Source organism: Thermobia domestica, chromosome 18, assembly GCF_964235325.1.
Source record: "Thermobia domestica chromosome 18, izTheDome1.hap1.1, whole genome shotgun sequence".
Lineage (NCBI taxonomy): Eukaryota > Metazoa > Arthropoda > Insecta > Zygentoma > Lepismatidae > Thermobia > Thermobia domestica.
The window spans coordinates 149944987-150017075 of record NC_137471.1 but is presented as its reverse complement, the minus strand read 5'-3'; the positions used below and the strand labels follow the sequence as shown (position 1 = coordinate 150017075).

At 36.8% G+C, this 72089-nt stretch overlaps 1 protein-coding gene and 1 long non-coding RNA gene across 2 annotated transcripts; both read left to right on the top strand.

Moving 5' to 3' along the window:
• The first annotated feature begins 38233 nt into the window (after positions 1 to 38233).
• On the top strand, positions 38234 to 55294 carry LOC145676084 (uncharacterized). Its single transcript, XM_081746959.1, has 2 exons — positions 38234 to 38864; positions 44450 to 55294. Exons 1-2 carry the CDS (start codon positions 38500 to 38502, stop codon positions 45810 to 45812), a joined length of 1728 nt encoding a protein of 575 aa, XP_081603085.1. The 5' UTR covers positions 38234 to 38499; the 3' UTR covers positions 45813 to 55294.
• A 1799-nt stretch (positions 55295 to 57093) lies between these two features.
• Positions 57094 to 64291, top strand: LOC145674854 (uncharacterized). The gene is made up of 2 exons (XR_014129046.1): positions 57094 to 57228; positions 63025 to 64291. It is a non-coding gene; the product is annotated as an uncharacterized LOC145674854 (long non-coding RNA).
• Positions 64292 to 72089: the final 7798 nt, after the last annotated feature.

Sequence of the window (72089 nt, the reverse complement as noted above, 5' to 3'; positions counted from 1 at the left end):
TTGTTTCGAGCAGTTCCATTCTTTAGGTGTTGTTAGAGACTGTTATTAAAATTACTTGTGTTGAGTATTGTTTCAGTTGGTCAATTAGTATTTGTGTGAGGGGTGGTCAAATTCTAGTCAGTAACGGGTATTGTAAGTATTGTGGAATTACTTTTGATTTGACCCGTTCCATTCTTTCGGTATTGTTAGAGATTGTTATCAATATTATTTGTACCGAGTTTCATTTGAGTTGGTGTATTTGTGTCTGTGTGAGGAGTGGTCAAATTTTGGTCAGTAACGGGTATTGTAGGTAATGTACCGTTACTTTTGTTTCTAGCAGTTCTATTCTGTAGGTGCTTGTAGAGACGGTTATCAAAATTACTTCTGTCGAGTTTGGTTTCAGTTGGTCAATTAGTCTTTGTGTGAGGGGTGGTCAAATTCTGGTCAGTAACGGGTATTGTAAGTATTGTGGAATTACTTTTGATTTAAACCGGTCCATTCTTTCGGTATTGTTAGAGATTGTAATCAATATTATTTGTACCGAGTTTCATTTGAGTTGGTGTATTTGTGTTTGTGTGAGGAGTGGTCAAATTTTGGTCAGTAACGGGTATTTTAGGTAATGTACCGTTACTTTTGCTTCTAGCAGTTCTATTCTTTAGGTGCTTGTAGAGACGGTTATCAAAATTACTTCTGTCGAGTTTGGTTTCAGTTGGTCAATTAGTATTTTTGTGAGGGGTGGTCAAATTCTGGTCAGTAACGGGTATTGTAAGTATTGTGGAATTGCTTTTGATTTGACCCGTTCCATTCTTTCGGTATTGTTAGAGATTGTTATCAATATTATTTGTACCGAGTTTCATTTGAGTTGGTGTATTTGTGTTTGTGTGAGGAGTGGTCAAAATCTGGTCAGTAATGGGTATTTTAGGTAATGTACCGTTACTTTTGCTTCGAGCAGTTCCATTCTTTAGGTGTTTGCAGAGACGGTTATCAAAATTACTTGTGTCGAGTTTGGTTTCAGTTGGTCAATTAGTCTTTGTGTGAGAGGTGGTGAAATTCTGGTCAGTAACGGATATTGTAAGTATTGTGGAATTACTTTTGATTTGACCCGTTCCATTCTTTCGCTATTGCTAGATATTGTTATCAATATTATTTGTACCGAGTTTCATTTGAGTTGGTGTATTTGTGTTTGTGAGAGGAGCGGTCAAAGTCTGGTCAATAGCGGGTATTGTAGGTAATGTAACGTTACTTTTGTTTCGAGCAGTTCCATTCTTTAGGTGTTGTTAGAGACTGTTATTAAAATTACTTGTGTTGAGTATTGATTCAGTTGGTCAATTAGTATTTGTGTGAGGGGTGGTCAAATTCTGGTCAGTAACGGGTATTGTAAGTATTGTGGAATTACTTTTGATTTGACCCGTTCCATTCTTTCGGTATTGTTAGAGATTGTTATCAATATTATTTGTACCGAGTTTCATTTGAGTTGGTGTATTTGTGTTTGTGTGAGGAGTGGTCAAATTTTGGTCAGTAACGGGTATTGTAGGTAATGTACCGTTACTTTTGCTTCGAGCAGTTCTATTCTTTAGGTGTTTGTAGAAACGGCTATCACAATTACTTGTGTCGAGTTTGGTTTCAGTTGGTCAATTAGTCTTTGTGTGAGGGGTGGTCAAATTCTGGTCAGTAACAGGAATTGTCAGTATTGTGGAATTACTTTTGATTTGACCCGTCCCATTCTTTCGGTATTGTTAGAGATTGTTATCAATATTATTTGTACCGAGTTTCATTTGAGTTGGTGTATTTGTGTTTGTGTGAGGAGTGGTCAAAATCTGGTCAGTAACGGGTATTGTAGGTAATGTACCGTTACTTTTGCTTCGAGCAGCTCCATTCTTTAGGTGTTTGTAGAGACGGTTATCAAAATTACTTGTGTCGAGTTTGGTTTCAGTTGGTCAATTAGTATTTGTGTGAGGGGTGGTCAAATTCTGTCAGTAACGGGTTTTGTAAGTATTGTGGAATTACTTTTGATTTGACCCGTTCTATTCTTTCGGTATTGCTAGAGATTGTTATCAGTATTATTTGTATCGAGTTTCATTTGAGTTGGTGTATTTGTGTTTGTTTGAGGAGTGGTCAAAGTCTGGTCAGTAGCGGGTATTGTAGGTAATGTAACGTTACTTTTGTTTCGAGCAGTTCCATTCTTTAGGTGTTGTTAGAGACTGTTATTAAAATTACTTGTGTTGAGTATTGTTTCAGTTGGTCAATTAGTATTTGTGTGAGGGGTGGTCAAATTCTGGTCAGTAACGGGTATTGTAAGTATTGTGGAATTACTTTTGATTTGACCCGTTCCATTCTTTCGGTATTGTTAGAGATTGTTATCAATATTATTTGTACCGAGTTTCATTTGAGTTGGTGTATTTGTGTCTGTGTGAGGAGTGGTCAAATTTTTGTCAGTAACGGGTATTGTAGGTAATGTACCGTTACTTTTGCTTCTAGCAGTTCTATTCTGTAGGTGCTTGTAGAGACGGTTATCAAAATTACTTCTGTCGAGTTTGGTTTCAGTTGGTCAATTAGTTTTTGTGTGAGGGGTGGTCAAATTCTGGTCAGTAACGGGTATTGTAAGTATTGTGGAATTACTTTTGATTTAAACCGGTCCATTCTTTCGGTATTGTTAGAGATTGTAATCAATATTATTTGTACCGTGTTTCATTTGAGTTGGTGTATTTGTGTTTGTGTGAGGAGTGGTCAAATTTTGGTCAGTAACGGGTATTTTAGGTAATGTACCGTTACTTTTGCTTCTAGCAGTTCTATTCTTTAGGTGCTTGTAGAGACGGTTATCAAAATTACTTCTGTCGAGTTTGGTTTCAGTTGGTCAATTAGTATTTGTGTGAGGGGTGGTCAAACTCTGGTCAGTAACGGTTATTGTAAGTATTGTGGAATTACTTTTGATTTGACCCGTTCCATTCTTTCGGTATTATTAGAGATTGTTATCAATATTATTTGTACCGAGTTTCATTTGAGTTGGTGTATTTGTGTTTGTGTGAGGAGTGGTCAAAGTCTGGTCAGTAGCGGGTATTGTAGGTAATGTAACGTTACTTTTGTTTCGTGCAGTTCCATTCTTTAGGTGTTGTTAGAGACTGTTATTAAAATTACTTGTGTTGAGTATTGTTTCAGTTGGTCAATTAGTCTTTGTGTGAGGGGTGGTCAAATTCTGGTCAGTAACGGGTATTGTAAGTATTGTGGAATTACTTTTGATTTGACCCGTTCCATTTTTTCGGTATTGTTAGAGATTGTTATCAATATTATTTGTACCGAGTTTCATTTGAGTTGGTGTATTTGTATCTGTGTGAGGAGTGGTCAAATTTTTGTCAGTAACGGGTATTGTAGGTAATGTACCGTTACGTTTGCTTCGAGCAGTTCCATTCTTTAGGTGTTTGTAGAGACGGTTATCAAAATTACTTGTATCGAGTTTGGTTTCAGTTGGTCAATTAGTATTTGTGTGAGGGGTGGTCAAATTCTGTCAGTAACGGGTATTGTAAGTATTGTGGAATTACTTTTGATTTGACCCGTTCTATTCTTTCGGTATTGCTAGAGATTGTTATCAGTATTATTTGTATCGAGTTTCATTTGAGTTGGTGTATTTGTGTTTGTGTGAGGAGTGGTCAAATTTTGGTCAGTAACGGGTATTGTAGGTAATGTAACGTTACTTTTGTTTCGAGCAGTTCCATTCTTTAGGTGTTGTTAGAGACTGTTATTAAAATTACTTGTGTTGAGTATTGTTTCAGTTGGTCAATTAGTATTTGTGTGAGGGGTTGTCAAATTCTGGTCAGTAACGGGTATTGTAAGTATTGTGGAATTACTTTTGATTTGACCCGTTCCATTCTTTCGGTATTGTTAGAGATTGTTATAAATATTATTTGTACCGAGTTTCATTTGAGTTGGTGTATTTGTGTCTGTGTGAGGAGTGGTCAAATTTTTGTCAGTAACGGGTATTGTAGGTAATGTACCGTTACTTTTGCTTCTAGCAGTTCTATTCTTTAGGTGCTTGTAGAGACGGTTATCAAAATTACTTCTGTCGAGTTTGGTTTCAGTTGGTCAATTAGTCTTTGTGTGAGGGGTGGTCAAATTCTGGTCAGTAACGGGTATTGTAAGTATTGTGGAATTACTTTTGATTTAAACCGGTCCATTCTTCGGTATTGTTAGAGATTGTTATCAATATTATTTGTACCGAGTTTCATTTGAGTTGGTGTATTTGTGTTTGTGTGAGGAGTGGTCAAATTTTGGTCAGTAACGGGTATTGTAGGTAATGTACCGTTACTTTTGCTTCGAGCAGTTCCATTCTTTAGGTGTTTGTAGAGACGGTTATCAAAATTACTTGTGTCGAGTTTGGTTTCAGTTGGTCAATTAGTATTTGTGTGAGGGGTGGTCAAATTCTGATCAGTAACGGGTATTGTAAGTATTGTGGAATTACTTTTGATTTGACCCGTTCTATTCTTTCGGTATTGCTAGAGATTGTTATCAGTATTATTTGTATCGAGTTTCATTTGAATTGGTGTATTTGTGTTTGTGTGAGGAGTGGTCAAATTTTGGTCAGTAACGTGTATTGTAGGTAATGTAACGTTACTTTTGTTTCGAGAAGTTCCATTCTTTAGGTGTTGTTAGAGACTGTTATTAAAATTACTTGTGTTGAGTATTGTTTCAGTTGGTCAATTAGTATTTGTGTGAGGGGTGGTCAAATTCTGGTCAGTAACGGGTATTGTAAGTATTGTGGAATTACTTTTGATTTGACCCGTTCCATTCTTTCGGTATTGTTAGAGATTGTTATCAATATTATTTGTACCGAGTTTCATTTGAGTTGGTGTATTTGTGTTTGTGTGAGGAGTGGTCAAATTTTGGTCAGTAACGGGTATTGTAGGTAATGTACCGTTACTTTTGCTTCGAGCAGTTCTATTCTTTAGGTGTTTGTAGAAACGGTTATCACAATTACTTGTGTCGAGTTTGGTTTCAGTTGGTCAATTAGTCTTTGTGTGAGGGGTGGTCAAATTCTGGTCAGTAACAGGTATTGTCAGTATTGTGGAATTACTTTTGATTTGACCCGTTCCATTCTTTCGGTATTGTTAGAGATTGTTATCAATATTATTTGTACCGAGTTTCATTTGAGTTGGTGTATTTGTGTTTGTGTGATGAGTGGTCAAAATCTGGTCAGTAACGGGTATTGTAGGTAATGTACCGTTACTTTTGCTTCGAGCAGCTCCATTCTTTAGGTGTTTGTAGAGACGGTTATCAAAATTACTTGTGTCGAGTTTGGTTTCAGTTGGTCAATTAGTATTTGTGTGAGGGGTGGTCAAATTCTGTCAGTAACGGGTATTGTAAGTATTGTGGAATTACTTTTGATTTGACCCGTTCTATTCTTTCGGTATTGCTAGAGATTGTTATCAGTATTATTTGTATCGAGTTTCATTTGAGTTGGTGTATTTGTGTTTGTTTGAGGAGTGGTCAAAGTCTGGTCAGTAGCGGGTATTGTAGGTAATGTAACGTTACTTTTGTTTCGAGCAGTTCCATTCTTTAGGTGTTGTTAGAGACTGTTATTAAAATTACTTGTGTTGAGTATTGTTTCAGTTGGTCAATTAGTATTTGTGTGAGGGGTGGTCAAATTCTGGTCAGTAACGGGTATTGTAAGTATTGTGGAATTACTTTTGATTTGACCCGTTCCATTCTTTCGGTATTGTTAGAGATTGTTATCAATATTATTTGTACCGAGTTTCATTTGAGTTGGTGTATTTGTGTCTGTGTGAGGAGTGGTCAAATTTTTGTCAGTAACGGGTATTGTAGGTAATGTACCGTTACTTTTGCTTCTAGCAGTTCTATTCTGTAGGTGCTTGTAGAGACGGTTATCAAAATTACTTCTGTCGAGTTTGGTTTCAGTTGGTCAATTAGTCTTTGTGTGAGGGGTGGCCAAATTCTGGTCAGTAACGGGTATTGTAAGTATTGTGGAATTACTTTTGATTTGACCCGTTCCATTCTTTCGGTATTGTTATAGATTGTTATCAATATTATTTGTACCGAGTTTCATTTGAGTTGGTGTATTTGTGTTTGTGTGAGGAGTGGTCAAATTTTGGTCAGTAACGGGTATTGTAGGTAATGTACCGTTACTTTTGCTTCGAGCAGTTCTATTCTTTAGGTGCTTGTAGAGACGGTTATCAAAATTACTTCTGTCGAGTTTGGTTTCAGTTGGTCAATTAGTATTTGTGTGAGGGGTGGTCAAACTCTGGTCAGTAACGGTTATTGTAAGTATTGTGGAATTACTTTTGATTTGACCCGTTCCATTCTTTCGGTATTATTAGAGATTGTTATCAATATTATTTGTACCGAGTTTCATTTGAGTTGGTGTATTTGTGTTTGTGTGAGGAGTGGTCAAAGTCTGGTCAGTAGCGGGTATTGTAGGTAATGTAACGTTACTTTTGTTTCGTGCAGTTCCATTGTTTAGGTGTTGTTAGAGACTGATATTAAAATTACTTGTGTTGAGTATTGTTTCAGTTGGTCAATTAGTCTTTGTGTGAGGGGTGGTCAAATTCTGGTCAGTAACGGGTATTGTAAGTATTGTGGAATTACTTTTGATTTGACCCGTTCCATTTTTTCGGTATTGTTAGAGATTGTTATCAATATTATTTGTACCGAGTTTCATTTGAGTTGGTGTATTTGTATCTGTGTGAGGAGTGGTCAAATTTTTGTCAGTAACGGGTATTGTAGGTAATGTACCGTTACGTTTGCTTCGAGCAGTTCCATTCTTTAGGTGTTGTTAGAGACGGTTATCAAAATTACTTGTGTCGAGTTTGGTTTCAGTTGGTCAATTAGTATTTGTGTGAGGGGTGGCCAAATTCTGTCAGTAACGGGTATTGTAAGTATTGTGGAATTACTTTTGATTTGACCCGTTCTATTCTTTCGGTATTGCTAGAGATTGTTATCAGTATTATTTGTATCGAGTTTCATTTGAGTTGGTGTATTTGTGTTTGTGTGAGGAGTGGTCAAATTTTGGTCAGTAACGGGTATTGTAGGTAATGTAACGTTACTTTTGTTTCGAGCAGTTCCATTCTTTAGGTGTTGTTAGAGACTGTTATTAAAATTACTTGTGTTGAGTATTGTTTCAGTTGGTCAATTAGTATTTGTGTGAGGGGTGGTCAAATTCTGGTCAGTAACGGGTATTGTAAGTATTGTGGAATTACTTTTGATTTGACCCGTTCCATTCTTTCGGTATTGTTAGAGATTGTTATCAATATTATTTGTACCGAGTTTGATTTGAGTTGGTGTATTTGTGTCTGTGTGAGAAGTGGTCAAATTTTTGGCAGTACCGAGTATTGTAGGTAATGTACCGTTACTTTTGCTTCTAGCAGTTCTATTCTTTAGGTGCTTGTAGAGACGGTTATCAAAATAACTTCTGTCGAGTTTGGTTTCAGTTGGTCAATTAGTCTTTGTGTGAGGGGTGGTCAAATTCTGGTCAGTAACGGGTATTGTAAGTATTGTGGAATTACTTTTAATTTGACCCGTTCCATTCTTTCGGTATTGTTAGAGATTGTTATCAATATTATTTGTACCGAGTTTCTTTTGAGTTGGTCTATTTGTGTTTGTGTGAGGAGTGGTCAAAGTCTGGTCAGTAACGGGTATTGTAGGTAATGTACCGTTACTTTTGCTTCGAGCAGTTCCATTCTTTAGGTGTTTGTAGAGACGGTTATCAAAATTACTTGTGTCGAGTTTGGTTTCAGTTGGTCAATTAGTATTTGTGTGAGGGGTGGTCAAATTCTGTCAGTAACGGGTATTGTAAGTATTGTGGAATTACTTTTGATTTGATCCGTTCTATTCTTTCGGTATTGCTAGAGATTGTTATCAGTATTATTTGTATCGAGTTTCATTTGAGTTGGTGTATTTGTGTTTGTGTGAGGAGTGGTCAAATTTTGGTCAGTAACGGGTATTGTAGGTAATGTAACGTTACTTTTGTTTCGAGAAGTTCCATTCTTTAGGTGTTGTTAGAGACTGTTATTAAAATTACTTGTGTTGAGTATTGTTTCAGTTGGTCAATTAGTATTTGTGTGAGGGGTGGTCAAATTCTGGTCAGTAACGGGTATTGTAAGTATTGTGGAATTACTTTTGATTTGACCCGTTCCATTCTTTCGGTATTGTTAGAGATTGTTAACAATATTATTTGTACCGAGTTTCATTTGAGTTGGTGTATTTGTGTTTGTGTGAGGAGTGGTCAAAGTCTGGTCAGTAACGGGTGTTGTAGGTAATGTACCGTTTCTTTTGCTTCGAGCAGGTCCATTCTTTAGGTGTTTGTAGAAACGGTTATCAAAATTACTTGTGTCGAGTTTGGTTTCAGTTGGTCAATTAGTATTTGTGTGAGGGGTGGTCAAATTCTCGTCAGTAACGGGTATTGTAAGTATTGTGGAATTACTTTTGATTTGACGCATTCCATTCTTTCGGTATTGTTAGAGATTGTTATCAATATTATTTGTACCGAGTTTCATTTGAGTTGGTGTATTTGTGTTTGTGTGAGGGGTGGTCAAATTCTGGTCAGTAACGGGTATTGTAAGTATTGTGGAATTACTTTTGATTTGACCCGTTCCATTCTTTCGGTATTGTTAGAGATTGTTATCAATATTATTTGTACCGAGTTTCATTTGAGTTGGTGTATTTGTGTTTGTGTGAGGAGTGGTCAAATTTTGGTCAGTAACGGGTATTGTAGGTAATGTACCGTTACTTTTGCTTCTAGCAGTTCTATTCTTTAGGTGCTTGTAGAGACGGTTATCAAAATTACTTCTGTCGAGTTTGGTTTCAGTTGGTCAATTAGTATTTTTGTGAGGGGTGGTCAAATTCTGGTCAGTAACGGGTATTGTAAGTATTTTGATATTACTTTTGATTTGACCCGTTCCATTCTTTCGGTATTGTTAGAGATTGTTATCAATATTATTTGTACCGAGTTTCATTTGAGTTGGTGTATTTGTGTTTGTGTGAGGAGTGGTCAAAGTCTGGTCAGTAATGGGTATTTTAGGTAATGTACCGTTACTTTTGCTTCGAGCAGTTCCATTCTTTAGGTGTTTGCAGAGACGGTTATCAAAATTACTTGTGTCGAGTTTGGTTTCAGTTGGTCAATTAGTCTTTGTGTGAGGGGTGGTGAAATTCTAGTCAGTAACGGATATTGTAAGTATTGTGGAGTTACTTTTGATTTGACCCGTTCCATTCTTTCGCTATTGCTAGATATTGTTATCAATATTATTTGTACTGAGTTTCATTTGAGTTGATGTATTTGTGTTTGTGTGAGGAGTGGTCAAATTTTGGTCAGTAACGGGTATTGTAGGTAATGTACCGTTACTTTTGCTTCGAGCAGTTCTATTCTTTAGGTGCTTGTAGAGACGGTTATCAAAATTACTTCTGTCGAGTTTGGTTTCAGTTGGTCAATTAGTATTTGTGTGAGGGGTGGTCAAATTCTGGTCAGTAACGGTTATTGTAAGTATTGTGGAATTCCTTTTGATTTGACCCGTTCCATTCTTTCGGTATTGTTAGATATTGTTATCAATATTATTTGTACCGAGTTTCATTTGAGTTGGTCTATTTGTGTTTGTGTGAGGAGTGGTCAAAATCTGGTCAGTAACGGGTATTGTAGGTAATGTACCGTTACTTTTGCTTCGAGCAGCTCCGTTCTTTAGGTGTTTGTGGAAACGGTTATCACAATTACTTGTGTCGAGTTTGGTTTCAGTTGGTCAATTAGTCTTTGTGTGAGGGGTGGTCAAATTCTGGTCAGTAACAGGTATTGTAAGTATTGTGGAATTACTTTTGATTTGACCCGTCCCATTCTTTCGGTATTGTTAGAGATTGTTATCAATATTATTTGTACCGAGTTTCATTTGAGTTGGTGTATTTGTTTTTGTGTGAGGAGTGGTCAAAAACTGGTCAGTAACGGGTATTGTAGGTAATGTACCGTTACTTTTGCTTCGAGCAGTGTGTGTAGAGACTGTGTTTGTGGTGTTTGTAGAGACGGTTATCAAAATTACTTGTTTCGAGTTTGGTTTCAGTTGGTCAATTAGTATTTGTGTGAGGGGTGGTGAAATTCTGTCAGTAACGGGTATTGTAAGTATTGTGGAATTACTTTTGATTTGACCCGTTCTATTCTTTCGGTATTGCTAGAGATTGTTATCAGTATTATTTGTATCGAGTTTCATTTGAGTTGGTGTATTTGTGTTTGTGTGAGGAGTGGTCAAAGTCTGGTCAGTAGCGGGTATTGTAGGTAATGTAACGTTACTTTTGTTTCGAGCAGTTCCATTCTTTAGGTGTTGTTAGAGACTGTTATTAAAATTACTTGTGTTGAGTATTGTTTCAGTTGGTCAATTAGTATTTGTGTGAGGGGTGGTCAAATTCTGGTCAGTAAAGGGTATTGTAAGTATTGTGGAATTACTTTTGATTTGACCCGTTCCATTCTTTCGGTATTGTTAGAGATTGTTATCAATATTATTTGTACCGAGTTTCATTTGAGTTGGTGTATTTGTGTCTGTGTGAGGAGTGGTCAAATTTTGGTCAGTAACGGGTATTGTAGGTAATGTACCGTTACTTTTGCATCTAGCAGTTCTATTCTTTAGGTGCTTGTAGAGACGGTTATCAAAATTACTTCTGTCGAGTTTGGTTTCAGTTGGTCAATTAGTCTTTGTGTGAGGGGTGGTCAAATTCTGGTCAGTAACGGGTATTGTAAGTATTGTGGAATTACTTTTGATTTAAACCGGTCCATTCTTTCGGTATTGTTAGAGATTGTTATCAATATTCTTTGTACCGAGTTTCATTTGAGTTGGTGTATTTGTGTTTGTGTGAGGAGTGGTCAAATTTTGGTCAGTAACGGGTATTGTAGGTAATGTACCGTTACTTTTGCTTCTAGCAGTTCTATTCTTTAGGTGCTTGTAGAGACGGTTATCAAAATTACTTCTGTCGAGTTTGGTTTCAGTTGGTCAATTAGTATTTTTTTGAGGGGTGGTCAAATTCTGGTCAGTAACGGGTATTGTAAGTATTGTGGAATTCGTTTTGATTTGACCCGTTCCATTCTTTCGGTATTGTTAGAGATTGTTATCAATATTATTTGTACCGAGTTTCATTTGAGTTGGTGTATTTGTGTTTGTGTGAGGAGTGGTCAAAGTCTGGTCAGTAATGGGTATTTTAGGTAATGTACCGTTACTTTTGCTTCGAGCAGTTCCATTCTTTAGGTGTTTGCAGAGACGGTTATCAAAATTACTTGTGTCGAGTTTGGTTTCAGTTGGTCAATTAGTCTTTGTGTGAGAGGTGGTGAAATTCTGGTCAGTAACGGATATTGTAAGTATTGTGGAATTACTTTTGATTTGACCCGTTCCATTCTTTCGCTATTGCTAGATATTGTTATCAATATTATTTGTACCGAGTTTCATTTGAGTTGGTGTATTTGTGTTTGTGAGAGGAGTGGTCAAAATCTGGTCAGTAACGGGTATTGTAGGTAATGTACCGTTACTTTTGCTTCGAGCAGCTCCATTCTTTAGGTGTTTGTAGAGACTGTTATTAAAATTACTTGTGTCGAGTTTGGTTTCAGTTGGTCAATTAGTATTTGTGTGAGGGGTGGTCAAATTCTGTCAGTAACGGGTATTGTAAGTATTGTGGAATTACTTTTGATTTGACCCGTTCCATTCTTTCGGTATTGTTAGAGATTGTTATCAATATTATTTGTACCGAGTTTCATTTGAGTTGGTGTATTTGTGTCTGTGTGAGGAGTGGTCAAATTTTTGTCAGTAACGGGTATTGTAGGTAATGTACCGTTACTTTTGCTTCTAGCAGTTCTATTCTTTAGGTGCTTGTAGAGACGGTTATCAAAATTACTTCTGTCGAGTTTGGTTTCAGTTGGTCAATTAGTATTTGTGTGAGGGGTGGTCAAACTCTGGTCAGTAACGGTTATTGTAAGTATTGTGGAATTACTTTTGATTTGACCCGTTCCATTCTTTCGGTATTATTAGAGATTGTTATCAATATTATTTGTACCGAGTTTCATTTGAGTTGGTGTATTTGTGTTTGTGTGAGGAGTGGTCAAAGTCTGGTCAGTAGCGGGTATTGTAGGTAATGTAACGTTACTTTTGTTTCGTGCAGTTCCATTCTTTAGGTGTTGTTAGAGACTGTTATTAAAATTACTTGTGTTGAGTATTGTTTCAGTTGGTCAATTAGTCTTTGTGTGAGGGGTGGTCAAATTCTGGTCAGTAACGGGTATTGTAAGTATTGTGGAATTACTTTTGATTTGACCCGTTCCATTCTTTCGGTATTGTTAGAGATTGTTATCAATATTATTTGTACCGAGTTTCATTTGAGTTGGTGTATTTGTGTCTGTGTGAGGAGTGGTCAAATTTTTGTCAGTAACGGGTATTGTAGGTAATGTACCGTTACTTTTGCTTCGAGCAGTTCCATTCTTTAGGTGTTTGTAGAGACGGTTATCAAAATTACTTGTGTCGAGTTTGGTTTCAGTTGGTCAATTAGTATTTGTGTGAGGGGTGGTCAAATTCTGTCAGTAACGGGTATTGTAAGTATTGTGGAATTACTTTTGATTTGACCCGTTCCATTCTTTCGGTATTGTTAGAGATTGTTATCAATATTATTTGTACCGAGTTTCATTTGAGTTAGTGTATTTGTGTTTGTGTGAGGAGTGGTCAAATTTTGGTCAGTAACGGGTATTGTAGGTAATGTACCGTTACTTTTGCTTCTAGCAGTTCTATTCTTTATTTGCTTGTAGAAACGGTTATCACAATTACTTGTGTCGAGTTTGGTTTTAGTTGGTCAATTAGTATTTTTGTGATGGGTGGCCAAATTCTGGTCAGTAACGGGTATTGTAAGTATTGTGGAATTCCTTTTGATTTGACCCGTTCCATTCTTTCGGTATTGTTAGAGATTGTTATCAATATTATTTGTACCGAGTTTCATTTGAGTTGGTGTATTTGTGTTTGTGTGAGGAGTGGTCAAATTTTGGTCAGTAACGGGTATTGTAGGTAATGTACCGTTACTTTTGCTTCGAGCAGTTCTATTCTTTAGGTGCTTGTAGAGACGGTTATCAAAATTACTTCTGTCGAGTTTGGTTTCAGTTGGTCAATTAGTATTTGTGTGAGGGGTGGTCAAACTCTGGTCAGTAACGGTTATTGTAAGTATTGTGGAATTACTTTTGATTTGACCCGTTCCATTCTTTCGGTATTGTTAGAGATTGTTTTCAATATTATTTGTACCGAGTTTCATTTGAGTTGGTGTATTTGTGTTTGTGTGAGGAGTGGTCAAAGTCTGGTCAGTAGCGGGTATTGTAGGTAATGTAACGTTACCTTTGTTTCGTGCAGTTCCATTCTTTAGGTGTTGTTAGAGACTGTTAATAAAATTACTTGTGTTGAGTATTGTTTCAGTTGGTCAATTAGTCTTTGTGTGAGGGGTGGTCAAATTCTGGTCAGTAACGGGTATTGTAAGTATTGTGGAATTACTTTTGATTTGACCCGTTCCATTCTTTCGGTATTGTTAGAGATTGTTATCAATATTATTTGTACCGAGTTTCATTTGAGTTGGTGTATTTGTGTCTGTGTGAGGAGTGGTCAAATTTTTGTCAGTAACGGGTATTGTAGGTAATGTACCGTTACTTTTGCTTCGAGCAGTTCCATTCTTTAGGTGTTTATAGAGACGGTTATCAAAATTACTTGTGTCGAGTTTGGTTTCACTTGGTCAATTAGTATTTGTGTGAGGGGTGGTCAAATTCTGTCAGTAACGGGTATTGTAAGTATTGTGGAATTACTTTTGATTTGACCCGTTCCATTCTTTCGGTATTGTTAGAGATTGTTATCAATATTATTTGTACCGAGTTTCATTTGAGTTGGTGTATTTGTGTTTGTGTGAGGAGTGGTCAAATTTTGGTCAGTAACGGGTATTGTAGGTAATGTACCGTTACTTTTGCTTCGAGCAGTTCTATTCTTTAGGTGTTTGTAGAAACGGTTATCACAATTACTTGTGTCGAGTTTGGTTTTAGTTGGTCAATTAGTATTTTTGTGAGGGGTGGCCAAATTCTGGTCAGTAACGGGTATTGTAAGTATTGTGGAATTCCTTTTGATTTGACCCGTTCCATTCTTTCGGTATTGTTAGAGATTGTTATCAATATTATTTGTACCGAGTTTCATTTGAGTTGGTGTATTTGTGTTTGTGTGAGGAGTGGTCAAATTTTGGTCAGTAACGGGTATTGTAGGTAATGTACCGTTACTTTTGCTTCGAGCAGTTCTATTCTTTAGGTGCTTGTAGAGACGGTTATCAAAATTACTTCTGTCGAGTTTGGTTTCAGTTGGTCAATTAGTATTTGTGTGAGGGGTGGTCAAACTCTGGTCAGTAACGGTTATTGTAAGTATTGTGGAATTACTTTTGATTTGACCCGTTCCATTCTTTCGGTATTGTTAGAGATTGTTATCAATATTATTTGTACCGAGTTTCATTTGAGTTGGTGTATTTGTGTTTGTGTGAGGAGTGGTCAAAGTCTGGTCAGTAGCGGGTATTGTAGGTAATGTAACGTTACTTTTGCTTCTAGCAGTTCTATTCTTTAGGTGCTTGTAGAGACGGTTATCAAAATAACTTCTGTCGAGTTTGGTTTTAGTTGGTCAATTAGTCTTTGTGTGAGGGGTGGCCAAATTCTGGTCAGTAACGGGTATTGTAAGTATTGTGGAATTCCTTTTGATTTGACCCGTTCCATTCTTTCGGTATTGTTAGAGATTGTTATCAATATTATTTGTACCGAGTTTCATTTGAGTTGGTGTATTTGTGTTTGTGTGAGGAGTGGTCAAAGTCTGGTCAGTAACGGGTGTTGTAGGTAATGTACCGTTTCTTTTGCTTCGAGCAGGTCCATTCTTTAGGTGTTTGTAGAAACGGTTATCAAAATTACTTGTGTCGAGTTTGGTTTCAGTTGGTCAATTAGTATTTGTGTGAGGGGTGGTCAAATTCTCGTCAGTAACGGGTATTGTAAGTATTGTGGAATTACTTTTGATTTGACGCATTCCATTCTTTCGGTATTGTTAGAGATTGTTATCAATATTATTTGTACCGAGTTTCATTTGAGTTGGTGTATTTGTGTTTGTGTGAGGGGTGGTCAAATTCTGGTCAGTAACGGGTATTGTAAGTATTGTGGAATTACTTTTGATTTGACCCGTTCCATTCTTTCGGTATTGTTAGAGATTGTTATCAATATTATTTGTACCGAGTTTCATTTGAGTTGGTGTATTTGTGTTTGTGTGAGGAGTGGTCAAATTTTGGTCAGTAACGGGTATTGTAGGTAATGTACCGTTACTTTTGCTTCTAGCAGTTCTATTCTTTAGGTGCTTGTAGAGACGGTTATCAAAATTACTTCTGTCGAGTTTGGTTTCAGTTGGTCAATTAGTATTTTTGTGAGGGGTGGTCAAATTCTGGTCAGTAACGGGTATTGTAAGTATTTTGATATTACTTTTGATTTGACCCGTTCCATTCTTTCGGTATTGTTAGAGATTGTTATCAATATTATTTGTACCGAGTTTCATTTGAGTTGGTGTATTTGTGTTTGTGTGAGGAGTGGTCAAAGTCTGGTCAGTAATGGGTATTTTAGGTAATGTACCGTTACTTTTGCTTCGAGCAGTTCCATTCTTTAGGTGTTTGCAGAGACGGTTATCAAAATTACTTGTGTCGAGTTTGGTTTCAGTTGGTCAATTAGTCTTTGTGTGAGGGGTGGTCAAATTCTGGTCAGTAACAGGTATTGTAAGTATTGTGGAATTACTTTTGATTTGACCCGTCCCATTCTTTCGGTATTGTTAGAGATTGTTATCAATATTATTTGTACCGAGTTTCATTTGAGTTGGTGTATTTGTGTTTGTGTGAGGAGTGGTCAAAAACTGGTCAGTAACGGGTATTGTAGGTAATGTACCGTTACTTTTGCTTCGAGCAGTGTGTGTAGAGACTGTGTTTGTGGTGTTTGTAGAGACGGTTATCAAAATTACTTGTTTCGAGTTTGGTTTCAGTTGGTCAATTAGTATTTCTGTGAGGGGTGGTGAAATTCTGTCAGTAACGGGTATTGTAAGTATTGTGGAATTACTTTTGATTTGACCCGTTCTATTCTTTCGGTATTGCTAGAGATTGTTATCAGTATTATTTGTATCGAGTTTCATTTGAGTTGGTGTATTTGTGTTTGTGTGAGGAGTGGTAAAGGTCTGGTCAGTAGCGGGTATTGTAGGTAATGTAACGTTACTTTTGTTTCGAGCAGTTCCATTCTTTAGGTGTTGTTAGAGACTGTTATTAAAATTACTTGTGTTGAGTATTGTTTCAGTTGGTCAATTAGTATTTGTGTGAGGGGTGGTCAAATTCTGGTCAGTAAAGGGTATTGTAAGTATTGTGGAATTACTTTTGATTTGACCCGTTCCATTCTTTCGGTATTGTTAGAGATTGTTATCAATATTATTTGTACCGAGTTTCATTTGAGTTGGTGTATTTGTGTCTGTGTGAGGAGTGGTCAAATTTTGGTCAGTAACGGGTATTGTAGGTAATGTACCGTTACTTTTGCATCTAGCAGTTCTATTCTTTAGGTGCTTGTAGAGACGGTTATCAAAATTACTTCTGTCGAGTTTGGTTTCAGTTGGTCAATTAGTCTTTGTGTGAGGGGTGGTCAAATTCTGGTCAGTAACGGGTATTGTAAGTATTGTGGAATTACTTTTGATTTAAACCGGTCCATTCTTTCGGTATTGTTAGAGATTGTTATCAATATTCTTTGTACCGAGTTTCATTTGAGTTGGTGTATTTGTGTTTGTGTGAGGAGTGGTCAAATTTTGGTCAGTAACGGGTATTGTAGGTAATGTACCGTTACTTTTGCTTCTAGCAGTTCTATTCTTTAGGTGCTTGTAGAGACGGTTATCAAAATTACTTCTGTCGAGTTTGGTTTCAGTTGGTCAATTAGTATTTTTTTGAGGGGTGGTCAAATTCTGGTCAGTAACGGGTATTGTAAGTATTGTGGAATTCGTTTTGATTTGACCCGTTCCATTCTTTCGGTATTGTTAGAGATTGTTATCAATATTATTTGTACCGAGTTTCATTTGAGTTGGTGTATTTGTGTTTGTGTGAGGAGTGGTCAAAGTCTGGTCAGTAATGGGTATTTTAGGTAATGTACCGTTACTTTTGCTTCGAGCAGTTCCATTCTTTAGGTGTTTGCAGAGACGGTTATCAAAATTACTTGTGTCGAGTTTGGTTTCAGTTGGTCAATTAGTCTTTGTGTGAGAGGTGGTGAAATTCTGGTCAGTAACGGATATTGTAAGTATTGTGGAATTACTTTTGATTTGACCCGTTCCATTCTTTCGCTATTGCTAGATATTGTTATCAATATTATTTGTACCGAGTTTCATTTGAGTTGGTGTATTTGTGTTTGTGAGAGGAGTGGTCAAAATCTGGTCAGTAACGGGTATTGTAGGTAATGTACCGTTACTTTTGCTTCGAGCAGCTCCATTCTTTAGGTGTTTGTAGAGACTGTTATTAAAATTACTTGTGTCGAGTTTGGTTTCAGTTGGTCAATTAGTATTTGTGTGAGGGGTGGTCAAATTCTGTCAGTAACGGGTATTGTAAGTATTGTGGAATTACTTTTGATTTGACCCGTTCCATTCTTTCGGTATTGTTAGAGATTGTTATCAATATTATTTGTACCGAGTTTCATTTGAGTTGGTGTATTTGTGTCTGTGTGAGGAGTGGTCAAATTTTTGTCAGTAACGGGTATTGTAGGTAATGTACCGTTACTTTTGCTTCTAGCAGTTCTATTCTTTAGGTGCTTGTAGAGACGGTTATCAAAATTACTTCTGTCGAGTTTGGTTTCAGTTGGTCAATTAGTATTTGTGTGAGGGGTGGTCAAACTCTGGTCAGTAACGGTTATTGTAAGTATTGTGGAATTACTTTTGATTTGACCCGTTCCATTCTTTCGGTATTGTTAGAGATTGTTATCAATATTATTTGTACCGAGTTTCATTTGAGTTGGTGTATTTGTGTTTGTGTGAGGAGTGGTCAAAGTCTGGTCAGTAGCGGGTATTGTAGGTAATGTAACGTTACTTTTGTTTCGTGCAGTTCCATTCTTTAGGTGTTGTTAGAGACTGTTATTAAAATTACTTGTGTTGAGTATTGTTTCAGTTGGTCAATTAGTCTTTGTGTGAGGGGTGGTCAAATTCTGGTCAGTAACGGGTATTGTAAGTATTGTGGAATTACTTTTGATTTGACCCGTTCCATTCTTTCGGTATTGTTAGAGATTGTTATCAATATTATTTGTACCGAGTTTCATTTGAGTTGGTGTATTTGTGTCTGTGTGAGGAGTGGTCAAATTTTTGTCAGTAACGGGTATTGTAGGTAATGTACCGTTACTTTTGCTTCGAGCAGTTCCATTCTTTAGGTGTTTGTAGAGACAGTTATCAAAATTACTTGTGTCGAGTTTGGTTTCAGTTGGTCAATTAGTATTTGTGTGAGGTGTGGTCAAATTCTGTCAGTAACGGGTATTTTAAGTATTGTGGAATTACTTTTGATTTGACCCGTTCCATTCTTTCGGTATTGTTAGAGATTGTTATCAATATTATTTGTACCGAGTTTCATTTGAGTTAGTGTATTTGTGTTTGTGTGAGGAGTGGTCAAATTTTGGTCAGTAACGGGTATTGTAGGTAATGTACCGTTACTTTTGCTTCTAGCAGTTCTATTCTTTATTTGCTTGTAGAAACGGTTATCACAATTACTTGTGTCGAGTTTGGTTTTAGTTGGTCAATTAGTATTTTTGTGATGGGTGGCCAAATTCTGGTCAGTAACGGGTATTGTAAGTATTGTGGAATTCCTTTTGATTTGACCCGTTCCATTCTTTCGGTATTGTTAGAGATTGTTATCAATATTATTTGTACCGAGTTTCATTTGAGTTGGTGTATTTGTGTTTGTGTGAGGAGTGGTCAAATTTTGGTCAGTAACGGGTATTGTAGGTAATGTACCGTTACTTTTGCTTCGAGCAGTTCTATTCTTTAGGTGCTTGTAGAGACGGTTATCAAAATTACTTCTGTCGAGTTTGGTTTCAGTTGGTCAATTAGTATTTGTGTGAGGGGTGGTCAAACTCTGGTCAGTAACGGTTATTGTAAGTATTGTGGAATTACTTTTGATTTGACCCGTTCCATTCTTTCGGTATTGTTAGAGATTGTTATCAATATTATTTGTACCGAGTTTCATTTGAGTTGGTGTATTTGTGTTTGTGTGAGGAGTGGTCAAAGTTTGGTCAGTAACGGGTATTGTAGGTAATGTACCGTTACTTTTGCTTCGAGCAGCTCCATTCTTTAGGTGTTTGTAGAGACTGTTATTAAAATTACTTGTGTTGAGTATTGTTTCAGTTGGTCAATTAGTCTTTGTGTGAGGGGTGGTCAAATTCTGGTCAGTAACGGGTATTGTAAGTATTGTGGAATTACTTTTGATTTGACCCGTTCCATTCTTTCGGTATTGTTAGAGATTGTTATCAATATTATTTGTACCGAGTTTCATTTGAGTTGGTGTATTTGTGTTTGTGTGAAGAGTGGTCAAATTTTGGTCAGTAACGGGTATTGTAGGTAATGTACCGTTATTTTGCTTCTAGCAGTTCTATTCTTTAGGTGCTTGTAGAGACGGTTATCAAAATTACTTCTGTCGAGTTTGGTTTCAGTTGGTCAATTAGTATTTGTGTGAGGGGTGGTCAAACTCTGGTCAGTAACGGTTATTGTAAGTATTGTGGAATTACTTTTGATTTGACCCGTTCCATTCTTTCGGTATTGTTAGAGATTGTTTTCAATATTATTTGTACCGAGTTTCATTTGAGTTGGTGTATTTGTGTTTGTGTGAGGAGTGGTCAAATTTTGGTCAGTAACGGGTATTGTAGGTAATGTACCGTTACTTTTGCTTCGAGCAGTTCTATTCTTTAGGTGCTTGTAGAGACGGTTATCAAAATTACTTCTGTCGAGTTTGGTTTCAGTTGGTCAATTAGTATTTGTGTGAGGGGTGGTCAAACTCTGGTCAGTAACGGTTATTGTAAGTATTGTGGAATTACTTTTGATTTGACCCGTTCCATTCTTTCGGTATTGTTAGAGATTGTTATCAATATTATTTGTACCGAGTTTCATTTGAGTTGGTGTATTTGTGTTTGTGTGAGGAGTGGTCAAAGTCTGGTCAGTAGCGGGTATTGTAGGTAATGTAACGTTACTTTTGCTTCTAGCAGTTCTATTCTTTAGGTGCTTGTAGAGACGGTTATCAAAATAACTTCTGTCGAGTTTGGTTTTAGTTGGTCAATTAGTCTTTGTGTGAGGGGTGGCCAAATTCTGGTCAGTAACGGGTATTGTAAGTATTGTGGAATTCCTTTTGATTTGACCCGTTCCATTCTTTCGGTATTGTTAGAGATTGTTATCAATATTATTTGTACTGAGTTTCATTTGAGTTGGTGTATTTGTGTTTGTGTGAGGAGTGGTCAAATTTTGGTCAGTAACGGGTATTGTAGGTAATGTACCGTTACTTTTGCTTCTAGCAGTTCTATTCTTTATTTGCTTGTAGAAACGGTTATCACAATTACTTGTGTCGAGTTTGGTTTTAGTTGGTCAATTAGTATTTTTGTGATGGGTGGCCAAATTCTGGTCAGTAACGGGTATTTTAAGTATTGTGGAATTCCTTTTGATTTGACCCGTTCCATTCTTTCGGTATTGTTAGAGATTGTTATCAATATTATTTGTACCGAGTTTCATTTGAGTTGGTGTATTTGTGTTTGTGTGAGGAGTGGTCAAATTTTGGTCAGTAACGGGTATTGTAGGTAATGTACCGTTACTTTTGCTTCGAGCAGTTCTATTCTTTAGGTGCTTGTAGAGACGGTTATCAAAATTACTTCTGTCGAGTTTGGTTTCAGTTGGTCAATTAGTATTTGTGTGAGGGGTGGTCAAACTCTGGTCAGTAACGGTTATTGTAAGTATTGTGGAATTACTTTTGATTTGACCCGTTCCATTCTTTCGGTATTGTTAGAGATTGTTATCAATATTATTTGTACCGAGTTTCATTTGAGTTGGTGTATTTGTGTTTGTGTGAGGAGTGGTCAAAGTTTGGTCAGTAACGGGTATTGTAGGTAATGTACCGTTACTTTTGCTTCGAGCAGCTCCATTCTTTAGGTGTTTGTAGAGACTGTTATTAAAATTACTTGTGTTGAGTATTGTTTCAGTTGGTCAATTAGTCTTTGTGTGAGGGGTGGTCAAATTCTGGTCAGTAACGGGTATTGTAAGTATTGTGGAATTACTTTTGATTTGACCCGTTCCATTCTTTCGGTATTGTTAGAGATTGTTATCAATATTATTTGTACCGAGTTTCATTTGAGTTGGTGTATTTGTGTTTGTGTGAAGAGTGGTCAAATTTTGGTCAGTAACGGGTATTGTAGGTAATGTACCGTTATTTTGCATCTAGCAGTTCTATTCTTTAGGTGCTTGTAGAGACGGTTATCAAAATTACTTCTGTCGAGTTTGGTTTCAGTTGGTCAATTAGTATTTGTGTGAGGGGTGGTCAAACTCTGGTCAGTAACGGTTATTGTAAGTATTGTGGAATTACTTTTGATTTGACCCGTTCCATTCTTTCGGTATTGTTAGAGATTGTTTTCAATATTATTTGTACCGAGTTTCATTTGAGTTGGTGTATTTGTGTTTGTGTGAGGAGTGGTCAAAGTCTGGTCAGTAGCGGGTATTGTAGGTAATGTAACGTTACCTTTGTTTCGTGCAGTTCCATTCTTTAGGTGTTGTTAGAGACTGTTAATAAAATTACTTGTGTTGAGTATTGTTTCAGTTGGTCAATTAGTCTTTGTGTGAGGGGTGGTCAAATTCTGGTCAGTAACGGGTATTGTAAGTATTGTGGAATTACTTTTGATTTGACCCGTTCCATTCTTTCGGTATTGTTAGAGATTGTTATCAATATTATTTGTACCGAGTTTCATTTGAGTTGGTGTATTTGTGTCTGTGTGAGGAGTGGTCAAATTTTTGTCAGTAACGGGTATTGTAGGTAATGTACCGTTACTTTTGCTTCGAGCAGTTCCATTCTTTAGGTGTTTGTAGAGACGGTTATCAAAATTACTTGTGTCGAGTTTGGTTTCACTTGGTCAATTAGTATTTGTGTGAGGGGTGGTCAAATTCTGTCAGTAACGGGTATTGTAAGTATTGTGGAATTACTTTTGATTTGACCCGTTCCATTCTTTCGGTATTGTTAGAGATTGTTATCAATATTATTTGTACCGAGTTTCATTTGAGTTGGTGTATTTGTGTTTGTGTGAGGAGTGGTCAAATTTTGGTCAGTAACGGGTATTGTAGGTAATGTACCGTTACTTTTGCTTCGAGCAGTTCTATTCTTTAGGTGTTTGTAGAAACGGTTATCACAATTACTTGTGTCGAGTTTGGTTTTAGTTGGTCAATTAGTATTTTTGTGAGGGGTGGCCAAATTCTGGTCAGTAACGGGTATTGTAAGTATTGTGGAATTCCTTTTGATTTGACCCGTTCCATTCTTTCGGTATTGTTAGAGATTGTTATCAATATTATTTGTACCGAGTTTCATTTGAGTTGGTGTATTTGTGTTTGTGTGAGGAGTGGTCAAATTTTGGTCAGTAACGGGTATTGTAGGTAATGTACCGTTACTTTTGCTTCGAGCAGTTCTATTCTTTAGGTGCTTGTAGAGACGGTTATCAAAATTACTTCTGTCGAGTTTGGTTTCAGTTGGTCAATTAGTATTTGTGTGAGGGGTGGTCAAACTCTGGTCAGTAACGGTTATTGTAAGTATTGTGGAATTACTTTTGATTTGACCCGTTCCATTCTTTCGGTATTGTTAGAGATTGTTATCAATATTATTTGTACCGAGTTTCATTTGAGTTGGTGTATTTGTGTTTGTGTAAGGAGTGGTCAAAGTCTGGTCAGTAGCGGGTATTGTAGGTAATGTAACGTTACTTTTGCTTCTAGCAGTTCTATTCTTTAGGTGCTTGTAGAGACGGTTATCAAAATAACTTCTGTCGAGTTTGGTTTTAGTTGGTCAATTAGTCTTTGTGTGAGGGGTGGCCAAATTCTGGTCAGTAACGGGTATTGTAAGTATTGTGGAATTCCTTTTGATTTGACCCGTTCCATTCTTTCGGTATTGTTAGAGATTGTTATCAATATTATTTGTACTGAGTTTCATTTGAGTTGGTGTATTTGTGTTTGTGTGAGGAGTGGTCAAATTTTGGTCAGTAACGGGTATTGTAGGTAATGTACCGTTACTTTTGCTTCGAGCAGTTCTATTCTTTAGGTGCTTGTAGAGACGGTTATCAAAATTACTTCTGTCGAGTTTGGTTTCAGTTGGTCAATTAGTATTTGTGTGAGGGGTGGTCAAACTCTGGTCAGTAACGGTTATTGTAAGTATTGTGGAATTACTTTTGATTTGACCCGTTCCATTCTTTCGGTATTGTTAGAGATTGTTATCAATATTATTTGTACCGAGTTTCATTTGAGTTGGTGTATTTGTGTTTGTGTGAGGAGTGGTCAAAGTCTGGTCAGTAGCGGGTATTGTAGGTAATGTAACGTTACTTTTGTTTCGTGCAGTTCCATTCTTTAGGTGTTGTTAGAGACTGTTATTAAAATTACTTGTGTTGAGTATTGTTTCAGTTGGTCAATTAGTATTTGTGTGAGGGGTGGTCAAATTCTGGTCAGTAACGGGTATTGTAAGTATTGTGGAATTACTTTTGATTTGACCCGTTCCATTCTTTCGGTATTGTTAGAGATTGTTATCAATATTATTTGTACCGAGTTTCATTTGAGTTGGTGTATTTGTGTTTGTGTGAGGAGTGGTCAAAGTCTGGTCAGTAGCGGGTATTGTAGGTAATGTAACGTTACTTTTGTTTCGTGCAGTTCCATTCTTTAGGTGTTGTTAGAGACTGTTATTAAAATTACTTGTGTTGAGTATTGTTTCAGTTGGTCAATTAGTCTTTGTGTGAGGGGTGGTCAAATTCTGGTCAGTAACGGGTATTGTAAGTATTGTGGAATTACTTTTGATTTGACCCGTTCCATTCTTTCGGTATTGTTAGAGATTGTTATCAATATTATTTGTACCGAGTTTCATTTGAGTTGGTGTATTTGTGTCTGTGTGAGGAGTGGTCAAATTTTTGTCAGTAACGGGTATTGTAGGTAATGTACCGTTACTTTTGCTTCGAGCAGTTCCATTCTTTAGGTGTTTGTAGAGACGGTTATCAAAATTACTTGTGTCGAGTTTGGTTTCAGTTGGTCAATTAGTATTTGTGTGAGGGGTGGTGAAATTCTGTCAGTAACGGGTATTGTAAGTATTGTGGAATTACTTTTGATTTGACCCGTTCTATTCTTTCGGTATTGCTAGAGATTGTTAGCAGTATTATTTGTATCGAGTTTCATTTGAGTTGGTGTATTTGTGTTTGTGTGAGGAGTGGTCAAATTTTGGTCAGTAACGGGTATTGTAGGTAATGTAACGTTACTTTTCTTTCGAGCAGTTCCATTCTTTAGGTGTTGTTAGAGACTGTTAATAAAATTACTTGTGTTGAGTATTGTTTCAGTTGGTCAATTAGTATTTGTGTGAGGGGTGGTCAAATTCTGTCAGTAACGGGTATTGTAAGTATTGTGGAATTACTTTTGATTTGACCCGTTCCATTCTTTCGGTATTGTTAGAGATTGTTATCAATATTATTTGTACCGAGTTTCATTTGAGTTGGTGTATTTGTGTCTGTGTGAGGAGTGGTCAAATTTTTGTCAGTAACGGGTATTGTAGGTAATGTACCGTTACTTTTGCTTCTAGCAGTTCTATTCTTTAGGTGCTTGTAGAGACGGTTATCAAAATAACTTCTGTCGAGTTTGGTTTCAGTTGGTCAATTAGTATTTGTGTGAGGGGTGGTCAAACTCTGGTCAGTAACGGTTATTGTAAGTATTGTGGAATTACTTTTGATTTGACCCGTTCCATTCTTTCGGTATTGTTAGAGATTGTTATCAATATTATTTGTACTGAGTTTCATTTGAGTTGGTGTATTTGTGTTTGTGTGAGGAGTGGTCAAATTTTGGTCAGTAACGGGTATTGTAGGTAATGTACCGTTACTTTTGCTTCTAGCAGTTCTATTCTTTATTTGCTTGTAGAAACGGTTATCACAATTACTTGTGTCGAGTTTGGTTTTAGTTGGTCAATTAGTATTTTTGTGATGGGTGGCCAAATTCTGGTCAGTAACGGGTATTGTAAGTATTGTGGAATTCCTTTTGATTTGACCCGTTCCATTCTTTCGGTATTGTTAGAGATTGTTATCAATATTATTTGTACCGAGTTTCATTTGAGTTGGTGTATTTGTGTTTGTGTGAGGAGTGGTCAAATTTTGGTCAGTAACGGGTATTGTAGGTAATGTACCGTTACTTTTGCTTCGAGCAGTTCTATTCTTTAGGTGCTTGTAGAGACGGTTATCAAAATTACTTCTGTCGAGTTTGGTTTCAGTTGGTCAATTAGTATTTGTGTGAGGGGTGGTCAAACTCTGGTCAGTAACGGTTATTGTAAGTATTGTGGAATTACTTTTGATTTGACCCGTTCCATTCTTTCGGTATTGTTAGAGATTGTTATCAATATTATTTGTACCGAGTTTCATTTGAGTTGGTGTATTTGTGTTTGTGTGAGGAGTGGTCAAAGTTTGGTCAGTAACGGGTATTGTAGGTAATGTACCGTTACTTTTGCTTCGAGCAGCTCCATTCTTTAGGTGTTTGTAGAGACTGTTATTAAAATTACTTGTGTTGAGTATTGTTTCAGTTGGTCAATTAGTCTTTGTGTGAGGGGTGGTCAAATTCTGGTCAGTAACGGGTATTGTAAGTATTGTGGAATTACTTTTGATTTGACCCGTTCCATTCTTTCGGTATTGTTAGAGATTGTTATCAATATTATTTGTACCGAGTTTCATTTGAGTTGGTGTATTTGTGTTTGTGTGAAGAGTGGTCAAATTTTGGTCAGTAACGGGTATTGTAGGTAATGTACCGTTATTTTGCATCTAGCAGTTCTATTCTTTAGGTGCTTGTAGAGACGGTTATCAAAATTACTTCTGTCGAGTTTGGTTTCAGTTGGTCAATTAGTATTTGTGTGAGGGGTGGTCAAACTCTGGTCAGTAACGGTTATTGTAAGTATTGTGGAATTACTTTTGATTTGACCCGTTCCATTCTTTCGGTATTGTTAGAGATTGTTTTCAATATTATTTGTACCGAGTTTCATTTGAGTTGGTGTATTTGTGTTTGTGTGAGGAGTGGTCAAAGTCTGGTCAGTAGCGGGTATTGTAGGTAATGTAACATTACCTTTGTTTCGTGCAGTTCCATTCTTTAGGTGTTGTTAGAGACTGTTAATAAAATTACTTGTGTTGAGTATTGTTTCAGTTGGTCAATTAGTCTTTGTGTGAGGGGTGGTCAAATTCTGGTCAGTAACGGGTATTGTAAGTATTGTGGAATTACTTTTGATTTGACCCGTTCCATTCTTTCGGTATTGTTAGAGATTGTTATCAATATTATTTGTACCGAGTTTCATTTGAGTTGGTGTATTTGTGTCTGTGTGAGGAGTGGTCAAATTTTTGTCAGTAACGGGTATTGTAGGTAATGTACCGTTACTTTTGCTTCGAGCAGTTCCATTCTTTAGGTGTTTGTAGAGACGGTTATCAAAATTACTTGTGTCGAGTTTGGTTTCACTTGGTCAATTAGTATTTGTGTGAGGGGTGATCAAATTCTGTCAGTAACGGGTATTGTAAGTATTGTGGAATTACTTTTGATTTGACCCGTTCCATTCTTTCGGTATTGTTAGAGATTGTTATCAATATTATTTGTACCGAGTTTCATTTGAGTTGGTGTATTTTTTGTTTGTGTGAGGAGTGGTCAAATTTTGGTCAGTAACGGGTATTGTAGGTAATGTACCGTTACTTTTGCTTCGAGCAGTTCTATTCTTTAGGTGTTTGTAGAAACGGTTATCACAATTACTTGTGTCGAGTTTGGTTTTAGTTGGTCAATTAGTATTTTTGTGAGGGGTGGCCAAATTCTGGTCAGTAACGGGTATTGTAAGTATTGTGGAATTCCTTTTGATTTGACCCGTTCCATTCTTTCGGTATTGTTAGAGATTGTTATCAATATTATTTGTACCGAGTTTCATTTGAGTTGGTGTATTTGTGTTTGTGTGAGGAGTGGTCAAATTTTGGTCAGTAACGGGTATTGTAGGTAATGTACCGTTACTTTTGCTTCGAGCAGTTCTATTCTTTAGGTGCTTGTAGAGACGGTTATCAAAATTACTTCTGTCGAGTTTGGTTTCAGTTGGTCAATTAGTATTTGTGTGAGGGGTGGTCAAACTCTGGTCAGTAACGGTTATTGTAAGTATTGTGGAATTACTTTTGATTTGACCCGTTCCATTCTTTCGGTATTGTTAGAGATTGTTATCAATATTATTTGTACCGAGTTTCATTTGAGTTGGTGTATTTGTGTTTGTGTGAGGAGTGGTCAAAGTCTGGTCAGTAGCGGGTATTGTAGGTAATGTAACGTTACTTTTGCTTCTAGCAGTTCTATTCTTTAGGTGCTTGTAGAGACGGTTATCAAAATAACTTCTGTCGAGTTTGGTTTTAGTTGGTCAATTAGTCTTTGTGTGAGGGGTGGCCAAATTCTGGTCAGTAACGGGTATTGTAAGTATTGTGGAATTCCTTTTGATTTGACCCGTTCCATTCTTTCGGTATTGTTAGAGATTGTTATCAATATTATTTGTACTGAGTTTCATTTGAGTTGGTGTATTTGTGTTTGTGTGAGGAGTGGTCAAATTTTGGTCAGTAACGGGTATTGTAGGTAATGTACCGTTACTTTTGCTTCGAGCAGTTCTATTCTTTAGGTGCTTGTAGAGACGGTTATCAAAATTACTTCTGTCGAGTTTGGTTTCAGTTGGTCAATTAGTATTTGTGTGAGGGGTGGTCAAACTCTGGTCAGTAACGGTTATTGTAAGTATTGTGGAATTACTTTTGATTTGACCCGTTCCATTCTTTCGGTATTGTTAGAGATTGTTATCAATATTATTTGTACCGAGTTTCATTTGAGTTGGTGTATTTGTGTTTGTGTGAGGAGTGGTCAAAGTCTGGTCAGTAGCGGGTATTGTAGGTAATGTAACGTTACTTTTGTTTCGTGCAGTTCCATTCTTTAGGTGTTGTTAGAGACTGTTATTAAAATTACTTGTGTTGAGTATTGTTTCAGTTGGTCAATTAGTCTTTGTGTGAGGGGTGGTCTAATTCTGGTCAGTAACGGGTATTGTAAGTATTGTGGAATTACTTTTGATTTGACCCGTTCCATTCTTTCGGTATTGTTAGAGATTGTTATCAATATTATTTGTACCGAGTTTCATTTGAGTTGGTGTATTTGTGTTTGTGTGAGGAGTGGTCAAAGTCTGGTCAGTAGCGGGTATTGTAGGTAATGTAACGTTACTTTTGTTTCGTGCAGTTCCATTCTTTAGGTGTTGTTAGAGACTGTTATTAAAATTACTTGTGTTGAGTATTGTTTCAGTTGGTCAATTAGTCTTTGTGTGAGGGGTGGTCAAATTCTGGTCAGTAACGGGTATTGTAAGTATTGTGGAATTCCTTTTGATTTGACCCGTTCCATTCTTTCGGTATTGTTAGAGATTGTTATCAATATTATTTGTACCGAGTTTCATTTGAGTTGGTGTATTTGTGTCTGTGTGAGGAGTGGTCAAATTTTTGTCAGTAACGGGTATTGTAGGTAATGTACCGTTACTTTTGCTTCGAGCAGTTCCATTCTTTAGGTGTTTGTAGAGACGGTTATCAAAATTACTTGTGTCGAGTTTGGTTTCAGTTGGTCAATTAGTATTTGTGTGAGGGGTGGTGAAATTCTGTCAGTAACGGGTATTGTAAGTATTGTGGAATTACTTTTGATTTGACCCGTTCTATTCTTTCGGTATTGCTAGAGATTGTTAGCAGTATTATTTGTATCGAGTTTCATTTGAGTTGGTGTATTTGTGTTTGTGTGAGGAGTGGTCAAATTTTGGTCAGTAACGGGTATTGTAGGTAATGTAACGTTACTTTTCTTTCGAGCAGTTCCATTCTTTAGGTGTTGTTAGAGACTGTTAATAAAATTACTTGTGTTGAGTATTGTTTCAGTTGGTCAATTAGTATTTGTGTGAGGGGTGGTCAAATTCTGTCAGTAACGGGTATTGTAAGTATTGTGGAATTACTTTTGATTTGACCCGTTCCATTCTTTCGGTATTGTTAGAGATTGTTATCAATATTATTTGTACCGAGTTTCATTTGAGTTGGTGTATTTGTGTCTGTGTGAGGAGTGGTCAAATTTTTGTCAGTAACGGGTATTGTAGGTAATGTACCGTTACTTTTGCTTCTAGCAGTTCTATTCTTTAGGTGCTTGTAGAGACGGTTATCAAAATAACTTCTGTCGAGTTTGGTTTCAGTTGGTCAATTAGTATTTGTGTGAGGGGTGGTCAAACTCTGGTCAGTAACGGTTATTGTAAGTATTGTGGAATTACTTTTGATTTGACCCGTTCCATTCTTTCGGTATTGTTAGAGATTGTTATCAATATTATTTGTACTGAGTTTCATTTGAGTTGGTGTATTTGTGTTTGTGTGAGGAGTGGTCAAATTTTGGTCAGTAACGGGTATTGTAGGTAATGTACCGTTACTTTTGCTTCTAGCAGTTCTATTCTTTATTTGCTTGTAGAAACGGTTATCACAATTACTTGTGTCGAGTTTGGTTTTAGTTGGTCAATTAGTATTTTTGTGATGGGTGGCCAAATTCTGGTCAGTAACGGGTATTGTAAGTATTGTGGAATTCCTTTTGATTTGACCCGTTCCATTCTTTCGGTATTGTTAGAGATTGTTATCAATATTATTTGTACCGAGTTTCATTTGAGTTGGTGTATTTGTGTTTGTGTGAGGAGTGGTCAAATTTTGGTCAGTAACGGGTATTGTAGGTAATGTACCGTTACTTTTGCTTCGAGCAGTTCTATTCTTTAGGTGCTTGTAGAGACGGTTATCAAAATTACTTCTGTCGAGTTTGGTTTCAGTTGGTCAATTAGTATTTGTGTGAGGGGTGGTCAAACTCTGGTCAGTAACGGTTATTGTAAGTATTGTGGAATTACTTTTGATTTGACCCGTTCCATTCTTTCGGTATTGTTAGAGATTGTTATCAATATTATTTGTACCGAGTTTCATTTGAGTTGGTGTATTTGTGTTTGTGTGAGGAGTGGTCAAAGTTTGGTCAGTAACGGGTATTGTAGGTAATGTACCGTTACTTTTGCTTCGAGCAGCTCCATTCTTTAGGTGTTTGTAGAGACTGTTATTAAAATTACTTGTGTTGAGTATTGTTTCAGTTGGTCAATTAGTCTTTGTGTGAGGGGTGGTCAAATTCTGGTCAGTAACGGGTATTGTAAGTATTGTGGAATTACTTTTGATTTGACCCGTTCCATTCTTTCGGTATTGTTAGAGATTGTTATCAATATTATTTGTACCGAGTTTCATTTGAGTTGGTGTATTTGTGTTTGTGTGAAGAGTGGTCAAATTTTGGTCAGTAACGGGTATTGTAGGTAATGTACCGTTATTTTGCATCTAGCAGTTCTATTCTTTAGGTGCTTGTAGAGACGGTTATCAAAATTACTTCTGTCGAGTTTGGTTTCAGTTGGTCAATTAGTATTTGTGTGAGGGGTGGTCAAACTCTGGTCAGTAACGGTTATTGTAAGTATTGTGGAATTACTTTTGATTTGACCCGTTCCATTCTTTCGGTATTGTTAGAGATTGTTTTCAATATTATTTGTACCGAGTTTCATTTGAGTTGGTGTATTTGTGTTTGTGTGAGGAGTGGTCAAAGTCTGGTCAGTAGCGGGTATTGTAGGTAATGTAACGTTACCTTTGTTTCGTGCAGTTCCATTCTTTAGGTGTTGTTAGAGACTGTTAATAAAATTACTTGTGTTGAGTATTGTTTCAGTTGGTCAATTAGTCTTTGTGTGAGGGGTGGTCAAATTCTGGTCAGTAACGGGTATTGTAAGTATTGTGGAATTACTTTTGATTTGACCCGTTCCATTCTTTCGGTATTGTTAGAGATTGTTATCAATATTATTTGTACCGAGTTTCATTTGAGTTGGTGTATTTGTGTCTGTGTGAGGAGTGGTCAAATTTTTGTCAGTAACGGGTATTGTAGGTAATGTACCGTTACTTTTGCTTCGAGCAGTTCCATTCTTTAGGTGTTTGTAGAGACGGTTATCAAAATTACTTGTGTCGAGTTTGGTTTCACTTGGTCAATTAGTATTTGTGTGAGGGGTGATCAAATTCTGTCAGTAACGGGTATTGTAAGTATTGTGGAATTACTTTTGATTTGACCCGTTCCATTCTTTCGGTATTGTTAGAGATTGTTATCAATATTATTTGTACCGAGTTTCATTTGAGTTGGTGTATTTGTGTTTGTGTGAGGAGTGGTCAAATTTTGGTCAGTAACGGGTATTGTAGGTAATGTACCGTTACTTTTGCTTCGAGCAGTTCTATTCTTTAGGTGTTTGTAGAAACGGTTATCACAATTACTTGTGTCGAGTTTGGTTTTAGTTGGTCAATTAGTATTTTTGTGAGGGGTGGCCAAATTCTGGTCAGTAACGGGTATTGTAAGTATTGTGGAATTCCTTTTGATTTGACCCGTTCCATTCTTTCGGTATTGTTAGAGATTGTTATCAATATTATTTGTACCGAGTTTCATTTGAGTTGGTGTATTTGTGTTTGTGTGAGGAGTGGTCAAATTTTGGTCAGTAACGGGTATTGTAGGTAATGTACCGTTACTTTTGCTTCGAGCAGTTCTATTCTTTAGGTGCTTGTAGAGACGGTTATCAAAATTACTTCTGTCGAGTTTGGTTTCAGTTGGTCAATTAGTATTTGTGTGAGGGGTGGTCAAACTCTGGTCAGTAACGGTTATTGTAAGTATTGTGGAATTACTTTTGATTTGACCCGTTCCATTCTTTCGGTATTGTTAGAGATTGTTATCAATATTATTTGTACCGAGTTTCATTTGAGTTGGTGTATTTGTGTTTGTGTGAGGAGTGGTCAAAGTCTGGTCAGTAGCGGGTATTGTAGGTAATGTAACGTTACTTTTGCTTCTAGCAGTTCTATTCTTTAGGTGCTTGTAGAGACGGTTATCAAAATAACTTCTGTCGAGTTTGGTTTTAGTTGGTCAATTAGTCTTTGTGTGAGGGGTGGCCAAATTCTGGTCAGTAACGGGTATTGTAAGTATTGTGGAATTCCTTTTGATTTGACCCGTTCCATTCTTTCGGTATTGTTAGAGATTGTTATCAATATTATTTGTACTGAGTTTCATTTGAGTTGGTGTATTTGTGTTTGTGTGAGGAGTGGTCAAATTTTGGTCAGTAACGGGTATTGTAGGTAATGTACCGTTACTTTTGCTTCGAGCAGTTCTATTCTTTAGGTGCTTGTAGAGACGGTTATCAAAATTACTTCTGTCGAGTTTGGTTTCAGTTGGTCAATTAGTATTTGTGTGAGGGGTGGTCAAACTCTGGTCAGTAACGGTTATTGTAAGTATTGTGGAATTACTTTTGATTTGACCCGTTCCATTCTTTCGGTATTGTTAGAGATTGTTATCAATATTATTTGTACCGAGTTTCATTTGAGTTGGTGTATTTGTGTTTGTGTGAGGAGTGGTCAAAGTCTGGTCAGTAGCGGGTATTGTAGGTAATGTAACGTTACTTTTGTTTCGTGCAGTTCCATTCTTTAGGTGTTGTTAGAGACTGTTATTAAAATTACTTGTGTTGAGTATTGTTTCAGTTGGTCAATTAGTCTTTGTGTGAGGGGTGGTCTAATTCTGGTCAGTAACGGGTATTGTAAGTATTGTGGAATTACTTTTGATTTGACCCGTTCCATTCTTTCGGTATTGTTAGAGATTGTTATCAATATTATTTGTACCGAGTTTCATTTGAGTTGGTGTATTTGTGTTTGTGTGAGGAGTGGTCAAAGTCTGGTCAGTAGCGGGTATTGTAGGTAATGTAACGTTACTTTTGTTTCGTGCAGTTCCATTCTTTAGGTGTTGTTAGAGACTGTTATTAAAATTACTTGTGTTGAGTATTGTTTCAGTTGGTCAATTAGTCTTTGTGTGAGGGGTGGTCAAATTCTGGTCAGTAACGGGTATTGTAAGTATTGTGGAATTCCTTTTGATTTGACCCGTTCCATTCTTTCGGTATTGTTAGAGATTGTTATCAATATTATTTGTACCGAGTTTCATTTGAGTTGGTGTATTTGTGTCTGTGTGAGGAGTGGTCAAATTTTTGTCAGTAACGGGTATTGTAGGTAATGTACCGTTACTTTTGCTTCGAGCAGTTCCATTCTTTAGGTGTTTGTAGAGACGGTTATCAAAATTACTTGTGTCGAGTTTGGTTTCAGTTGGTCAATTAGTATTTGTGTGAGGGGTGGTGAAATTCTGTCAGTAACGGGTATTGTAAGTATTGTGGAATTACTTTTGATTTGACCCGTTCTATTCTTTCGGTATTGCTAGAGATTGTTAGCAGTATTATTTGTATCGAGTTTCATTTGAGTTGGTGTATTTGTGTTTGTGTGAGGAGTGGTCAAATTTTGGTCAGTAACGGGTATTGTAGGTAATGTAACGTTACTTTTCTTTCGAGCAGTTCCATTCTTTAGGTGTTGTTAGAGACTGTTATTAAAATTACTTGTGTTGAGTATTGTTTCAGTTGGTCAATTAGTATTTGTGTGAGGGGTGGTCAAATTCTGTCAGTAACGGGTATTGTAAGTATTGTGGAATTACTTTTGATTTGACCCGTTCCATTCTTTCGGTATTGTTAGAGATTGTTATCAGTATTATTTGTACCGAGTTTCATTTGAGTTGGTGTATTTGTGTCTGTGTGAGGAGTGGTCAAATTTTTGTCAGTAACGGGTATTGTAGGTAACGTACCGTTACTTTTGCTTCTAGCAGTTCTATTCTTTAGGTGCTTGTAGAGACGGTTATCAAAATAACTTCTGTCGAGTTTGGTTTTAGTTGGTCAATTAGTCTTTGTGTGAGGGGTGGCCAAATTCTGGTCAGTAACGGGTATTGTAAGTATTGTGGAATTCCTTTTGATTTGACCCGTTCCATTCTTTCGGTATTGTTAGAGATTGTTATCAATATTATTTGTACTGAGTTTCATTTGAGTTGGTGTATTTGTGTTTGTGTGAGGAGTGGTCAAATTTTGGTCAGTAACGGGTATTGTAGGTAATGTACCGTTACTTTTGCTTCGAGCAGTTCTATTCTTTAGGTGCTTGTAGAGACGGTTATCAAAATTACTTCTGTCGAGTTTGGTTTCAGTTGGTCAATTAGTATTTGTGTGAGGGGTGGTCAAACTCTGGTCAGTAACGGTTATTGTAAGTATTGTGGAATTACTTTTGATTTGACCCGTTCCATTCTTTCGGTATTGTTAGAGATTGTTATCAATATTATTTGTACCGAGTTTCATTTGAGTTGGTGTATTTGTGTTTGTGTGAGGAGTGGTCAAAGTCTGGTCAGTAGCGGGTATTGTAGGTAATGTAACGTTACTTTTGTTTCGTGCAGTTCCATTCTTTAGGTGTTGTTAGAGACTGTTATTAAAATTACTTGTGTTGAGTATTGTTTCAGTTGGTCAATTAGTCTTTGTGTGAGGGGTGGTCAAATTCTGGTCAGTAACGGGTATTGTAAGTATTGTGGAATTACTTTTGATTTGACCCGTTCCATTCTTTCGGTATTGTTAGAGATTGTTATCAATATTATTTGTACCGAGTTTCATTTGAGTTGGTGTATTTGTGTTTGTGTGAGGAGTGGTCAAAGTCTGGTCAGTAGCGGGTATTGTAGGTAATGTAACGTTACTTTTGTTTCGTGCAGTTCCATTCTTTAGGTGTTGTTAGAGACTGTTATTAAAATTACTTGTGTTGAGTATTGTTTCAGTTGGTCAATTAGTCTTTGTGTGAGGGGTGGTCAAATTCTGGTCAGTAACGGGTATTGTAAGTATTGTGGAATTCCTTTTGATTTGACCCGTTCCATTCTTTCGGTATTGTTAGAGATTGTTATCAATATTATTTGTACCGAGTTTCATTTGAGTTGGTGTATTTGTGTCTGTGTGAGGAGTGGTCAAATTTTTGTCAGTAACGGGTATTGTAGGTAATGTACCGTTACTTTTGCTTCGAGCAGTTCCATTCTTTAGGTGTTTGTAGAGACGGTTATCAAAATTACTTGTGTCGAGTTTGGTTTCAGTTGGTCAATTAGTATTTGTGTGAGGGGTGGTGAAATTCTGTCAGTAACGGGTATTGTAAGTATTGTGGAATTACTTTTGATTTGACCCGTTCTATTCTTTCGGTATTGCTAGAGATTGTTAGCAGTATTATTTGTATCGAGTTTCATTTGAGTTGGTGTATTTGTGTTTGTGTGAGGAGTGGTCAAATTTTGGTCAGTAACGGGTATTGTAGGTAATGTAACGTTACTTTTCTTTCGAGCAGTTCCATTCTTTAGGTGTTGTTAGAGACTGTTATTAAAATTACTTGTGTTGAGTATTGTTTCAGTTGGTCAATTAGTATTTGTGTGAGGGGTGGTCAAATTCTGTCAGTAACGGGTATTGTAAGTATTGTGGAATTACTTTTGATTTGACCCGTTCCATTCTTTCGGTATTGTTAGAGATTGTTATCAATATTATTTGTACCGAGTTTCATTTGAGTTGGTGTATTTGTGTCTGTGTGAGGAGTGGTCAAATTTTTGTCAGTAACGGGTATTGTAGGTAACGTACCGTTACTTTTGCTTCTAGCAGTTCTATTCTTTAGGTGCTTGTAGAGACGGTTATCAAAATAACTTCTGTCGAGTTTGGTTTCAGTTGGTCAATTAGTTTTTGTGTGAGGGGTGGTCAAATTCTGGTCAGTAACGGGTATTGTAAGTATTGTGGAATTACTTTTGATTTGACCCGTTCCATTTTTTCGGTATTGTTAGAGATTGTTATCAATATTATTTGTACCGAGTTTCATTTGAGTTGGTCTATTTGTGTTTGTGTGAGGAGTGGTCAAAGTCTGGTCAGTAACGGGTATTGTAGGTAATGTACCGTTACTTTTGCTTCGAGCAGTTCCATTCTTTAGGTGTTTGTAGAGACGGTTATCAAAATTACTTGTGTCGAGTTTGGTTTCAGTTGGTCAATTAGTATTCGTGTGAGGGTTGGTCAAATTCTGGTCAGTGTTTTAGACAATACCCTCTCGGACATTTCTATAGTAGCGCGTGATGAGTTCGTACATATACTTCGGATACTTCACTTCGTATCCTGTGCTTACTAGCTACCTTATGGGTGAATCCGTGCTTAAGATCGACTTTAATATTTTCTACGTAAACATGTGTCTCATAGGTAAGAACTCAACCATTTAGATTTACACACTAGTCTATTAAAATATTATTACGAATTTGTTTTGTAAAGTGTACAAACATGTACAGCAAATCTGCACCATTATTGCGCTGAAAATTGCACTACGATACTTAGAGTTAAATTTTTCTATTGCAATATTTATACACTGTACAGTATTTGCAATGTGACGCCTGTTGAACTTGGAAACTACTCCTGTTTTAAATGTGTTCTTTTATAAGATATTGTCTGAAATGTATATAGCATTAGCTTATATACGCAACTAAATTATGGAATAGATTTACAAGGATTATAATTAATCAAATCATGGAGTTCACTTACCTTATATATTGTTTGTGTTCCATCATTGTTAATTCCTCGTTCAACTCGATAAGTAAGTCGATTTAATGTTTCAAATTCCTTAAACCAAGATATCCATTCATTCCTTTTTCTTATACAAAGTCTAATTACATTATTTTCTAATTTCACGTAATTAATATTTGTAAGTAGAATATACATTATTCTTCCTGCTTTATGCCCTGTACAGCTCCACTAGTTACTTCCAATCCGAGTGAACGATTCGATTTGTGTCACTACTCCGTTTCTGTCACAGAATGGAATTATAACGTATGAACAATTCAACCAATCAGAACTGCGAAATTTCTCCGGTTGTGGATTCCCGGGCGTGAAAAAAAATTTATGAGATTGGGCTTTATATTTGTGAAGAAGAAGAAGAAGAACTAAAATTTTCAATAAGCAACTATTCTATATCATATTAAAACCTGATCGTATATTTGATTGCAAGTACCGTCTATAATTGCCGGGAGAGTATCCTTGAAATATCGAGTAGAGTGGATGTTATGGCGAGTGCATTGTGCTTTGTGTGTCCTGTGTTGACGATAGTTGTGTGGGGTTTTCTATACATATTTACTACACTTACACACTTTTTCCCCCTTACACTTTCACACATTCTTTTCTTTTTTCTACACTTTTTCCCAGTCATTTTACACTCCTCACTTTTCTCTACCTCTTGTTCTGTTGAACTTGGCCTTCACCCCCGTTTATCTGTTCGAAATTCTATCCTTATTCTGACCTATTCCTATTGTACCACACTTCTCTCCAAAAAAGTCACAGAAGAAACAATTAGGCCTAAAGAGAAAGCGCAAGAAAAGTGGTATGAAGAAGTTGTCAAAAAGAGCAGTTTGAAAGGAATATAAACGTATAAAATGCGTTATGGGAAAATAAATTATATGAACAATGATTACAAAGCATTTTACTTTTCAAAGCCAGGTCAGGGATCCTTGACACAGGGGTAAGATTGAAAAAATTTAAAGAAATGAACGAAAAATGTTAATTATGTTTTAAAGAAGATGAAACATTGGAACACTTATTGTTAAAATGTGAAGAAACCCTAAAAATCGGGGGAAAATGGAAATGGATCGATGAAATGAAAGAAGAAGGAAATTTGGTTAAATTAGCTTGGAGGCTAGACTTTAATGTAAATGGAAGGGAACTAAGTGAGAAAGAAATAGAAAAAAAAAAACAAAGAACTTCTTGAATTTTGGTGGAAAAAGAATGGAAAATTTTAATTGAAAAAAGAGCAGTACTTTCTTTCTCTTTTTTTCAGGAACCAAACTTAGGCCTACAAAGAGAAGGAAGGAAAATACCTTGAACTGAACCTGAACCTGAAATTTGACTTTTTACCGTTTGTGACACTTCTTTTTTCACGTATTTTCGCTTTATCATACTTACTACTTTCTATCTGTTTTATGACTTTGTACACATCTTGTTACTTTTTATAATTTTTCAACTATTCTAATCTTTACATTTTACATCTTTACATCTTTACTTTTTACCTTTCTAAATTGCCGATATTCTAGTTCGATAGAGTGATAATGATACTATGCAAAATTTTTGTGACGCTTACTACAAACAAACAATCAATTGTCGAGAGAACATTTGTGGCAGATGAAGAACAATAAGAGGAAGAAGAAGAAGATTGGAAATATAAAGTTGCTTTTGTGAACGTACTTGTAAATCAATTCATTAACACTGGCTACGTAAAATATAAGGGGAGTATAAGAACAGTGTTAAGTTCTTATTATATTTCAATTCACAATGGCTGGTAAGGCGTCTGTTAAGTTGGAATTGATGTGCAAAGAAGAAATTGCTTATGACCTACCTCATGGTGATCCGCTCGAAGGGAAAGGGTGGACATACGAACTAATGAATGACAACAAAGAGTTAATATTATCTACAACGGAAGGAGAGGTATCAGTGGACAAGGATACAGCTATGTGCTCTTTGGATGTGAAACTAAACGTTGATAGGGTGAAACCAGAATTAGCACTAGAAGAAGATCCTGCATTTGGAAGTAATATAGTCACGCTAAGGAAAATAGTGGTTCAGGAGGCTTGCGCGTCGTTTTCCAATGACTCCCAACAATTAACAACAAAAAGTTTAAATTCAGTTCGGCCAGAAAGGTAATGTTCAATATATCAATAACTAATTGGCTCAGATTGATAATACGGTTACATGGTTTCGGAAATTTTGTTGGTTAAAAGCAATTATTCACGAGAAATATTTAGGTATGGGAGATATCATAAACGTAAGTGACATGGCACACATAGAGTAGCTGTATACGAAATGAAAATAATAACAAGATTGATACCATCCATTCAAATCTTATGTAGTTCATATCTTGATAAAATAATTATTTCTTTATTATTGGTTACACATTTCTCATTAACTGTTGCACATATTTAAGATATGGGTGCTCGACGATATTGTTTTATTTATATAGAGACTTATATAAAATAACAAATAATGAGAATGGTAATTATTCTAAAATTTTACAAATGTAAACCTGTAATGTATTATATTCGAACATAAACTAGGACGTTTGTGATTTTATTTAGGATATAGCTCAAATGGGTCTAGCCTGATTTTTCCGGCGGGCTTCGAAAGACATAAGTAAAATACAAGGTAAAGAATATTTTACCAACAATGGATGTTCATTATTTGTAGAGGTCCATACATCAGTCCATTTCATAGCTGTACTCATTTTTTCAAGGAAGTCGACTTTTTGCATTCCAAGGAATCTTTTTTAGGGTATGGACCGTCATTTCTAAATATGGAATCACTATAGGGGCTTTGTAAACGTACATGATATATGAATTATTGTAAACACAACGCTAACCAGCATGTGCTAGATGGACGGTATAATAAGATTGCTATGCAGATTAGGGCATTACGCAGAATGTGGGTAAACAAGGATAGCGCAAAATTCTGTTTTTAGGATGACTTACATGTCTTACGTGTTGAATGTGTTCTTGTACGTTCCTAAGTATTTTATGGGTAACATTCTGAAATGCTTTCTTTGCTTGTATATTTGTGTTCCAAAGTAACACAATACATTAGGGATGTAACTTCTTTATTATATGGATCTCTGCATTCCCAAACATTTTCATAGTTCCGTGTTATGATTTGCCACACTAAATTTTGATACTTCATTTCGTTTGCAGTCGTTACTACCTACCTTGACAAGGGGTTACTTTGCACATCGGACATTACTTCCTACAAAATATAAAAAGAGTTTCACAGTCCTCCGTCGGTAAAACCATGAACTGTATACACGAAGTTTCAACTACCCCCTACGATAGAACATGTAACTTTATTTTGTCGTTAATGTTGGGGGTCAGTATCAGTTCTAATTACAGAAAGGTTTTGTTGTTGTAGTGGTATGGAAAGCAGTCACTGTAGAGACCGACAAATTTTAAAAGAATTTCCGTCAATGTTAAGTCAAATTCGTTATATTATACAACGTTACTGATAACCGTTTGAACATTTTGATACAAATAAATGAATTAAACGGAGGTTAAGCCGTACGGAGCGCCATTCTGTGCGTCATTAGTTGACAACACAGGTTGTAAGTCATTCATATAAAATACAGGTTAATGAATTGGATCCTAGAACCAACTGTGCTGACAATCTCTTTCAGTTGAAGCTTGCAGGGTCCCTGACGATTCGAATAACGATTCGAACTTTTCTCCTTTTTACAGCATATTTACTAAATTTCCACGTAATGACAAGCCTTCGTTTACGACGTTTGGATTTACGCTGCATTGCGATACCTGCTACACTATTTTTAAACTCAGCAGTTACTGAATCAACATGATTGGCCGCTTTTATTAATTCAGAGCGTACTTCAGTTAAGGAGATTTTGGCTACTTTGATATTATTACGTAAGCTGTCTGCTTTGGCATACAATTCGCTCTTTCCTACGCTCCCAAATCGTTTCTGTTACAGGCTGTTGAAGTTCACCTACTGATTCATCTATTTTTGTCCTAGACATCCAATATTCATTACCATTTTTGAGCAATGGTTTCTAATTTCTTCTCTAATTCCTCTGTCAACTTTGCTTGAAATTGTTCTAAAATACTAGCCTCCATATTGATATAAATTACGAGCAACTAATTCAAAGTACAAAAATATAAATGTCTGAGTTTAATACGAAAATAAGAAACATGCACTTAAAACATGAAACACTAAGAATTTTGGTATTACGACCATTAGCAACCAATCCTTCTTTTCACAACTCAGGTTTCACTTTGCGAAGTGCTTCAATATAAAATAAACACAGATATAAACTAGTACCATATATAAAATATTTTCTATAACTATTCTATCAAGCCTTGATTCCATTTTGTACTAATACACAATAACACACTCAGCAAGGCCATGTGATAATATTTGAAAAACAGTATTACGTGACAGTTTCTACACAATAGCTGTGTCTTCATCAGATTTCCACTCCTTCTGGCTGCTGGGAGTTGGTCATCACTTATATATACTGTCCGGAGATGAATTTTAATTAGGCTCCGCCTCTTCTTTAAAACTTAACACTTGTCTGGCTCTCACTTTCATTTTTTAGCTGCACACGTGTCCAATTAAAGGTTTACTTTTTTCCACTGGATGCGTTCTGCCCTCTAATTATCCTTATTTTCCTCTTTATTTTGTTTCCCTTTCTGTCTTCTTCCTTTTTAGTCCTTCTTCTTTAAGCAGAATCTTCTGCAACTCCTTATTTATCGAGAACCCTGCATTCCAGTTCATCACCTTACCTCCTGCTTTCATAATCTCTCTGGCTTCCTTTCATTTTCTCACCAAAGTTGTGTTCTCAACTTCTATGACCTCTGCTTCTTCCCACCCTATCTTGTGGTTTGTTTCTTTCTGATGCTTGTATATCTCATTGTTGTCCATTTTCAATCTTATATCATCCTGGTGCTGTTTAATCCTCTTTTGCATTTTTTTTGTTTCTCCTATGTAAATTTTGTTACACTCCTCGCATCCTACTCTATATATTACTCCATTTTGATCTTTGTTCGCTATTGCTTTTCTCTTTGTTCTTCTGACTAGTTCAAATATTCTGCTTCCTCTTTTCCTGTACGTCCTAATTCCTGCTTTCCGAAACATTCTCTATATGTTCTCTGTTTGTTTGCACAGTTATTGTGTTCAAACTGATACATGATACTGTTTTTTTTTTTTTTTTTACATATTATCACATACCTTTGCTCAGTGTGTTATTGTGTAGTATTATTAAAACATATATGCTAATGCTAGACTCTTATACATAAATGCACATTAAGGTGCATAGTGTAAAACATGTATGTGTTTGTGTATACTCAATCAGCTGTTTGCTATCCACTCACATCTACATAAAATTAAAAATCAACAAGAAAAAATTTTATGAGCTACATTAATCTCTCTGTTGCTCTCAAGGTCAAAACATATTTACTTAACTTACTTAAGTTACTTAGCTTTATTTTTAATTAATTGTGTTCGCCGAGGATCTCATGGAAATTGACTTTCGACACTAGGTTAATCAGATTCAAAACTCAACACGTTATCTGTATAACTAATGGTATTGTAAAAGCAGTTGTAGGAAGATTACTATAATTTAATCCGGAAAACGGTCGCCATGTGGTTGAAATCGTGTTTTTTGGTAGTTGTTAGATTCTTGTAAATATAATCGTAACCTTCACATTGATTTTCGTCTTTTTCCCAAGATTTGTCACTTGTTTATTGCATTTATCCCAGCTTTGCTACGGCAGTGGATTGTAATATTGAGGGCTCAAATATTCAGTAATAATAATAATAATAATAGTATAGGTAACAAATTCCGTATGAGGACACATTAAATTAAAGCCTGTAAAATAACCCGTAGCGGAAGCCATAAGTTACAAAATAGTCGGGATTGGAGAGAAGTGTCAGGACCAACTGCACATATCCTCTCGATACGTTCCTACAACTAGCTACATGCTATAACGGAAAGTTTCCCTACAACTAGCTAAATGTTATAAAGGAAAGTTAAATGTTATAACGGAAAGTTTCGAGGTAATTTTGGTGTAGAAAGTAGGGATTCTGAACTCACAAGAGCCGATGTCGAAGGGGTTTCGCGAAAGGGGTTCCGTACCTTCATGAGACACCTCTACAGCTACTCAAATTTAAACGAAAGATTTCCGCTAATATTTCGTGTAGAATAACAAATAAAACACAGTTCTGACCAGAGCAGAATGAAATATATTAAAAACTATACTTACAATGTGTTACAGTTTCAAGGACCTAACGTCCTCTTCATCAGACACAAACACGTTACTTAGATGTCTGATGAAGAGGACGTTAGGTCCTTGAAACTGTAACACATTGTAAGTATAGTTTTTAATATATTTCATTCTGCTCTGGTCAGAACTGTGTTTTATTTGTTACTTTATTTATCCAGAGCCATGGAGTTTATTCATTCGTGTAGAACATATTCTACTGTACGTTTTCAGGAAAATAACTGTAAGAAAAAAGAACTGAATACAATTGAAAACAAAAGCTTGTAATAAAATAACTTGTGAAGTTTGCAGATGTAATTATAAAAGCTTTGCTACAAAAATATATACACAGACCATAATTCAGTGAGCTCTGAAATATAAACTAACAAAATGATGTATAAGATTCAGTCTACAGAGCAACTGTTCCTTAAAGAGTGGCATACGCTATTTCGAGAATCGAGATAAGATGAGAAATGTTTACGATAGTTTTGGTCTCGTCTCGATTCTCATCTCCAAAGCATGACTATAATGTGAGTTAACCTTGTCCCGTCTCGAATTAAAATGTTTCATCCCGATTTTGTTTGGTTTGTTTTAGAATCGAGATGAGAAATTCGTCTTTTCATGGGCAACATTACACAAAAGCGATTTTTTTTTTTTTTTGCATAATATCACGTTTCTGTAATGGTACGACCTGAGCGATAATAAGTTTTTAATTTTTAAATATTCTTCGAGATAATTGTTATTATTATTAGTATTATTCCTGAAAATTTGATATTTCAAGTGCTGAAACAAACGAGTATTCTAATATTTAAATGTAATGAAGCGTGTGTTATCGCCGATCTATTTCCATCAAAATTCCTAAAGTAAAAAAAAAAAAAAAAATGCTTGACGTGTATTCGATCGAAGAACCTCGAGATTACTGGTCAAGCCTCTAGACCACTGAACCACGATCACAACGCTGTAATTGATTCGTCTTTAGTCTTGTTACTCAATGTTTCTCTGCCTCAGCTTGGAGAGTTGTATGTAATTTTAAATTCGTTTCAAAACGCCTTTTGTGTTCCTCTTATGATGATATAAGTGAATGATCTTCGGTACAGTTTCTATTAATACGTTGAGTTGTTCTTAAACCTTTGGATCGCAAGTTGTTTTTTCTCCACACGAGACTCCAGATAACACAGATTTAATTCTCATACTGCGCATTTGTGTCAAGGCAGCCGACAACACCGGGTCATAGACTTATGTCCGCCCCGATATAAATTATAGTTCAATTTGATATAGTGAAACAAACTACAGCCACTTATTTTGAGACAATAGTGATATGGTACTCCATTTCATATTTCTACAATATTTAATATAATAAAACATGTAATATAGCGTAACTTTATCATGTAATATAGCTAATGATTACATGTTTTCTTGCTACTTAATCATTATCTCCATTTATATTTCATTGTTTGTTGAATTTGTTACAGGCGCGATAACATCTTTGCTTTCCACGGAGAAGGGAATACGTTTACTACATTAAATAAAGCCATTTCTCATTCTTATGAGGAATCTGATACTTCGACGCAGTTTGGCAAAGGATATCATCGATCACGTTTGACAACAAATATGGTGACACAGGAAAGTGAAAAGCGTCATACGTACCAAAATAGTGATAAACGCTCTAGTCAAAGTTCAACTATGTCAAGTGGTGAGTTATTGCACACAGGTGAAAAATCTCACATATGTGGAGTATGTGGAAAGGAATTTAGAGTATGTTCAAGTTTGGCTACGCACATGGTGATTCCTACAGGAGGAAAACTACAGACGTGCCAACAGTGTGACAAGGCATTTAATCAACGTTCAACTTTGGGTACACAAATGTTAATCCACACAGGAGAAAAATCTCACACGTGCCAAGAGTGTGGTAAGGCATTTAATCGACGTTCACATTTGGCTACACACATGTTAATCCACACAGGAGATAAATCTCAGATGTGTCAAGAGTGTGGTCGGGGATTTACTCAACGTTCACATTTGGCTAGACACATGTTAATTCACACAGGAGAAAAACCTCACATATGCCAACAGTGTGGTAAGGCATTTACTCAACGTTCAGATTTGGCTACACACATGTTAATCCACACAGGAGAAAAACCTCATATGTGCCATGAGTGTGGTAGGGCATTTACTCAACGTTCTAATTTGGTTAGACACATGTTAATCCACACAGGAGAGAAATCTCACACATGCCAAGTGTGTGGTAATGCATTTAATCAACGTTCAGCTTTGGCTACACACATGTTAATCCACACAGGAGAAAAATCTCGCATGTGCCAAGAGTGTGGTAAGGCATTCAATAGACGTTCATACTTGGCTAGACACATGTTAATCCACATAGGAGAAAAACCTCACACATGCCAACAGTGTGGTAAGGCGTTTACTGAACGTTCATATTTGGCTACACACACGTTAGTCCACACAGGAGAAAAACCTCACATGTGCCAAGAGTGTGGTAAGGCATTTAATCATCGTTCACATTTGGCTACACACATGTTAATCCACAAAGGAGAAAAACCTCACACTTGCCAAGAGTGTGGTAGGGCATTTACTCAACGTTCAGATTTGGCTACACACATGTTAATCCACACAGGAGAAAAACCTCACATGTGCCAAGAGTGTGGTAAGGCATTTAATCAACGTTCACATTTAGCTAGACATATGTTAATCCACACAGGAGAAAAACCTCACACATGCCAAGAATGTGGTAAGGCATTTACTCAACGTTCTAATTTGTCTACACACATGTTAATCCACTTAGGAGAAAAATCTCACTTGCGCCAAGAGTGTTGAAAGGCATTTAATCAACGTTCAAGTTTGGCTACACACATCTTAATCCACTCAAGAGAAAAACCTCACACCTTCAAAGAGTGAGATAGGGCATTTATTAACGTTCAAGTGTAGATGCACACATGTTAATCCACACAGAAGAAACTCACACGTGCCAAGCGTGTGGTAAATGACTTAGACTAAGTGCAGTTTGACTACATTTATATTAGTTCACACAGGAGAAAATGATTACACATACCAAGAGTGTAGTAAGGCATTTAGTCAAGGTTTTAGTTTGGCTGCACACATGGTAATCAACACACGTGCCAAGAGTGTGGTAAAAAATTTAATCAATCTCACAAGTTTGTCTACATACATGTTAATCCACACAGGAACAAAACACCACACATGCTAAGAGTGTGGTGACAAATTTAAATATCGTTTAAGTTTGGTTTCACGTATTAATCCATACAGGAAAAAAAGGTCACGTATGTTAAAAGTTTGGTTAGAAGTTTATTCGAAGTTCAACTCTGGTTACACATGTTAATATGCATTAGATTATGCAATTATATGCCCTGAGTGTAGTATGTAATTTGATATACGTTGAAGTTTTGCTAGATACATTTTAATCCACACAGGAGTAAAAGATCACACATGCCAAGAGTGTGGTGAGCATTTAATCGACGTTCGAAATTGGCTACACACAATAGCAAAATCTCACCTTGCTAAAATGCTGGAATAGAATATATTCAACGTTCATACGTGCTGAGCCACACGGGGTCAAAACCTTACACGTGAGAGGTGTAAAACGATATATTATACACTCAAACCTTGAAATGCTGTTGAACACAAGTCAATCACCAAGGAGATGCCAAGAGCTTAGCAAGGCATTTACTCAAGCTTCACATGTTGCAAAGTAAATGATAATCCACAAAGGACAAAAATCACACACGTGCAGAGAGTTTATATAAGATGTCGCATTCTGTTGAGGAGGAATAGAGATGATATAATCTAAGGTGATATTTTTTCGCGTACTATGAAAATTGTACTATCCCAACGAGTAAAGTAGTCGACAAAGGGATGTCACTTGTGTCTGACGTTATCCCATGTTTACTGTAGCGTTCTACTGTACATCACCACATTAAACGCAGAATATAAAACATCTGATTTGGCACACTTCTCTAGCGTGGGATCACGTTGTCCAATTCATTCTCACTCTTTTCTTGCCATCTGAGTTGAACATTGTAAATTATTTTAATTGAGTGTTCTCAACCAATAAATGATAACAATATTTCACTCCATCTCCAACTGTCAAACGCAGACTCCAACCGTAGCCTTACTACTGGGTTCACAATGGAAATGATAAAGCATAGAGATAGCACAAATATTTTTCCCGAAGCAGTAGCTCAAACTTTAACATTTCTGCGGTTTGATTCCGTCTTTTTGTATTTTATGCATAGACGATCCTAAGTACATACAAAGATTTCTTACTGCCAAACTTAACATACAGATTTACAGTATGGATAGCTTCATTATTCAAAATATATTAAAAACTGTTGACCCTCTAAACAAAAGTTTTCCACATACCTTTCATTGTCCGATTACCTAGTCCCACTCTGAAGCTATACAATGCATAACTTGTCCATATTACACTAATATATCGAAAACGTAAATCTCACCTATATCAACAAACTCAGCACCTTTTATTCATGCAATATATACTACCTGACATTAGACTCACAACAAATCGCTATCAGCATACTCCTTGTCCCTAAGGTTTACGCTCTGTCAGTACACATTACCCTCGTGAGATTCATTGTCTTTAACCGTATAGTGGTAAGGTGAAAAATTTTTTTAGGAATGGTAACATTTTGCCTTCTGGACCCAGGAACATTTTGGTCTGATAAGATGTGAACTAGGATTTAAATTTGTATTATATTTACAATATTAAATACGAACACCAGACAGCGAAACTGTACATTTTTATTGAGGCAATATCTTTCTTGTTAAAATTAAGTTCGATAATTATGTGACTTTTATTGCTTAACTACCGGCACTGAAAATAAAATATTTATTAACTAGAAAGAAGTAAACCAGGATTTCTCCTAGTAGCGGTATATTCACGTTTCAATTCTGAAGCAGTCTCCGCACATCATTTTTGCGTGACTTAGGCAAATCCACTTACAGCACTTTTGGCAAAATATCTGGCCTTACTGTGTTTATACATGTAACATCGTCCTCGCTTTCCTACTTGAGGAGGTACAGAAGCATCTTCTTCTAGAGTCAATCCAGAAAACCATGCTGTGTTCGCTGAATGTATAACATTAATATTAGTCGGTTCTACATTTTAGAAGTGATAAAATCACGTTATTTGCCATCGTGTAGTGTTTCTTTCTTCGTCATATTCAGTAGGTATCTGGTCTACTATGTCCACCCCACCTTTAGTGTCGTTGTAAAATGTGACGATATCTGGCTTCCTGTTATCTCTGGTACTCTCATCTAATTTGACGTGATTGTGCATACTTGAGATCAGCACTAAACACCGATTTTTCTTAGATGCATACGAACCAATGGTGCAGTTCTAATGAAAACCAAATACACTAATGTGTTCTTTCCTCCGTTTGGCATTCACAAACGCGGGGGCAACTCTTTCTTGTTTTTACGAATTGTCCCTATAATTGTTAACTTATTGTCTCATTCCATTGATTTAACCAAATTGCAGCTTGTAAACTGATTATTGTAAAAAGGTATCTTTGCAAAATGAACCATGAATCTGTTGACACAATCTCTTCACTACTTCCTCAGTTTTGTTATCTATCTTGAACGGGCCTTCTGGTTGTGTCCTCACATACACTTCTATATTTGTTGTGTAGTATAATGTTTCACCAACAAGAATAAAAAATTTAATTCCATATTTTGGAGGTCTTTTAGGCATATAAATACGAAATTCACATCTTCCCCGGAAACCGACACGTGTCTCACCCAAAGTTGCTAACATACCAATTAAGAAAACTTGTTGCAGTTGTTTACAAATAATTCAAAAAAAGTCACGAAATGGGGCTAATCTGGGGTTGAAGGTTATATCTGATTATGATATTCATTAGCATCTTCCACTCTTTCATCCATCATATCCTGTACAGTAATCACTTTCTGCTCAGTTTGGCTTCTCCGGTTCCCATCATCACATAGAGATGACCCTACGCAAAAGACTCATTCATTTGTCTGATTAACAATACACATGTGTTAACTTGTGCTTCGCACCTCCCCTCATACTCCATTCTCGTTATCCCTTTACACATTTTTTATTTTCTCTAATTGTATTGTATTTATATTGAATCAATCTGTCTATATTAAGTTGTGTGTTATATATGTTTACCTACATTATAATGCTAAGGATCAAAGTTCCATACGCTCATTTTTCTTTTTCTTTTTGATTTTTTGTTAGTTGTTATACCGTATAATTGTAAAATTTCGATAGAGCACAGATCTCCACTTACACTTTGTAAATAAATTCTTTTCCATCACTCACGATACAGAGGGCGTAACCTTCTCATAGGTTGCTAGCCACTTTGGTTTGCCAGTAAAACGTAGTGCATTCACATACTTTCTCAACTGGCGCACATGTAGTGAGGCGTAGCTGCCAAGTCTAGACTCAGTTTATTCCACTCATGTGGGCGCACAGTGATGCTAATTCATTAACAGGCGACAGGTTGCAAGAAATTGAGTTTTCACGAGCGTAAGTTGGCTGGAGTACACAAGTAGTATAATTTTTGATTATCATTATGATCATTTTTACCATTATCCTGTTCTCATCTCATGGTTTTGGATACTGTTTCAGTTCGGTTATTTTACCGCATATGATAATTGACGATGGAAAGTCTTTCATACATCCTTTGAAGATAAAATTACCGGGGTGGCTCAGTTGTAAAGCGTTCACCTCTGATGTGTGGGGTCTCGGGTCCAAACCCTGCTCCCGCCAAGTTAATTTGTGGTGGACAAACACCGTGTGCTTGGGTTTCCTTGGAGTTCTCCAGTTTCCTTCCACTTTCTTCATTCCACAATTTCATTCATTGCTCATCATCACTGCCTCCCTTAGCCTAGCCGGAATATCCGTGGGACGTAAAACCCAAAATTTCATTTCGTTTATTCGTTTGGAGATAAACGAGATGCGGAGAAATCGAAGAGACAGAGCATACACTGAACCAAGTTCCCAGAGTTCTCGTTCTCTAATCAGTGGCTAGCAAGAACCATCATCAACGAGTTTACCACCATTTAAGAAGCATACAAATGCACATTGCTTCTCGAGCTCCGACTTTGACCAGCTTATCCTCCTCTGCAGCCTGTCTACAGCTTGCTACAGCAAAACTACAATCCAAAGTACTTTAGTTCGAATGGTTTACTCCTCTAACTTTTCCAGTATCGGCAACGCAAAGATATTTCGCAAATGGTAGAAACCAAAAAAATGGATTCATTATTAAATCACAGTCGGCCAACTTCGCAAAATAATTCGTGACAATCCAGTTTCGAAATATTCAGGAAAACTGCAACTTTAACTTCTCTCAACAACATCCGACACTAGCAACCTCAGCCACATACAATGTCAATACTAGTACGAAGGGTCCGTCTATCTATAACACTTGATATATAGGCTAAACTTCCTGAAGTGGGATACACCTTTAAAAATGCATCCGTATTCGGAACAATCAGGGACCAACGTACATAGTTCGAATTCTGAGAACATCACAGGATACTATCAACGACCTTTTGCATAAACAAATCATAATTTTCAAGAAGAGACGCCGATTTGAACAATCCTGCTCATTACGACCAATTCCTCTCCCAGGTAAACGCTGTCAAGAATACAAAGTACATCTTACTAACAGGTGCAACCTATGAACCTGTTATCCTACAAAGAGGTGCACACTTTTCCTCTTCCTATGAAAACTGTCCGAATCTGCAACAAGTTCCAATCTGCAAAACTTGGTATGAATTCTCGCCTCCGGCATACAGCTACAGGTGCAAGTCTCGGTTTGCTCCAGAAGAATTCAGGCCGAAACTTGTAGTATCACTATTGACTCATTATGTTCAAAATCGAAAAGGTGAGACTTCGAAAGACTAATCAATTTCTTTATATGCGTAAACCATTAGCATTTGTCAGCCACACTCTAGAAAACTTTCATCTTTTGCACAACCATTAATATTAAAACACGTTCAGCACGCAGCTCGCAACATTCTTCACCTCGATTTTCATGACACTTACAGTGGTTCGTACGTGCACTTTCATGTATCTCCACCCGAAACTACTATTTAACTTCATAGTGATCATGTATCTAGTTATTTGACTATCACTTTTATTTTTATTTCTCAGCATTCTCTTGTACTTACTTCATAAACTCATATTTTAACAACTATTACACGAGGAACAATTTGACACATTACTTATCAGTAAAACGCATCTCACTCCCAAACTTAATTGCAAATTTACCGGCTATCAACTTATTCCACACGATATGAAGCTTCCGGCTCGATGCGCCACTAGCGGCGTTACAATACTATTTTATCCTTACACATGTAATATTTTTCATAAGTAGAAGCTTTGCTTTGTATATACTTAAACACAAACAAACTATTTGCTGAGCAAAACAATATATTCACATAAAAAAATATTACATACGTGTTACAGTTTCGCCAACTAACATTTTGCTTTCATCAGACACTATGAGATACCTGTCAAGTCAAGTCAAGTAAAGAACTGTCATTTTTCCTTCTCTTATTGAGAAGGAAGGATATCTAGCTATAAGCTCCTTTATCCAAAGTATTTATTATTTTTGTGTGTGTGATGTCAAGTCTGCTTGTTAAAATGGCACTATGTATCTGTTTTTGATTTTTTAATTATTATTACTATTTTGCGATTTTAAATTTCAATTGTGTATTGAGTGAGTTTGTTTTGGTAGATGTATTGGAAGAAGGATGGGAGAAGGGAGGTGGTGTTCAGGTTCTGCTGCTCTTCTTTATGATGTTGAAGTTGCCTTTCTCGCCGCCGCCGCTCAGTCCGCGCCAGTCCGAAATCCCGCATTGAGTCCAAAAAACTGGTTGAGAGTTGGTTGATGTTGTGTTTTTATTCACTTATGCGTTCATATGAGATACATGAGAAACGTGCAGTCTTATATACACACAAGAGCTGAGATACCTTGCTTCTGATTGGCTCCTGGCAGCAGCCAATCCGCTTCAAGTATTCTAATTCGTATTTCCCTATACCGAGGCTTCCTACCTGTTGTAAATTACACACACACATCAAAAGGACGATCTTGGCACAACTAATCTAAACTAACAAATAATTGGCATAAATAATTAAATAATATTATAAATATATATAAATACACATAAATAAATAAATATATAAATAAACAGATAAACATACAATTACTCATACGCTTAAAAGGACGTCACACACATACAGTATATACTAGTGGTGGACACAGAAACGGTTTTTCGGTTTCCGGTTTTTAGAAAAATCAAATCCAGTTTTCCAAAATTTAAAAAAAACGGTTTTCGCCAAAACCGTTTTTTTCAAAAAACGGTTTCGGTTTTCTTCAGAACTCGGTTTCGGTTTTGTTCATTTCCGGTTCGGTTTTCATAGAAACCGGTTTCGGTTTTCTCCAAAACCGGTTCTTGTATTCTTCAAAAACAAGTACGGTTCTTTTACTGGAACCGATTTCCGTTTTCTTCAAAGCCGGTTCAGTTTTTCATGAAGACCTGTATCAGTTTTTCCAAATTGGTTCTATTTCTGACCAGAATAGTTTTTCGTTGTTCTCCGGAATCCATTTCCTTTCCACAGATAGTTTTAGTTTTCCAGAACAGTTTTGAGTTTTAGTTTTTACTAAAACCATTGCGATGTTTACCGAAGCCGGTATTGGTTCCTTGAGAATCTACATATGTTTTAGATCTTCAAATCGGCTTAGTTTTCAATCAAAATTGGCTTCCGTTTCCATCAAGAACTACCTTTGAGCTTCTACTTAAATCCAGTTTGAACTTTCATCAAAACCCAGTTGGGATTTTTGTTATAACAGTACTTTATTATTAATATTATTATTATTATTATTAGTTTCGTTTAAAAACATGTTTTTCCTTCGATTCAATATTCACTCTTCCGAAAATCTCTAGTTGTTTCGAATACAATTACCTTCCTTATTATCAATAGATTTTCAGAACTTGGATTTATTTTAATTAGACTAGCTTAACCTGCACTCTCTACACAGCGCATCATTCCCATATGAGCATGAATCTCCTTGTCATTCCTCACAACACCTGTACATGTCCCCTTATAGACACAAATGAAAGACGTCTTGATAAAAATCGGCAAGGGGTACCACAAAGGAGAGATTTTTTGATTATTTTTTCAATATCTCGCACCGTTTGCAAGATTGAGCCTACTTCTGGTTGGAATTTCTAATTCATGTATGATCAGTGCTTTCTTTCTTCTTGCATGCAGTATGTAATAAGCAAATACATTACATACACAATTTATTACAATGCCACTGATATATGGTGTTCATTAGCAAAACATTCTAAATATTAAAGATTCTTCATCAGTCGAGAAATAGTTTTCTTCGATTTTCATTATCAATTGGTCATGAAACAAACGCCTGAGAAATATACGACCACTGTATACACACATGTTGTGTTGGAGTGTATAACTTATAGAATGTGTTATTTTTTAAAATGTCAACACTTCCAGTGTAAACTAAAAAATGTATTAAAGAAATAATATCAACGTTTTTTAAATATTCAATTGGAACTGGGCCAATCTACACAAAATTTGGAATCGACCAGCAAAAATGGCACGATTCTAGCACTTGTGGTTTTCGAGATCTCATTGTCAAAAGGATTGGAGACAAACAAATAAACTTTTCTTTGCACACAAACATATAAACCTAGCATTTTAATATATAGATATTTATAGTCACAAGTGATCAATTTAATGGGGAGAATACTGAAATGAAACATTATGCCCTGTATGATAGAGTTGCGTAATATTATGTAGTAGATAGAAGAAATGGTAATACTAGTACAAAAATTGCTCGATTTATTGTCTTCACGAATAAAGACAGACGGAGGCATTCCTACGGAGGCTCATCTACCGCCTTTTCAAAAATTACTGTGTATTGTTTCTTTGAAACAGCTCTTTCTTAGTACCGTCGTTGAATTAATCTACTATAGCAAACTTATTTTGTTGTTTGAGAACTGGATACCGAAAGTCCGGATAACTATTTACCAGTAAAAAATTGAAATGCCCTCATTCACTAGCTGTTTTCGAGCTCGACACAACGTAATATTTCCGTTTAGTTTGCGGTAATGAAAATAAGCATTAATAAATAGCATTTTTCAGTTTTGTATTGTGCTGATGTACGCACATTTTGCTTTGCATGAACACAAATCGCTACCACGCTGTGGTCTCATGCAGTGACACACATCACAAATAGAGTGTTATGTCGAAGTTTCAGATTCTTAAGGAAGATCCTATTTCGTTCCTGTACAGTTAATGGAGAAATTTTGTGTCTTCTTTACAGGTCAAGCTGCTATGATCAAAATTACAAGAATTTTAAACCATCTAAAATGTTCTAATTTGGGGGTCACAAAAAGGGGTAAAAGTCGATCTGAAAAGGTAGGAGGACGGTAGGTAGCAGCATGACGTCACGCTTGTTCCCCCTTCCTATCTTTCTCCATTGTATTTTTTTCAGGAACTGGGCGACGCCTACATATTTTTTCGAAGTCGGGACGGAGTCCGTTTAGAATCTATACCCTAAGTTGCCGTTTATATATCTATATATCTATCTATATATATATATATATATATATATATATATATATATATATATATATATATATATCAACGCGCGAAATATTGATTTAGTCTCTCTTCGTCAAACAGTTTTGAACAATGGAATAACAAGGCTCCCTCTACGCGGTATGTTCTTTCTCATATAGGTGTTATTTTCTCCCTTAGTGTGATTCTAGGAAACTGAAGTGCATTCTTTTTAAAAAATAGGAAAATTAAAAATAATAAATAAGTAAAATAAAAATATTAGGTTCATTGTAGTTCTAAACTGGCTATGATATGCTATACAACCAGTTACAGTATCAGATTTAATTTCTTGGGGACACAATCGAAGGGTGGATATATTTTGTTTGAGGGGGTTATACTGGAAAGGTTAATTTCACATTATTTGCGCAATATTAATATATACTACCAGTCTGGGGTGCAGGTATAGCCTACGGGTAGCGCCCGCCTCCTTTGCTCCCTTTGGCAATGTTACTTGTACCAGATTTGAATAACAACTCCAGGTAAGAAAAGTTTTATTAACATTTTATTTTGTTTAAGAGATGTTAGCTTAAAACTAAAATATTGTTGTATTAAAAGATGTTTGGATGTACACAATAGCTAACATTGTTAAAATATACTGGTAACCAAATGTACAAAAATGTCCTTTTCTGTAATATATAAAACAAAATCCTAAACAACGTTTTTGATAACGTATAACGTCCTTAAATGTACTTTATTCTAATTTGAACGTTTTGGAACCTAAAAGTGTTAAGCCTATAATGTGTCGAGCTTTTGATAGTAAAAATTTGCAGGTGCATATGGTGCAACGATTGTCAAGGTCAACTGCGCAAACGCACTGCGCAAGCATTTAATATTCATTTCAGTGACCTGCAAGATAAGGGTGAAAGTAACAATTAAGTGTTAAGCAACTAAGGTGAAGCAAAGCACAATATGTCACGGAGTGAAGTGTGAACGTGCCGAGACTAGAGAAGAAGCTAAATGCTTCTTATGTAAAAAAGTACTTAGATGCAAAGGAGAATCGACAAGTGCTTTATTATCGCACTTGAGAACTAAACACATGTCTTGTATTAATAAAGTGATTGCACGGAACACTCAATCAGAAGATGATGACGATCCTGGAATCTCTGGTTCTACAAAACACATCACGTTAAGGGAAGAAGATTTAAACACTTTTCTTTCTTATGTAATTTGATTCAAGGGATACATACCGTCGTGTGTTTTGTCATGTATAATATTTCATTAAATATTTAACTTTCGTTATTTTGGACATCCGTTTGGTCTAGTGGCTGACAAGCTTGCGTACGTCACGCGTGGATTCGGTTCCCGGTGGGATACAGTTGAACGGAAAAAGTGGTTCAGATTCCATTATAATCAGTAAGTCCAAGTCTCCTTTAGTCATCATGGCATAACCGTGGGGCGGTAAACTGAAACAAACCAAAACGTTCGTTATTTTATTTTACCTTAAAAGTGGCTTTAAGGGATAATGGGATGTACAGTAAGGGCAGTGTTTAAATTCGTGATAAAAAAAGTACCGGGGCCCTTCCCCATCAGGATCCTGCCGCCTATAGTCGGACAATTTGTGCATGCCGACCAGATGCCGCGGTCGGATTGCCGGCGCCGGACACCGGCGTCTTTCCGCTCGATTTTCGACCGCGACGAGCAAAAAGAGATTCGTTCACCAATAGAAAACAAAGAGAGTTAGAAGGTAATTTGTTGCTTTAAAATACGAATTAGGGCTTATATTTCCCTCGTATAAAGCTTTCTCAAAACAGTCGGCAGACAGTCGGACGACGACTGCAAAAAGAGACTGCCGGCAATTTCTTGAAAAGCGACGTCGGCACGACGTCGGTGAAAGTTGCAATAACGCGTACCAGCGGCAAAGAGTCGAATTTTGGAAAATGAATAGAGCCTGTATCTTCTTTAATGATGAAGTAAAAATTGAAACTGTCCGAAGGTTTTTCTTGTGGGTGGGCACTAATTCCAAAAAATATGTCTTGTGAAAACGGAGTCGGCAGAAAGTCGGCATACAGCGGACGAAACGACAGCGTCAAAGGATGGTTGTAAAGACGTCGAAACGTTGACGGCGTGCCGACCACGAAAAATGTAAATGCATGAAAAGAAATGTAGTAAAGGGACTGCACGTAAAGGGTATATGAGAAGTAAATACTTAAAATAAAATACAAGTACGAGAGAATCCTTGACAAACATTTTGCAAGGAGACGGCAAACAGCGGCAAATATTGTCGGAAAGACGCCGAAACGTTGGCGGCGTGCCGACAAGTAAAGGAGCCGAAAGAAGGTCGGCAAACAGCGGATGGACCGACCTTGAAAAGATGCTCGGACAGGCGCCGAGCCGCCTTTGCCGCTGAAGAGCCTGATTGCAGAAATCGTAGTCTGGTTGCGCTGCTTGTATGTTCGGTTCGCGTTCTTCATTTGTCACATTGTGATGCAGTGTGGGTAAAGCCCTTCAAAAAAAATTCGTTGAGATAAGTTTACAAATGAAGAAAATTATGTTTATCATTAAAATATTCATTCGTTGGAACTGTACGCAGTTGCTGGTTAAGCAAATACCACGAAAACATGAAGTGAGAGAATGGTGAGTTAATTTAATATTATTCATATACATTTGCATATATTATTGCACTTATTATGCATATACATGTGGTGAGTTAATTTAATATTATGCATATACATTTCAAATTGTCATGAATTTTATATGTTGTGTTACATATGTTAATTGTTGCTGCGCATGAAAAAGATTTGGTTATAGTATGTTCCCGCGCACTGACGTCTCTGGCATATAAAATTTTTTGGGGGCGGGTATCAAAGAAAGTAATTTAAATGGTACTACCTAGCCCAACCTGTGTATTAACTTCGATTCTATTTGTTGCCTTGCTTCTTAACTTCACGAACCCCCTAAGGTATATCGGCAAGTCATTACTGTAGGCAAGGCAGTGACAATAACCAAGTCATCTGAACTGGTTCCCGCAATTATAGTTACAGTTCCCAAGAAGGAAAGACAGAAAACAACGTGCCCTGCGGGGCTCTAATCCGCCTTCACTCGCTAACGCTCGTTCGGCAATACTATGTACTGACAGGATATCATTGCCTTGCCCAAAGTAAAGAGTTACCGGTATATCAAGAACTCGCTTACAATTGTAGGGTCCGCGCTGGCTCAGTGGTAGAACGTTCACCTCTGGTACTTGGGGTCCCGGGTTCGATCCCAGCCATCGCTATGTTAACTATGTGATGGACAAACACTTTTTGCGTGGGTTTCCTCGGGGTTCTCCCGTTTATTTACACTTTCTCCATTCCACCATTTCATTCATTAATCATCATCACCGTCTTCTTTAGCCTAACCGGCATAACCGTTGGACAAAAAACTTAAAGGTTTCACTTATTTTTTATTTACAAAACGAGGGACAGTTAAGAAACTGTAGTACATTATTTTCTTCTTGAAATTGCAAAAGTTTACATGTCTTAGTTTTTAAGATAAGTGTCTTCTAACTCAACGCCAATGTATTTCTGCACAGTGTACGAAAGCTGTATTTTATGTTTACAACTGAAGCGTTACTAGTATGAAACCATAAAAAGTGATATTGAAAAATGTATGATTACCAAAGCCCATATGTTTTCACTACCCTCGCTTACGCGTATACCCACCGTCGCTGACGCACTTGTTCCCATCAGCATTGCCCTGCTCTGATATTATATAGAATTCGTGCTCTTTAGTGGCCAACTAGCACCAGGGGCGAATCCAGGGGAAGCGATCGGGGCGATTGCAGAGTTTCGAGTACTTAAAAGTAGCTCAAAGTAGTAGTATTACAACCTACCTCCCCCCCCCCAGAAATACGTCCTGGATCTGCCCCTGACTAGCACAGGTTCGTTCGTGTTTTTGCACTGTAGTTTTTATGCCCCTAAGCTAATGTAAAGTAATCGAACATAACTTAATCTAATCCAACCAAATATAACCGATCGGAGTACGTTTTGGTACTTTTTTTTTTCGATTTTCAAATTGGTTATGCGATACAACAGTAAATCCCTAAATTTAGGTTAGGTTAGATTAGATAGGATTTGTACATAAGTTTTAAGCCGAAATACAAAAAAGCAAGATAATTATCTTAGAGAAACGTGGACAATTTCTCATAATGCTTGTGCCATGACAAGGTTTGTGTTCCTTTAGTATTCTCTAGTATTTAGTGTATCTTTAGTAACCTAATAAGATCCACTAGATTATATACTGCAGGACTTGTTTCACATGTGAGCGAAAACTTCAAAAAAAAAAAAAAAAAAAAGGAGAAATGAGGTAGTGGTTAAACGCTCTTGTGTACAGGTTTACTTGTGGCGCAATACTAAAAAAAATTGAAAAATTATAATTCTTTCACCAGTTTCTTTTTTATTGTCCCCTAGTCGGTTTCAAATGGGCGGAATATATTTTACTTGGCATAAATAAAATTCAAGGGGACCTCTAGAAGTAATTGTTGAAAAATTATAATTCTTTTACGATTTGCGTATAAATAAGGCTTCCAGATATCTAACATAAAAACAGCGCAAAAAAGCACAAAACAATCTGTGCTGGGTGGCCACTAAATAGCACGAATGCTATCGAACCGAGTCAGATAGGGCGAAGCTGGTGAGCCCGCGCGGGAATACGTCCGAAGGGAGCAGGCACGTCTGCGATAGTGTGTATGCGGAGAAGTGAGGGTAGTGGAAGGAAGTGCGTTTTGAGAATAATACAAGTCTCAACAACACTTGTTGTTGTTTCATACTAGTAACTCTCCACTTGTAAACAAAATACAGGTTCTGTACACTGTGCAGAAATATGATACCGGTGTACACGGTGCAGAAATAAGCCGCCCGTGGAAAATAACATCTAATAGAGCCATTTTTCATATGCACTCATTTGTTTTATTCGTCGTAAAGCACTTGTAATGGTTTAACATTAGTAAACGTAAGATACAGTTGTATTACATTGTATGTAATTAAGTTACCTGTAGAAATTCGTTCCTTATAAACATGTCTTTCCATGAAAAGTATTGAATTTTACCTGTAAATCTTCCAAAATGTAGTGCACCAAAACTACACCTGCACCAGACTGTCTTATTTTGATTTTTTGCTGGCCGCGGTGGCTCAGTGGTAGAGCGTTCATGTCTGGTGCATGGGATTCCTGGTTCAAACCCTGCTCCTGTCAAGTGAACTTTGTGGTGGACAAACACCGTGTGCGTGGGTTTTCTCGGGATTCTCCCGTTTCCTCCCACTTTCTTCATTCCACCATTTTCATTCATCTCTCATCATCACCGTCTCCTTTAGCCTAACCGGCATAACCGTGGGACGTAAAACTCAAATATTTCATTTTCATTTTCCGAGTGTTAACCCTTTCTCCTGACACTGTTTCACGATGTGTAGGTACAAAAATTTGGACATCGGAAGTTTGAAAAAATTTAACAATTTAACATTAACATCTGTAGAAAACCATTAGCGACTACTATTAAAACTTTTTTTTTGAGGAGAAAAGCTCATCATGAACGAGGGTTCGAAAAAACCCTGGCTTTTTTGAAAAAGCCAAACCCACCTGGGCCCATTTTTTCCGGATTTTTCGAGTTTAATTGGGTTTTTTCAGGTTTAATCGTTTTTTTTTTCGAAATATTTCAATGTCTTTGGGGTAGAAGTGTTAAAATGTGATTTATATTTCAATATTGTCATTGTCACAACTTGCAACAATTTTCTACTCACTGCCGTTTTGAAAAAATGGCCGCCATTTTGATTTTTTTTTACATTGGACCGCCGAGAAAATCTACACAGCAAATTTAGCATATCTTGTGCTTCTACCGTCAAAATTTCAACTTAAAAGACTGAAAATTGCGCTTCGTAGCGTAGATACTCGTTCATTTGACAAAATGGCCGCCATTTTGATATATTACGTTGGTACGCCGCCAAAATCTAAACAGGGAATTTAGAGTGTCTCGTTCTTGTACTCTAAAAATTTTAACTTAAAAGGCCGAAAGTTGAGTTGATTTTGTGTTTAACGTCCCTTTCAGCAGCGAGGCTATATAAGACGGGACCTACTGATTAAAGTGGAATCCGAACCACGTGAGCTCTCTCCGGGAAGCAAACCCGGGTCACCCACGCCTAAGACGCGTACACTAACCGCTCAGCCATAAAGGAGCTCGGCAGACAAACGAACAAATGTAAAGTTATAGTTTTGTGATTTTTTTTTTATAGCGTTTCTCAAAGTTATGTTCATTCGATTGAATTCTTATTACAGATGGTTTGTGTTTTAGATATGTTACTCAAATTGACTCCTAGGAGAACATAAAATGTATTTGTTTTGAAACTTTTATCATTTTTGCCCACCTGATCGATTTTACCTGTAGTTTATTTAAGTATATGTGCATTTTATTTGTTCCATTAACTAGGTTTTATTTTAAGATGTAATATTTTGTATTCAGCCGAATACAAAATTCTCAATTGCCAATACAATAGTGTCGCAAAACCCTGACGCGTATCGAAGTTCTATTTCAAAGTAATATAATGCTATCTTCACTAAATATAATATTCTATTTTAATACATCTTTTTGTCTGGTGAGGGACTTAGGGATTTATTGTTTAACTTGCAGCTTCAAGGTAATGTTTCAAAGATTTCTCAAGAAACTCAAATTCCTACCATTGGATATACGGCAGGATTTCTTTTCTTTTCTGATTTTCGTTTGGGATGGCAACCGTACTGTTGTAATAAAGATTAACCTTTTGTCACTCGCGCCAAATTTAGTAACATAACTACTCGCGCGTTTGATTTTTTCCAACATTGACATTTTGAGATACAAACAATATATTTAGTAAACTTATTTGAAGTAATGCATGCAATTGTTGAGTAAATACTTAGGATATTTGGAATTGTTGCTATAGTGCTGTCAAAATGTCTTGATCCGTGGCAAAAATGCGAACTAAAGTTCAAACCATCGACACATCCACGCGTTGAGCCAATAAGGATTCAGCTGTTGCTAAACGAGAGATCCTTGGCGAAAGGGAGTGAATTCCTTAAGCCGATAGCAACGCTTGGAACAGAAAACTAGGTGTCAAGTCAATGTGGTATATCTATAGCTTGTCAATATCTCTTCTCTGAGATCGGCTTTCGAAATCATCGAATCTAATGCCCTGAGTAGCAGTAAAAAGCTCGTGTAACTCATTGCTGCTCTTACGATTGGAATTCCTGTTCCGTCACATGTCCACAGTGATCGTACATCATCACGTGCTCCTTTCTTTTGGCAATCAAATAAAGACGTCGAAATAAAGTCATTAATTTTGCTCTTGAAGTTGCTGTACAGTTGCAGTGCGTTCTTCGCCGAAACTTGTTCGTAATTTATCCAAATAATTGTTAGTACATTTTACAATTTCATCAATCACGGCTATATTGATAAATTTCGAAAAAAAAAAATTGTTTACTCAGTGATACCCTTAGCGGTTCTAGCATCTTTTTCACAATGTTTTTACACTTTGTCTTTGCTGATGCTGCCAGTTACTATTTACATTTTGTTTTCCTGTCTTTCCCAATGAAACAATATTTTCACTGTAACTGTAATTCACATCCATATCGTTTGCATCTGAATCTGCATCTACACTGTTCTTATCTGCTTCACTATCGTGATCAATATCATCTTCATTCACTTTTTCATTACTTCAATTCGCATCACTTTCAGCAGCCACTAATTTTCGATAGTTAACATCAGACTCATCATTAATATTGTCAAGCCACTTCTCTATCTCACTTCTATTCAAGAAGCGAGACGTTGCTTAGAAAAACAAAACTTCACTCATAAACAATAATTATCACATTAACGATCGCGCGTTGGAAAATTTCAAACTCCATAAAAATATATGTTTGCTAGTGTTATCACGGAACTACTCGCGCGTTTGAAAAAAGCAAACGCAGACAAAACTATTTCCTCAACCTGTACTGGAAGCTACTACAATTGCAGCACGTCAGCAAGCTTTAGGGTGAAAGAGGGGAAGGAGCCACTTGAGGAATAGCAGTGAGGGTGACTCCGCTAATGCGACCCCATTCGTAAAAATCATTAGTTTTTACTCACCTGTTTGTTTTTTTCCAACAGCGCGAGTGACAAAAGGTTAAGTAAAAGTTAACTGTTTCGACGTAATTGAATTCTTCATCAGTGACTATAGTTTTCATTACTCTTACAGGTTTTCTTGTAACATATAGCATCTAACATATAGCGTTGAAGCCGGTTCATTGCAACAAGGTCTATTACACTGTGTAGTTTGGTTTGGTTTTGGTGTGATGAAGTATATTTTCGATTGTAATAAATATACGTGATGTGCCAACGCCGTACACATTGAAGAGTATATTTTACAAAGCATTATATTTGTTCTATTTTAGATAGTTCATTTATTTCTGGAAGCAAGGGGAAATGTTGCTCAAGAAATGCAGAAGTGTTGCAATGGAAGAAGACCCACAGAGAGCAGTAGCGTAGCCAGGATGTGTGTTTGGTGGGGCAAGTGCTGTTATAGGTACATATGGAACAATTCCAAACAAAAAATATATAAACATAAAAATATATAAAAAATTACAAACATCAAACTACATTGTCGGACCTCTTTGGGGGGCCCGGCCTCTCTGGGCCCCCCTTCCCTACGCCACTAACGGAGAGTATTGACAAAAATCATATGTACTAACATCCTTAAGATATTTGTGAAGAGTGGTAGGATACATGTGGGACTACAGTTTTTTTTTCCTTTTAGAACGGGTGAATTTCATTCAATCATAACATTTGTAAAAAAATTCCCATTTTAATGCGGTTTATTTCAAATCACACGGGAATTATGGTCATCACCTACCTTTCAAGCGAATATTGAGAATTACGGTTTTGAAATTGATTTTTGTTTTGCCAATATTACCTTAGTCTCCCTATCCCAGTTTTTGTCGTTAAATTCTTTTTTTATTATTACTTCATCTTTTCTATGCAGTGTTGTAAAATTTTCTGTATCTCTCTATATTCTCACAATCCTGATTCTGAGCTATTTAAATTCTACATTACTATTTCATAGGTTTGAAGTTTTCTTCAATTATAAAGACAACTGTTGTTTGATATTGTTCTTAACTTTTTTTTTTTTTGCGTGAAATCAGTTAAGAGAAAAAGTGTAATTATATTTCTCAGAGTACAAGCTCCTTAACGGTACCATCGCCTCCTTTCTTTTCTATCCCATTGATTTGTAGGGGAAGTATTCTTCCTTTTCTTTGAAATGAATAAAATTTTTGATGTTCTGATTTTACTGATTTCTTCTGAATATCTATTTAAATGTCCCTTGCTTTGTCAAAATGATCTTTTAGTATATATAAGTATATTATTATTTAAATTAGATGTCATTTATGAATATTAAAAACATACAACACAGAATTTTATTTCCACAAAGTAAGAGACATTTAAATAGACCTGAAGAAAAATAATAAAAAGTAAAACCCTTAAAATGTCAAAGAAACAGAGGAAGATTTCCTCGTATATATCAATGGGCTAAAAAAGAAAAATGGCTGAGTTATTCAAGACAAAATATGGATAGCAGGAATTCTTTAGAATAATATAGTGCTTTTTTGAACATTGTAATCACTTCATATATATTTGCTTTTCTGATTTTACATACTGTATAAAGGCTATCTGTGTTAAAACTCAATGTTATGGAATGCTACAAATTTCTGTTAAAAAAAAAGTAGTAGTACATCCGAAGGTATATTACATATAACTTCTAAATGATGATAAGGTTCATTACATAGGCTAATGTATATAAGTTAATACGATGTGCATTGTATTTTGTTAATACAATTTGGTGTGTTTTTAGTGCTAATATAGACCAGAAAAAAATTGTGATCTTCCCTTCATTTATTCTCTTAAAGAATTCCTTTAAAACAAAGGATCTTTGCAAAGTATTATGTTAAAACACTTCATTTTTTATGTAAATGACTTCATTAACCTTTTTTCTCTATATAATGGGTATGCACTATGAGTATACTGTACATGTGGCTGTTTCATTTACGATATAAATTATTTTCTCACATTTTTCTGTTTCATTGTATACAATTAATGTATAAATCATATAGGAACGAATTAAATGAACAATTAGTTACCTACTTAATTGTTATTTTATCTTAATATTATTTCCACTTTTAAAGTGTATTTAAATAAATATTTAAGGCATAGAGTTAGAACTGACAGCTTAGTCGTTAGAACTTGTGTTTAGTGCATTTCAGTGTTTGGTTTCTACGAATATAGTCATGGGTGTAAGCAGACAAGTGATCGCTCCAGCCACTTTTTTTTTTTTTTTAAATACCAAAGTTACAACAAATGCAGAGACCTTTTGGCTTGGCTGCTTGGATACACGTCTCTGTTTTCCATATATTGACAAACTAACATCGTTACTGTCCACCTTTTTCTTGTTTACTTTAACTTTTTTTTTTTTTGCGTGTAGGCTCGGTTTGAATCTCTCCGCCACCACATACCTTTTATTACAGTATTTTTATTTATAATTTTTACTTCATTAATTTTTATTTAAATCTCATTTTCCATTGGGAGTGTGACCCCTGTACTTTAAAAAAAATTAGAAAATCATTGACGTTTAAAATCCTTTTCCAATAGTTGATGGGAAAACGACAACCTAAAAAGACCGTATTTCCGACGGATTGCTGCGGCTTTTTTTTTTTTTTCCTCGAAGAAAGCGTTTGCAACTAGCAAATTTTGATTGCATAGAACAGTGTTGTTCCTAGTGGTCGTGATAGTGAAAGATGTACTTTCAGGGGGAAAATGTACTGACTGTTATAAGTTTTTCACATTAGGCGCACAGACATGTTAATTGAATTATTCTTAACGTTCATTATTAGCTGCTCAGTTGTTATTTTTAGTTCGCTTTTAAGCATTTGTAAGTCATTCCCAGATACTTTTCCTCTATATAGCACTTAAATCGTACTGAGAATTGTAGAAATGTACTGCGTATGTACCGAGTGCAATATACTGGTGGGGGAGGGCCGCGGTGGCTCAGTGGTAGAGCGTTCACCTCTGGTGCCGCCCTGCTCCCGCCTAGTGAACTTTGTGGTGGACAAACACCGTATGCGTGGGTTTTCTCGGGGTTCTCCCGTTTTTTCCCCACTTTCTTCATTCCACCATTTCATTCATTATTCATCATCACCGTCTCCTTTAGCCTAACCGGCATAATTGTGGGACGTAAAATTAAAGATTTCATTTCATTTTTATTACTGGTGGGAATCCGCCATGATTTTCATTGCAGTGCTACGCATCTTTTCTGCTGTCTGTCGACTGGTCGGAAAGGCAACTTTCCACCGGAGGCGCTGGCGCATTTTATGCGCCTTTCCGGTTGTTTGCCGACTGCTCGAAAGGACCTCTTTTCGATGTCAGCTTCTCAATTCTCCCACAGGCGGCATCCGACCTCTTGCCGCAGTCGAAAAGTAGCCCTTTGCCGACTGGATATCAACCCTTCAGGAAGGCAAAATTTTCACCACTTTTTAGAGTAGCTTTGCCTAAGTTTGCCTCCGTGCTATGATTTCTCATGAAGGGCACAATTGCTAGTTCTGAAAGTATATAATACTTCCATGTCCCATTCAATTTCTTGTTTTTTTGGCTGAAAGTGCTGCAAAAAAAGCAAAAAGAACAAATTTTATACTGGGACACACAAAAAAATGCAAGTATTATACTTCAAGAACTTCCAAGGGTGCTCCTTGTCGAGAAATCATAGCATGGAGGAAGACTTAGGCAAGACTAATGTAAAAGCTGATGAAAATTTTGCCTTCCTGAAGCGTTGATTTCCAGTCGGCAAAGGGCCACTTTTCGACGGCGGCAAGAAGTCGGATGCCGCCAGTGGGAGAATCGGGAAGCCGACGTCGAAAAGAGGTCCTTTCCAGCAGTCGGCAAACAGCCGGAAAGGCGCATAAAATGCGCCGGCGCCGCCGTCGAACAGTTGACTTGCCGAGCAGTCGGCAAACAGCCGGAAATGAGCATTAAATGCGCCGGCGCCGCCGTCGGAAAGTTGCCTTGCCGAGCAGTCGGCAAACAGCCGGAAATGAGCATTAAATGCGCCGGCGCCGCCGTCGGAAAGTTGCCTTGCCGAGCAGTCGGCAAACAGCCGTAAAGGTGCAGTAAATGCGCCGGCGCCGCCGTCGGAAAGTTGCCTTGCCGAGCAGTCGGCAAACAGCCGTAAAGGTGCAGTAAATGCGCTGGCGCCACCGTCGAAAAGAGGCCGGCATAAGGAGTCGGCAGAGGGTCGGAAAGAGGTCTTTCCGACTGTTTTGCCGACTCTGGCGGTCGGCAACAGTTGGCAAAGAGTCGGCAAAGGGCATTATTTTTTACGATTTTCGACCGCTTGCCGCCTCGGCAAAAGGTCGGCAATTTTGAACAAGTAGATCGTCGTGCCGCCGCGGACGGGTGCCGGCTGCCTACCGGCGGCCTGCCACCGTCGACGGCGGCAATCCCTCTTGCCGACCGCGGCATCCTGATGGGGTTCCTGGCTACCACATATATATAATGTGTTTGTGTGTGCGGTTTAGTCAAATCTTGTAAAATTCCAGGCACTTCCATATTAAATAGAGTTGGGAAAACTTGTGCAAACACAAATCAAACAAATCTCATGACAACATAGTATTTTCACATAATTTTTATGTGAATAATAATATCAAAATAGCTTTATTTACCTCTTATAAGACAATGGATGCAGTTAAGTCACAGTAGTTTCCATAAAGCTTCCTTCGATTTTTTTCTTCTGCCTCGATTACTTTCCTAGCAACTTGAGAGGGTGGTGTTTCTTCCTTGTGATATCCAGCGCTTAACGTACAGGAGGGGTTACGGACAATGGCAAACCATTAATATTTATTGTCATTAAAGATGACACACTTCTAACCGATAGCGCGTTTCTAGTTGGCGTGACAACATTATTCATTACACTGAAACCCCTCTCACACTCAGCATTGCTGACTGGTATCGTTTGCACACACTGCATTAGTACCTTCATTCTCCCCAAGACCTGCCTGCCTCCACTATCCTTAAAGTCGTGATAAGTTTGAATAGTTTCTCGAAAACACAAAGAAAACAATTCACACAATTCTTTCAAGTCTTGTTCGCTATAATCGACATTAATATTTTCCGGCCAGTACTCAGGGTAAATAATTTTCATCATTTCGGTGTACACAGTGTCCTTCTCAGTCAAGCACCTTCTGTTCATAGAACTGTCCTTTGTTAATTTCCGAAGCGTTGTTTTTACTGCCACTCATTTTCAAGGGAACTTCTTTAAAATGTTTCTCTTTTATGGCTCTCTGTACTTCTCTCCAGTATATGCCACCTCTCTCATTATGGGCCTTAAACACCTCGATTGTTCTGTATATGAGCTTGTTTGCCTTCGGTAGGGCTATAGTCTTTCCTTGCAAGGACTCTGAAAAGCTAGAAAGCTCACAAAAGACAGTAGAAGACTTCTTAGTTTCTGTCACTATCCGCCCCCCACTCCCCAAGGATGTTATAGCTCAGCTATAGCACCTGTTGAAAAACAAATAGAAAAAAGAAAACTACCAACTGCGACCGGAGAGAAAAGAACCTTGTTTCCGCTATTTTTTCACTCCCCGGTTGCCTCAATAATGCACTTGAATTTTACATTAATGTGAGCCACCGAGCTACCGAAACAGTGACAAAGGAAAGTTAAAGTACGGATTTTATCAACATTATTTCAGATGCGGAGAAAATTTTTAAAAAAGCAACGACAAAAGATCCGGAGATGAGAACCAGTGGGCCCCGGCTGAATGTAACCACTGAGTAAGGGACACTTCTGGATGGTACACTTTTGCCGTAAATTTCCATATGGGTGTAACATTCAGAAGTGTTCCTTACTGTACATAAAAGTATTAGGCTTGATATAGTGTTATAGCCCTGTGCATACTAACTAGGGTTGCCAAAAGCCCGTTATTATATATTGCGGTTAATTTTATTAAGGTCGGTGACCAGTACACACTATAAACTTCTTACCAGCCTCTTTATGATCACTATTTTGAAATTTATAATCTAGAATAAAACATTAATCATCCTAATTCTTGAACAGTGTCTTATTTGCAAATACAAATTTCCATTGTATTATACATTCGGTGATTTTTTTTAAACCTAGGGCAGTTCTTTTCATGATTTTCATTTTGAGTTTAACATCCCTTTTAGCAGCGATGCTTATGAGTGTTCTTTTCATTTATTTAACAAGAAATTTAATAATTAAATTTTATTGCGAAACATTGTTTTCGACAATAGATACAGACAGGGGCGGATCCAGAACCGACTTCTGACGGGCGGTGGGTTGTCATACTGCTACTTTTAAAGGCTCCAAACTTTGGGATGGGTTTTATTTATATATATAAAATAAGAAATTTTTCTCTTCTGGGGGGGGGGGCGATTGCCCCGATCGCCCCCCTTCCATGCATCCGCCCCTGGATACAGAAGTGTTTAATTTGTCATAATTGTGCGGCATATATATAGCGTGAGGATTTGTCCAAAATTGACACGTACAGATTAAGATACTATTTTTTCATCTCTCGATAATTTTAAAGAAGTAGCAGTTACTGGTAAATAGAAGAAAATGATCGATACGACTTCAGAACACAATGTATATATAACGCTTATAAGTGCATGTATTAAGGATATGCAGAATACGGGTCCTAATGCATTTTGGTGGCCCCGCGTAGCGAAGTCGCTAACGCTTTCGTCTTCGGTGTGAGAGGTCCCGGGTTCGATTCCTGGTGGGGGCACTCGGCCGAAAATGTGTAAAACGCTTTTTCATGCCAGCCATCCTGAATGAGGTTTTCCTGGGTTTTCCTCATTCACACCAGGCAAATGCCAGGGTGGTACCTAACTTTTAGTCCTAGGCTACTTCCTTCCTTTCCCAATCCTTTCTTCCTTCCCTTTTTCCGGATTGTGTGCTCGCCGAGGGACGTCATCCCTCAAAACGTGAAGGGCTAAATGACCTTAAATGCCGATAGGCCAGAAATCTAAATCCTAATGCATTTTGTCCAGGATAGTACATTTCCTTCCCATGGACGGGTTCGAAGAGAGAGACTTTTTACTTAGGCCTATATCACAGGAAATTTTGAGTGGGTGCCGGTATTTTTTTTTCAGAGTTGGTAACCATATTACTCACCCATTTTAATTTTACGAAAGAAGAAGCATATATGGGGATGATGGGTAACATTATATGTTTGAAAACAGTTGCGCGTATACCTTACCAAAAAATTATATCCTTACTTTCATGCCCACCTGCAACGGGAGTCAAGGAGGATATTGCCCCCTGGATTATCAAAATTGGTTCGACTCCTCAAAATACATATCAAAACAAATTTGCTTATTCACACACATTACTATAGTAAACTTACGCCATGAGCGTAATTAATTGTTTTACATGCAGTAGAACTTATATTGTGTGTTTCAAGAAGCTTGTATTTGCAATTTTGCTTGTATGTCAGCCTCCCTCCCTGGAAAAAACCCCGCGGGCGTTACTGCTTAAACTACTGGTGTTTAATATTGTGTGAGCAGTGATTTCATGGTGTGGCCTGAGGATACTTCACCAGAACGACGAAATTTCCGTGGGCATTTCTCTGATTGGGCTTAATCTCTGGGAAACCAGTATTTTAGTAGTACTGTACTACTTACACTCGTTGCTTATTCAGTTTTTCCGGGGAGAGACTTCTGAAATCGTCAATGTGTATGTTTGTGTGTGTTTGGGCATATAGCGTCAGTTGTGAGGAGAACAAAGACGAGGGTCATTCAAATAGTTACAAGGCTCATTTTATTATAGAATGCTATTCTCACAAAATTTTATTTACACTATGCATGAAACACTCTCTTGTGAATGCATTTGTCCCATCTACTTTTGGAAAATAGTATGGAATCAGTTTTCCGAAAGATTGTTTCAGGTACCCATCGAAGACTTGTTGAGGCTTTGAGGTAGTGTTGGGTAAATTACTTGTAAAAATGTAACGCGCTATAAGTTACTTTACTTCCCCTAGAAAAGTAACTGTTATCCTACTTCGAAAGCAAGACAAGTAACGCGTTACTTTTATGTCCGGAACTTTGAATATAATCATACACAAAAAACACTCTTATCATTAAATTTTTCCTACTACTATCACTATTATTATTATTATTATTATTATTATTATTATTATTATTATTATTATTATTATTATTATTATTATTATTATTATTATTATTATTATTATTACACATTCTGATTTTTCCCGATCGTAATAAATGTTTAGAACTGTAGGTTGATAATAGTAGGGCTGCTATATCCCTTCATGCGGACAGTTTAGGCTTGCTCATCAGCGTTAATTATGGCACCCATGAAACATATCTACACTAAAAGCAACAATAAACAATACGCTATTATTGAATTGCTATACTGCACTGTAAAAAAATGCGTAAACTGCAACTTTTGATCACTTCTTTTACATTTATATATGTGTGGAACAGAAGGAGTGAGAGTTGAGTTGAGTTGATTTTAGTTTAGCGTCCCGTTCAGCAGCGAGGCTATATGAGACGTGGACCTACTGATTAACGTGGAATCCGAACCACATGAGCTCCCGCCGGGCAGAAGGAGTGAGAAGCGTGTACAAAACGTGTGAGAAATGTGCACGACTTGCACCCTTGGAAGTTTCTGCACATTTCCCATACATTTTGTCAGAATTGCACTCCTGTTGCACACACACACACACACACACACACATATATATATATATATATATATATATATATATATATATATATATATATATATATATATATATATATATATGAAAATAAGTAATTAAAAGTCGTTGCAGTTTACGCGTACATGACTTTTAGGGATTATCCCAAAAATGATCAAAAGATTGCGATCTTGGGCAAGAACTTTAGGAATGATTAAAAAAATGCATCAAAGGATTGCGATCTTGGCTAATAATCAGTTTTCGGATCAGGGATCAGAAAATTTTTGAACGGCCTCTAAATTGAGTTTTCCTTATTTTTTACGGAATGAGCATATCATACTGAGTTTAGAGACAGTTTGGGTTCAATTGGATCCAATTCGCTAAGGATAAAAGTCAATGGAGAGCTCTTGTGAACGCGGCATTGAACCTCCGGGCTAAATACGCCATAGAGTTAGTTAGTTAGTTATATGTAGTTCTCTAGATGTAAGGCATACAAGAAAATTTTTGATGGAAATATATTGGATCTTTTGGGCTAATTGGATCAGGGCCTACTAAACTTTTGAACATTTTTTCGTATTTTTTTTACGGAATGAAAAAAAATAAAATCTTTGAGTTTTACGTCCCAAGGTTATGCCGGTTAGGCTAAAGGAGACGGTGATTATGAGTAATGGGTGAAATCGTGGAATGAAGAAAGTGGGAGGAAACAGGAGAACCCAGAGAACCCATTCTCACGGTGT

Excerpts from the sequence above, each read along its gene's own strand:
- LOC145676084 (XM_081746959.1), top strand. The coding sequence starts at position 38,500 with ATGGCTGGTAAGGCGTCTGTTAAGTTGGAATTGATGTGCAAAGAAGAA. Across the intron at positions 38,865-44,449 it reads AATTCAGTTCGGCCAGAAAG|GCGCGATAACATCTTTGCTT; the intron begins GTAATGTTCAAT and ends AATTTGTTACAG.